The sequence below is a fragment of the Ruditapes philippinarum genome, unplaced genomic scaffold (genome assembly GCF_026571515.1).
Source record: "Ruditapes philippinarum isolate M1 unplaced genomic scaffold, ASM2657151v2 ctg3348_1_1_1_1, whole genome shotgun sequence".
NCBI lineage: Eukaryota > Metazoa > Mollusca > Bivalvia > Venerida > Veneridae > Ruditapes > Ruditapes philippinarum.
The window spans coordinates 33,311-105,399 of NW_026854105.1; the positions used below are offsets into that span (position 1 = coordinate 33,311).

Sequence of the window (72,089 nt, forward strand, 5' to 3'; positions counted from 1 at the left end):
TCTTCGCTAATAGCGATTACATAATAACAATTACACAAGTGTGGTGTTGATCATGCGTTACACATATGGATTATAAATGATTGTATACATGTATATCCGTTGCTCATAAAGAAATTACAAGTAATATTCTAATCTCTAGCATGCCAATCAAAGTTAATAATGAACAATGTCTTTCGTCTGTTCATTCATAAGTGGTAAAAACCAATTATTCATTGTAAAGAGTTTAAGAATATCTTGTCATCATATATCTACTAGTTCATCTTCACTTGCTGCATTTCTTGCTTGGACGCCCTTTGATGCTTTGCATCAATGCTTTTCTTGTTTACATTTTATATAAGAATGGCCAATAACATTCATACTTTAGATTTTTTTTATAATAAGATCTTCCCTGTATATATTATAGGACGTCAAACTGATTTAAGACGGCCTTCAGCTAAATAAATCACAAAAGTAGTTACCGATGTCACCTTCCACACAATCATTAAATTTAGCATCGCATTTACGATAAAGAGGTTATATCAGACTTCTTTCTTTTTCATTGGACATCATCTATAATTTGCATTTATCAATTCAATCAATTCAATACTCGAAAACGCATAAACGATAAAGAAGTAACATTACGCATTTGTCTTTTCATGTTGCATCATCTATAATTTGCATTTATCAATTCAATACCCGAAGAAAAACAACAGTAAGAGGTAAGTCTTAAAAGTACATTTGTTATCCCTCCCGCGACCAATGCAAGCTTAATAAAGATTGGTAGATAGGTAGGAAACAAGCAAATATTTTATTTTAGACCGGAACGTTTATGGACAAAAAATTTTCTTTTTCAGTCACCATCTTCCAAATTTCACGTGACACTGATCCATGTCAAACCAGGTTGAAGTTAGGTCGGACCTATTTGTTTTCAAATTTTAACATCATTCAAGTTTTAAAATCATAGAATATTCTTAACAAAATGAGGACAGAACGATGTCGACCATCCATTGAAACTTAAAATATAAGAATGAAACAAGGGACATTTTTCATTCAGATATGTACCTTGTGACCTTCTCTCCGTACTGGTAGTATTTATTGTGTGGATTTTCATGTATTATTTCTGCTAACCGTTCATTTCCGGGTTGAATTTCTCAACTTTCGAAGCATAAGCAAATGCCACGGAGGCAACAACTACAGCCAATCAAAGCAGCAGAAAATGACTATCATTTTTTTTACAATTGCTTGCTAAATTATGTCGAAGCATTGTTATGTATCCAAATGAAATTGAATGTATTTGTTTATGTTTGTGGGTGGATGATGTTCACATCTAAATGCGAGCCATTTTTAACTTGAAAAATATCGGAAAATGTATTTAAGTGGCTATAGCTTTATTCTGTTAAATGAATTGTCTTCATTCATGAACACAATATTCCTTCAAGTATGATTAAACTGACCTTGACATTGATTTATAAATTACCTTGAGCTTTATGGTCAAATTGTTGAATGTTTTCTATTTTTCGTTGCGGTGACTGGTTAATTAATTTGTTATTTATTTTGTTATTTATGAATGGAGTGTCCTTACTCTAAAAGTTGACTCAGCATCCATCATTTTGAACAAGACCTTTATGAAAATCAAACTAACATTTTGGCCATTTCTTTAAAATTACATTGATCTTAAAGGTTAAACTTTAGCATATTCACTGTCCTTTGCTATGATTGTGGTAAATCTTTGTTATTAGGATAGGGAACTTATTTATTCCTTAGACAAACATTACATGTCAATGCAAAATGATAGTGCATGTGTGTGTGGTGTGTGTACATACGCGTGCGTACGCGTTAGCGTGCGTGTGTGCATTTGTGGGTGAAGTTTCATAACCCTATAAGTTTAAGTTTGACATCATTGTACATCTCTTTTAACAAAGAAAATTTTCCAAACATATACCAATGTGCTACAGCTTTGTTTTCGAAATGAATGAATGACACTATGACATCTCTGTCCCTTGACACCTCGACCCCTAGACAACCGACCCCTAAGACACCTAGACCCAAGACACTTAGACCCCTTTAATTGACTGGACATTTGGACCTCTTATTCTAAAATGTACATAGAGATGGTCGATTGAATTATAAAAATACCATATAAGAAATAGATGTAACTATAATATTTATAGTTAATATAACTACAATTCTACAAAATTATCATTATATACACTGTAGTGGTAAAATAAACGTGAGCTTCCCGAAACACGTTTATAGGAAAGCATAAACTAAGATTTTTTTTTGTTTTCAAATTACCACACATTATTGATCGAATGGTATTTTGGTTTCTTTTTTCTTTTTTTTTTCATAATGTAAATGTAAAAATCGCATCACTCCGAACTAAGGACAAGTGAATTCAATATATAACATTAATGAAGTAGAAATGTGTAATTATTCATGGCCGATATAACACGTGATTCTTGCGGGAAAAAACTCAATCGCTACAAACTTATAAATATTGTAAATATGAATAAACAGACAATGCACAAATCAGGAATTATTGATATAAATGATTATTGTTATGATAACTGCACTTTATGTCTGGAACCTGGAATCAATAATGTCCCAGCTTAAAAAACACACACACATGAAAAGTTTATGACTGCTTTGTAACACAAGATAAAATAAATTGTTAATAATAATAATAATAATGTTGATATTTTGCTTTACCTTTAAACTTTTTTGTTGGATATTGTAATGAAAATAATTAAAACATTAACTTTTTGCTTTAAATTATGTCTCAAAGTATCTAAATGACCATCTAAAGTACAACATTGATTTAGAGGGTCGGCATGTCTAACCAACTAGGTGTCGAAATGTCAAGGGGTCTAGAATCATCTTAATATCCTTGTTTGTTGGTTTATTTGTTTGTTTGTTTTTGTTTTTTTTATTATTTTACGCCTTTTCCCAAAAATATTTCAGTCATATAGGAATGTAGTTTCCTAACCATCGTTCCTGGAGAGTTAGAACAAGACTGCCATCCTTCGCGCTAAACTACAAAAGTATCTCCCGGGGATCGAACACACGCCCGAGAGGTAACTGGATTAGAAGTCATCGATTCTAACCCCTCTACCACGGAGGCGGTCTCTTAATATCCTAAGGGGTCGAAATGTCAAGGGGTCTTAATATCTTACTTGAGAATGAATTGTCATCATACTTTGACACAACAATCCTTGAAGATTGACATCCAAGTAGATGAAACTTTCATTGATATTGAGTCAAAAATGACCATGACTTTGAAGGTCAAGTTGACCTTGACTTTCAAGGTTAAGTTATTGATGCTTATGCTATTACTTTATTATTATATATCCACTCCTATCTAAGGAACTTGAAATTGAAATATCAGTGCAATATAAAAATGGAAATTTGTGTTTTAAGTTTCATAACTCTGTTAGAGCGTTTGACACAGTCTAGTCCCTTTTTATTTAAATTGGCTTCAGAGGACTGTATTATACATTAGATTTCTACCTTTTGTTACACAGTTGCTTTATCTTTGATATTTTTTGATGAATTGTCCTCAGACATGGACCCAATAGTCTTTGTGGATAGCCCTTTTGGTTTGATTAGACTTACATTGATAGTGAGACATAAAAGACATATTCATATATTCTAAAAGTCAAGTCATTGACTTTTGGAAATTTCATCTTGATGTTACTGGCTATAATTTTATAACTCGTATGTCCTGTACATTATCAAGAACCAGTAGAGCTTTTAATTTGATTATCAATGCCATATCACTGCACATGTGTGTTATAATTGTGTTACCTCCCAAAGATAGTTTTCTTCAGTGTTATTATATTTGATATCAGCACTAGTAAGTGTTGAGAATTGAGTACCACTCAAGCCGGGGTTAGGGGGCGTGAGGGATGTTGCATTTATTCAGTATTCCTCGTACAGACTCAATCAAACCGAGTCTGCAATTCTCTTGTAATTTTGTTGTGATTAATGCTTCCGAAGGATCACTTTGCTTCCAGATTATTTACATAATTTAATCCCTTTTATTAAAATGGTATTCAGAATATTATTTCTTTTAATTAAGTTATTTCCTTTTTCCTTTTTTTAATGAAAATAATGGTAAAAAGATTATCATATTCTTTTAAACAAGTCACTTTATTGTAATTATTATAGGTACACAAACAAAACATCATAGAAAATATATCGGGTTTAAATAAGGCTTCGGGACACTTTTTCAAATAGGGGTGGGAGTATGAATCATCGTTAATGATAGTTTTAATAGTTTTGTTTTGTCGTACGTGTCATTGTATATTGAATGAAATAAAAGTATCTTAACAGACAGTGCAGCCATTGAAAAACATAATCTTATTTCCAAAGAAAACAAACACTCTCTTGCGCAATTTAGAACAATTATCGTCTGATTCATATTATTAACAAATCGTAATTGAAATCTCGGTAAATTGGATTGATTTACAATCGGCACATTTTTTTAGACATTGATAAAAAACAATTAGGATTTTATTATGAACCGTTTCTTGACAAAAATAGTTATATTTAAATTTAGTGTGACTATTTATATGGTGAATTAAGTACAAATTTATATCGTCTATATGTAAGTATGTTATATCAGATTATGCATGGATCTCATACTTACGAATGACTTTATATACATTTCGTTCATGGTGTTTGTTTGTTTTTTTGGGGTTTTACGTCACATCGACACAGTTTATGTCATATCGCGACGTTCCAGCTTTACTGTTGGAGGAAGACATCTGGTGCCCTTCCGTGAATTATGTCAGGCACGAACGGGCACGTGAATAGAACCACCTACGCTCCGTAAGCTAGCTGGATATCTTTTTCTTTCATGGTGTTGTCTTGTATGATAGCAAATACTTTCAACATACTTATTTGTAGTGTTGCAGACCTTCGAATATAGGCAAATTAACTTTAATTAACATACAGCCTATCGGGGTCTTTATCTCATGGGGTCAGACTCCGTTTTGTCATCATAATATTTAGAATGGAAGGTACTGGTAAGTCAATGTTGTTTTGAAAATAATGAACAGTTGTCATAACATTATATGTGTCATTTTACTTCGTATCTACTCTTTGTGTTTACAACAACAGACTGAGTTAGATGTGTTGCGAAAGTTCTGGGTATGTAAACCAATCAAAATACTTGGTTGTTTTGCATTTGCTGAATAATAAACAGATGACTGTTTTCTAATTGGATGATTCAACAAAGATCAATAACAAGGGCATATTTTATACTTCTGTTGTTAAATAGCTTTACTCGTTCATATGGCATACATTTAACATAACAAACAGACGGGACTTTTCTGTGTCTTAGGAACGATTGCTGTTTTCTGTATATTTTGGCTAGTAACAATGTTGTTTCCAGTTAGTACAATGACTGTGACTGCTGGAATTGTCATTATTAACGCTTTTTTATTCGGAAATGTTTATTCAAGTAAATGCAATGCTTTTGAAATAAGCAAGAACAATCTTAATAAAGCCTTAGTCGGTCATTCCGTGCTAGAAGTTAATGATATAAACCATAACGATTGTGCGCGAACATGTATGTCCATGTCCGTTTGCAAATCTATTGACTTTGACAGAAACGAGCACGTGTGTAAATTAAACGATGTTGATCAGTCGTCTGTTGTTGTATCGGAGTTTGAAACAAAAGGAGGTTCTATTTTCTCTGATATCAGCGAATGGCCTAGCGTAAGTTAATCAATTTGTAAATTGTTATAATATGTACAACTTTTACAAAATTTTACGATAAATTCATTGTATATCTTGGAGAATAATATTTGTTACAATCTGTGAAGTGTATCCTTACACGTAATGTTTTCATGTCTGTAGTATGTGAAATTAATCATTGTGAAAAATATTGATTCGAGGAATCATCCCTGGCTTTTCCTAATTGCATATAAAAATATATCTTACAGAAGTATGTCTCTTTTAGCAGATACGCAGGGGAAATTATTCTGTTATTAAGTCAAACAATTAATAAGGTTGTAAATATTTACTTTGATTTTTCCTCATACAGGCAATGGTTGGAAGTTGTAGCTCAAGGCCATGTAAAGCGAACCAAAGGTGTTTTCAAAAAGATGCTTCACATGTTTGCAAAGACTTAAGTACGTCAAAAATTATATAGTTTAGTTTCTTAAAGAAATTAAATGCTGTATAATTTTCAATTGATATTTTCTTTTTATTTTTTGCAAAGAATAAATTATTGCTTAGATAGTACCTTTTTATAAATATTATCATTATTATTATTATCATTATTATTAATATTATTATTATTATTATTATTATTATTATTATTATTATTATTTTCAAGCTTGTGCTTTTGATCAAAGAATTGAAAACGGTAAAGTACAGATTAGTTCGCCTGGCGAAAACAAGTTCCTTGACGTAGCTCTAGTAAAATGTGACAAAGGATATGTTCCTATTCAACAAGAGGTGAAATGTGAGGCTTCAGGAAAATGGCAGCTTGCAACGTGTTATAAATGTAACGTATTTAAATATTGCTGTTATTTTTTTCTTGTCTTAACACTTAAACCAAATTAGCTATGACGGCAAAAAAAGTTGTTTTACTGGGGGCATGGTCTTTCAAAACATTTGCCTTTTAGTCAATGTATGTACATTTTTGTTTATCGACCAATCTACTGGTAATATTTTTCGGAAATTGATAATATTTCAAAACAGACAGATAAAGTGACAATATAATTGCTTTAGAATATAGTATCTTTGAAACGGCATAATATTCTTTAAAATTTTTTAGATATTATGAAAATGAAATAACATAATTAGATGATGATTTTCTTTCCTTTTTCCCTATTTAAGCATATATTTCTACTAACATTATATTTTATACAAAATAATGTTTTATTGTTTCGAAATGAAATAAAAACTTTGAAGACAATTTTCCTGTCGGTTCTCTTTATTCAGTTAAAGAAAAATATTGAATAACTCTTTCATTTCTTTTAAGCAAGAATTGGGGAATTTTGTGCCATATCATGCTACTTCATAAAAAGATTTTTTCTATAGAAATATTTATCAACTATGTACTAACATGATTACACAAAAATAATTATAGATACACGTTACTTTTGTCGTTTTTATTTACACAATTAATGGAATTATTAGTGAAAACAGTTTCTTGAATCAATCCCTAATGTTAGAAATACATTTTTTTCCTCTTTGCTTAGTAACAAATGATTGTAGAGAAATCCTTTATACGTTTCCTGAGGCGAAAAGTGGAAAATATAAGATAAAACTTTGGAAATCTGGGAAGATTCTGACTGTGAATTGTGACATGGAAACCGATGGCGGTGGTTGGACGGTATGTAGGATTTTTTATGCCAATGTTTGATAAGAATTTTGTTCTTTCCTGGTTCACATACTCACATGAAAAAATGGTTGCTCTCAAAACACCTCCATTTTAACATTCATTTAACTCATTATGTACTTTTCTTTTGTTCAGTACGACAACAAGCGAAACGGTGCCAAATATACGTCAATATCAAATTACATTTTATTCTATGCAGGCATATTTTCCATGTAAAATTACATAGCCTTTGTTTCTCGTATAACAACACTTACGTCAGAGAATATTTCTGAGGATATTTCGACTTATTTATGATGCATGCTTTTCATCCGCATTCAAATATAGTCCAGTGCTGGGTAAATTATATTCTATCATTTCACTGTGAAATTATCAAAACATGATTTCACTGAGTGCTGTAAAGCATGTAATCATGTGAACAACTACGCATTTGAAGTACAAAAGTTTCATTCCAAACAGCAAATTGAAGAATAAGCACTTTAGTCCTTCTTTTATTTTGAAGTGGCATGTTGCCCTTAGCTATATAAAACTGACGTTCAACAGATACAAACTTAGTATGTTGTTTAAAGCAATAATTATAAACATGATGTTGTTCTAGATATTTCACAGGCGAATGGACGGGTCAGTGGAATTTTATCGCAACTTTACAGAATATGAAAATGGATTTGGGAACGTTGAGGGAGAGTTGTGGCTAGGTATGAAAACAAAAAATTATTCCTTGTAGCATTGGCATTTTAAAACAAATGTAGTACAGGTATTGCGTAGTCACCTTATCACCGCAATTAAATAAAACAATTGGCGTAATACGAAAATTGGTTTCGTTACCATGGAACAAATATTTTTCTTACAGTAAACAAATATTTTTATTAGCGAATACAATTAGAATATTTCTTGTTGACCGTATTGCATTGCTTATACAAGTTGTTGAAGTCTATTGATAAACATATTAAGTTGTTGAAGTATATTGATAAACATATGTTGTTAGAGTATTTTGATAAACATAAGTTGTTGAGGTGTATTAATAAAAACATATTAAGTTGTTGAAGTGTATTAATACACATATTAGATTGTTGAAGTGCAGAGATAATTTAAAACATAAGTTGTTGAAGTGTATTGATAAACATATATAGTTGTTAAAGTGTATTGATAAACATTTTAAGTTGCTGAAGTGTATTAATAAGCATAAGTTGTTGAAGTAAATTGATAAACATAAATTGTTGAAGTTTAATGCATTAGGCAACCTAGCAGGTTTAAATGTCCCTAAATAGAACGCAATGTTATTATGATTTTAAGGGTTTGTAATTTTGTAGTATGAAATGTTAAAGACTGGATTCTACTAAAGATCTTGGTAAAGTTCTGAATATTTATATTTACATTTGATATATTTTTGCAGGTTTAAAGTATATAAAAGAACTAGCTGAACATAGTTCTACAGAGATTCGTATTGACATGACAAGAAATGATAGTACAACAGGACATGAAGCTTGTCCAGACTTTATGTTAACAGAAGGAACAAATTACACACTAACCATTGGGCCATGCACACGTTCTGGAATGAGAGGTCATTTATGGTGACAGTTTTTGTCTTCTTTTCTTATATAAATTTTCACTTTGTTAAATGAAAGCACAAGAGCTTTAAAACCAATACAAAGTAAGCTTCTGACAGCAGTTATAGTACGAGGCAAAAACAATTTCAATTTTTATAGAAAATTTAGACTTGTAAACAGAATCTCTCACGACTATTTGGCACAATGGTTGACTTGCGATGTTACATAGATTATACTCTTTTTAAAGGTAAATACTGCCTCAAAAATGTTTTTATTTTTGTTTCTTAAAAGCTTTTTCTTTTTCTCCAAAACACGAGCCATTCGCTGATAAAATGACCCATCTGTTTCATCTGTTGGTTTTGGCAATTAATACATAGTGGTTTGAAGTAAAAAAATTACCTTGCTTATATTTTGTGTCTACTTCTATTCACGAATTCGCGAATTTAGCTAAACGCCGTTCTCCGGTACTGTCTGTACATAGCTCAGAGGAATTCACCGAATGGAGTGTAATAACGAACTCAATGTTTGTGATCTTTTTTTAATTAAAAGTGAAATAAAACAATTATGTCTTTGTAAGAAAATAATTAAATATCATTGTATGTAAAATTTCATACAAAAAATAAAGTAAAAACACAAGTTTACGCAGAAAATATCTCTTTTTTATTGTTTTAATTTTATTGATTTTCATAATTAGCATTTTCTTTTTGAAACATTTGCAATAAATTTGAAAGGAGCATTGATAATTTTCAAACACATCAGGTTTGTTCACCTTAAATAGTAAACAATGATAGAAAGATAGACATGATATGTATGTAAGTATATTTGGTGTAATTCCTAAGAGCTAAATCCGTAACGTACCGTACAATGGTGATAGCTAGGTTTTTGAAAAGGACAATGACAAATTATTTCACATTTATCGCTACCATCGTCAGGTTACAATCATCTTACATGTTTTTAAACCATACTTTTTTTCTAATGTATAAGTTTCATTGGCGTACAGTTTCTTCAAATTATACATGTTTTAAACAAGTAAAAGACGACAAAATTACAATAACAAAAGAATAGTATAATAATCAGATTGGCGATTCCTCTCTTATTTATCGCAGAACCAATTCATGTCTGAATTTTTAATGTTGCTATATTTTGCATGATATAAAATATTAAATATTGCTATACTGTCAATTAAGAGATCGTCTGTGGGTGTTCGTTTATACATAATATTATGATATTTTCAATGTATTTGTGAAGAAAGCAGTAAATATGCACAATATAACACTTATCATAACGTTCTACATTTAGTCGCAGACTAATTAACATTGTCTCTGATAGAGCAAAGTTTCTCACTGACTGGTGTAGAAAACCAGCAAGCTAACAGCAAATACTTGTTGTTCTACTGACCTGATATTGGACCTCCTTTTCCGTAATATATAACAATTGTATATAACATCTGCGATGAACCGGATGATGTGTTTTTGTATGATTGTGGGGATAGTAACTTGTTGTTAATGAAATTTAGGCTTGTCAACATACAAACTGTCTTAACGTAATGTGACAATGACAGAGCTAGAACTAATTAATATTGTCTTTTTATTCCTAGATGCAAGATATGTCTTTGCTTATAATAATCAAATGCCATTTTCAACTTACGACCGTGATCTTGACGTCGAGATAGATTGTCCCGTGGATGGACATGGGGCCTGGTGGTATAAAAATTGTAATAATGTCAATCTTAATGGATTATACCTGACGCCAGGCAAGTATGACACCAAGCCTTATTGTGGACACTGGCATTATGGGTTTAATAGATATTGGTTATTGAAAAAGTCATCAATGATGATTAGAAGAAAATAAGATAAGTAATCAAAAGAAGATTTCATAAATTCAGAGAATTAAAGGATCGTACTCAAAAGAACATTTTATAATTATAAGTTTTATTTATGTATCAGACATGGTTTAATAAAAAGTTTTATTTACGCTTGACGTATGCTGTAGAACATTTACATTTTCAGTCATTTTCACTTACCAGATTGGTGTATCACAGAAGCATATTATCACGTGACAGCATATTTTCACGTTTAAACATTAAATCACGTCACTGAATATAACATGTTACATCATAAAAAAGTGACATCATATAATCAGTTGAAATATTATCCTTATCAGACAATATTTAATCCTTTTTCAGCAAGTAATCACGTTACAAAACCAAATGAAAAAAAAAAAACATATATATTTTTATATCCAACTTTTTGTGTTTAAAATGTATTTTGTTTTGTTATAATTTTTTATAATCAAAATTATTTTCAATGAAAAGCTGGAGGCATTGTCATATTTTATATTCAACACAATTTTCTTTGTGTTTTATACAATAAATGTGTTGTATTAATAAGCAAAAAAAATAAGTTAATGTACGAGTGAAGAAATTTAAAAAAGACTTGCATAATACGGTTACTTTTAGTTATATAAAACAATGAAAATACAACCAGGATCATTTGATCCTGACCCTGATCTTATCTTTGTGAACAAGAGGCCTGACCAAAAGGTGCTAGGCCAAAACAGTTACTAGTATACACGCATTCTCTTAGTCTACAGTCCATTAAAATAGTGTCGAAGTCAGACAAGATGCTAAGTAGCTGGAGGGACTCCAAATGGATAAGACGCTGTCATCTGATAGTATCCGTTACTGCTACGCCCTACGCCCCCTCCCTCCAGTCCCTGTTACCCCCCCCCCCCCCCAAAAAAAAATAAATAATTAAAATCAATTTTGGGAAAAATGCATAACTTTTGGAGTGATTGAATGAATGCAAACAATCACTGTCTAGGATGATATCTTTATACGTTTGAGCACCATAACATTGAAGAGCCCCTTATTTTAATTTTTTTAAGATCCGTATTAAACATTTTTATTTTGTAGCTTTTAAATTGAAATTCTGTCTTGTGGATTAGAAAAATAATATACTATAGTCAATTGGGAATATGGTCGAATATCGGCTGTAAAAAGGCAAAGAGAAATCCCTTAATATCAGATCAAAGGGCCTTATTCCTGTGAGGTAGACCTGAAATTCTGAAAAAGTAAGGTCACCCTTTCAGATGTTAAACTATGGTTTAATTGGAATTAGACATTTGACATAAAGTAGTCCAATCACTAATACAAGTAGTTTTGATATTATGTATTATCATTCACCAGTCTATTACACGTATTTTGTTGCATGTTTTCACATATTTATATTGATTTTTCATATGGTTATATCGTTTAAATTTTATATATATTTTCATCGTTTATGATTGGTATGTGAAAATAGTAAAAAAAAATTGTATATTTTATGGTTCTACGTTAATCGCTTTGATCAATGCATGTATATACTTCCATAGTGAATGGTTGTTGTGTAAAAAAATGTAAAGCAATTGTATTATTAACTCGACTATTCGATAAGAATAAGTAGAGCTATTGTAGTCACCCGAGCGTTGGGGTCGGCGTAACCACTTGTGTTAAAGTTTTTGTAATACTTTAAATATTTTCAAAGTCCATTGACATATGGCTTTGAAACTTTGCACACTTGTTCACCATCATAATCCGACATGTAGACAGGAGGAGGTAACTGTATCAAGCATTTTGACAGAATTATTCCCCATTTTCAACTTAGAATTTACATTTACGTCTGCGTACCACCTCAGATATTTTCATATTTCATTGAAATCTTCCTTTGATCAAGTTGAAATGTTATACACTTCTTTGTGAGCATAATAGGACTCTCTGCAAGGCTTATAACATGGATATGTAAAAAAAGCCATTTTGTGCACTTGGAAAATTTTACATTATCCTTTGCTATCAAGCCCTTAGAATTGTCGAGCGTTGCTGGCCTACCGACAGCTCTAGTATATATGTTTCTACATCAAATATGCAGACAAATAAAAAAACTTTCATTGTTCATCATGTATAATTATTGTGTGAAAACTGTAAATCAATTGTATTTTGTATGCTTCTTCATTAAACATCTAGAAAAAATATACTGTTGGTGTCTGTATATGATTGCTGTGTGGGAAGTAATATCGATTACCTATGACTTCTAGAAAATAAAACTGTTGAAAACGTATTGTCTGTCTCTACGTGTTGCAAAATATTATTTGCCGAACTTGGGATCGCTATTTCCCGTTAAATTAGATGTGGTAAATAACTTACAGCAGGTAGCACCTTTTCGTCTGCAATAGTCAACGGTAGTTTGTATACTAGTATAGTAAGATTAGATAACCAGATTTAAGTTAGGCACTGAATATTCTATATTTGTTCAGTTCTTCCCAAAACATCAAGCATGGACAGATAACAGGCGAACAAATGCAGTTAATTATCTTATATATACTATACTCATGTATATTCACCTACAGGTATCAATCGATGTTATAAAGACAGTCATATTGTATTTAAATTTAAATTAATCTGATAACATGGATAAAGACTGTGATATCAACTTAAAATATCAACCGACTTAATAAAACCTGTTATGTCGCATTTGATTATACATGTAGGTTGCAAAAGAACACTAAAAATTACGAACTTCTTTGCGTCAATCATTTCTCTACTGACAGTAAATCAAATTATGACATTAAAAGCAAATGCCACTTTACTAGCAACCAAAAATGCAATCACAGCTGCAATAGCGCACGGTAAACACATGGCGTCCACACCACCGTCATAATTTAACAGCGTCATACACGTTTTCACAACTTTTTAAAGTATTCCCTTTAAATTCGATGCATCGCCTCTGGCGGTCAACCGACTTCCTAAATAATTCCTAACACTGCATTCTGCAGATCAAGATATTTTACGAACTTCTGTCCCTTCAATCATTTTATTTATACTGTAATATTGTATTTGGATCGATCAAATTATGACTCTCATATTATATTTTAAAATTCAAACAATCTGATTAAAGCTAGGATATTATCTTTAAGTATCAGATCATCTTTAAATTATTGATAAGTGGTACTTTCTTTAAATATAAACTTATTCAGACATTCAGACTGTTATCTCTCCCTGCTTTAATAATGTTTCTGCTTTCTATAGATCAGACGTCTTGATTCCGAGTTATTAATAAGATATTGATGTAATATAGGTGAAATGTCTTGATTCCGAGTTATCAATAAAATGATGTAATACATCATATAGGTCAGATTCTTGATTTCGAGTTATTAAAAAGAGCATAATGTAATATAGGTCAGATGTCTTGATTCCGAGTTATTTATAAACAAATGATATAATATAGGTCAGATTCTTGATTTCGAGTTATTAAAAAGAGCATAATGTAATATAGGTCAGATGTCTTGATTCCGAGTTATTAATAAGAGCATGATGCAATATAGGTCAGATGTCTTGTTACGAGTTATTAAAACGAGCATGATGTAATATATGCCAGATATCTTGATTCCCACTTATTGATAATAGCATGCTGTAATATATGTCAGATGAAGTCATGATTCCGAGTTATTATTTAGAGCAAGATGTACGAATAATATAGGTCAGATGTCATGATTCCGAGTTATTAATAAGAGTATCATGATATATAGGTCAAATGTCTTGCTTCCGAATTATAAATAAGAGCTTGATGTAATTTAGGTCAGATGTCTTGATTCCGAGTTATTAATGAGAGCATGATGTAATATAGGTCAGATGTCTTGTTACGAGTTATAAATAAAAGCATGTCTCGATTCCGAGTGAGAAGCGGCCCATGGAGGTTCCGCCGTGGACCCTAACCTTGCCTGAGGTCGACATTACGTTACAAGAAAAAGTGAACAAATCTGATTTGCCGCATCTCGCAAGTACAGAAACAAAAATATTAATTAACAAATATATAGGTCAAACACACATTTATACAGATGGATCAAAGGACCCGGACTCTGGCAGGGTTGCCTCGGCTGTAGTAATACCTTCCATACAATATGAAAAAATTGATAGGTTAACTAATAATACATCCATCTATACCGCCGAGCTCCTTGCTATTAGAAATGCTATGTGCTGGATTCATGACAGTGATATAACAAAAGCTGTCATTTTCTCGGATTCACTTTCTTCACTGAAATCCAACAATAGTCAGTCGAGACCAGACTTATTAAATGAAATAATTCTACTATATAATAAAGTCCTAAACCTAGGAAAACAGGTTACCATAGTTTGGTGTCCAGCACATATAGGGATCTCAGGCAATGAACAGGCAGACAGGGCGGCCAAAATGGGCTTAAACCTCAACCGTGTCACTGAATCAATCTCACTCTCCCCCACTGAGATATATTCCAAAATTAAAAAATATATAGTTCACTTGTGGCAGACTGAATCTAATTCCTGCCAGGGTCAGAGGAAACTAAACTATAAATAGCTCAGTGGGGCTCAGTCGCCCAGTTCAATATTCAAATAATCTAAAAATAGATAGGGCTATAACAAGACTGAGGTTGGGCACAACTTTATTACCAGGGGACTCTGGCCAATATATCAAGAAAATAAGCCCCAATTGTGCCCAATGTGGAGTGAGATACAATATATCCCACCTATTGCATGAATGCGACCAGTTCAGGGACCATAGAAATGAACTGCGGTCAGCACTTGGTGCTATAGGTTTGGGATATAGCACAAAAAATATACTAAACCCACCAAAGAAAGACTCAGTATACTATTTTAAAGCTTTAGAGTTGTTTATTCTTAACTGTTGTCTAACAGACAAAATTTAAACAAATGATAACCCATAACACTAATTATAGTAGTGATGGGCCTTTAATGTTATTTTTTTGTTCAAATACAACTGTGACCTTGATCCCAGCAGTCATATTTACATATGAAGTCATGATTGGCCTTTAATGTAAAATCCCACCTTCCAACCCCTCTGACATTAATATAAAGACTACATTATTTGTATACCTCAATTTAATTTATCATTAGGTGTTAATGGGACCCAGTTTGCATACTCAGTCCCCCGATACTGGTTCCTTGTTATGGATTTATAGTGTTGACAGTATCGAATATAGTAAATAAATATCCAATTTTTATTAATGGCTAATTGGTAACTCAAATCATTAGATTTAAACTTGATTATAAGCTAGTTTAGACAAAAAAATGCTTAATTAGCATCTAATATTACTCATAATAGAGATATTTATGATTATCAGTGAAATCTCTATTTATTGACATAATATGACCCAGTAAAACCAAGAATAAAACCCAAATACAATTGATATATCTATATTATTAATTGATAATAATTAACTAACACCATTAAGAGTCTAATTAAAAGAATTTTCATTAATTTTTGTGGTTTATTAAAAAAATAATATATATTTCCCTATACAGCATATCAAATATGTGGTCAATAGTCAATTTAACAATAAACAAAAATATCTCACCAACTTAAACTCCCCCAAAGGGAAAAGCTTTTTATTTATAAATGCCACATCACTATAATAATTAAGAGTAATCTCTTATTGAGATAATAAAGAAAATTCCATCAAAATTCATTAAAAATTAAAGAAGATATGGCCAATTACCTATGACACATATACTTAATATCTAAATCACTAAATTTCAGATAATAGTACAAGGGAAGCAACTCAAATTTGGACTAATGATATCTATTTTTTAAATTTGTTGTTTGGTATAATTAATAATGGCCATAATAAGATCAAATGGTTATAATATGAACTATTTAGGATATAAATATGTAATTTTAACAAGTTTAATATAATATTTGATAATAGGATAGGAGGAAAATAAGAATTATAGCTAGAAAATGCAAATTTCTGGTATAAGTAGGAGTTGTCCTCCCAATACTTGAATTTTTGGGTTATTATTGGTTTTACTTTATAATCATACTTAGTTCAACTATTAAGGAACATATGAAATGTATTACAAATGAATTTTAAGGAGAATAAATGGCAAAGTGTCCCCAATTACTGTAATAAATGAAATTCTATACATAGAAACATAATAAATATAACCTGTCAGAGGGGAAACCAACATTGTACATGAAAATATTGAAATCTGTTTACATTTTTTACCAACCTGGGTGCCAGAGTAGAAATTAAATGTTAAATAAAATATTCCAATTAAATTTTGATAGGGACAGATATGGGGCGGGCTGAACTGAGTGTGTGGACAGGCCGTACCTCAGGGAAACTTGACCCCAGGCTGCCCTAATTAAATAGTTAACTGTTTCCATATAGTAGAAACACACATAGATATATTGGAAATTTGGTATTAGTTTAATACCTATTCTAATGGTGCTATTTTAAGGTAATTTGTGGTTTGTCCTTCCTCGGGTGCACATTTCCTCCATGAACAACTTTAATTGGTATTGTTCTATTTCATCTAAATTAAATTAGCATTTGGCTCCAAGAGAGCCAGCTTTATTAATGTAAAATATGGTATATTCATATAGGTGTACAAATTTTCCGATTACCTGCCAATGGGTGTTGCTATCATTACTTTATTGTTTCAGTTTGTTCTATTCTTGTGATAATATTTATGAGCTCCATTAAATATAAAAAAAAAATTGTAAAAGTTGTAATAGTGTACAGGTCAGACACCTTTTATTGTAAATAATCAATTGTTTCTTTTATTACATGTAATTAAATTTTAAAAGTGGTCCTAAAAAGTGGCCGTTAAACGGTGAGACAACTATATATTGCTTATTTATTTACATTTTTAATATATTTTAGTACATATTTCTTAAATACTGACTGTACACTATCATTATTTTTATTGTCCCTGGTACATGATCAATCAAAATTGGGTTGTGGCTACATGATACCTACAATGTCACATAAAGACTCCATTTTATACCTCTTATCTATATTTTTATCCCTTGTAAATAATAAACAGCTGGTCTGTTTGTAAATATATAATATATCCTCTTATTTTTATTCATTCTTATATAGGGTACAATCTATAACATACTATATGTTAAAATTGAGCCCTATTCAATAATATGGAGCAAAGGCTATATAGGGCTCAATCAAGTATGAAGTCCTCTTTTATTTGTTAATAAGAGGACTTCATCACATTAAGGATGTCTTATTCTATTTCAAAACTAGCATAACAAGTCCCTATGGATTATAATGCTGTTCTTTTTTTTCTTAAAGACAGCCTTAATGTTAGCAAAGACTCCATATCAGATTGTACCCATATAAACAAATATTTTATAAAACAGTTTATACTGTGATCTACTCAATGACAAAAATGGAGCATACGTCAATTCATTGAGTAGAACAAGTATGAGGCAGCTTTTTTCTTCTCTAAAAGGCAGTACTCATCACATTGTAGGTAACCAAGCAATTTATTAATAGCCATGTTAGGGTATGAATTTTCTATCTCTCTATATTCTTTTTGTATAGGTCTATAGAGAGTCTAGAATAACAATATAATTACTGAATATCATTGTTATTCTTATAGGATCATGTACCAATTGTATCAGTACTATTCCCCTCCTTGTTTTTAAATATTTAAACAGCGGTGTCGTGGTTGGTCTCCAACAGACACCGTTGTTACTATTTTTAGCATTATATGGGAGACAGTGCAGAAATGTCAATACAGAGACCACGTGGTCTAGATCACAAAATTCTTCAAGCTAAGCTCCAAAATCGGATAGTAAATGCGCCAATGAAATCTGTTTACTATCAACCAATCATATCTTATCATTTATTAGCCATACAAATCACACCATTTCTCGGCCAATCAAAATCTACCTACTAAACGTGGTTCGGCGCTATCTGTCAAAATCGTTTCTGCATTGTTCTCCCTACGTAAAGTATTTGCATTAAAAGATGGCCAATTTTTAAAAAATTATATTCTCAGACGTGTTGCCAAGGTTTATATTTAAAAACCTTCTCTTGTATTAAATAAAGTTTAATAAAAACTAAGATCTACAAATTTAACTGTGTTGGTCTGTTATAGAAGGCGTACGCGTATAAGCGTCTTCCCCCCTTTTAATACTTGTTTTAACATTATAAATATGATTTGCAATAAATGAAGCTATCATTAAACATAAGTATTAGGGTTTTTTTTTTTGTTCCCTATATAGAAGACGTCCGCGTATAAGCGTCTTCCCCCCTTTTTAATTTAAGTTTAAATTTTAAATACAGCTTTTTAATCTTAGTGTGGGATGTAATCCAACCGTTTTCCGGCCCCATTCAGTGCAATTATTTTGCATTGTTGGGGCAGGAAATATTGTACTCACTCGTCACATATGCAGATATTAACTAAATAAAGTGTTTTCCCTTTAATAAATGAAGCATATGCTCGCCCATATGGTTTTTAACCGGTGGCGAGGGTAAATAAACTCAACACACACACAGATTCCGAGTTATTCATAAGAGCATAATGTAATATAGGTAAAATGTGTTGATTCCTGGTCATTTATAAGAGCATGATGATGTAATACAGGTCAGATGTCTTGATTACGAGTTTTTAATAAGAGCAGGTTTAATGTTTGTCAAATGTTTTGATTCCGAGATATAAATAAGAGCTTGATGTAATTTAGGTCAGATGTCTTGATTCCGAGTTATTAATGAGAGCATGATGTAATATAGGTCAAATGCCTTGATTCCGAGTTATTAATAAGAGCATGATGTAATATAGGTCAGATGTATTGATTCCGTGTTATTTATAAGAGTATTATGTTATATAGGTCAGATGTCTTGATTCCGAGTTATTAATAAGAGCATTATTTAATATAGGTCAGGTGTCTTGAATCTAAGTTATTTATACGAACAAGATGTAATATAGGTCAGATGTCTTGAATCCGAGTTATAAATAAGAACGTTAAAATGAGCATGGTGTAATATAGGTTAGATGTACTCTTTTTAAGCCGTAACAATGATACTGCTGTCCTAAAGGCCAGATGACCTTATCTTTTATTAAGTTACGTGTTCAAATCCTGAGCCATTTATTTCCCAAATCAACTACAATCGCACAATTCCAAGCGAGAGATGAAACAAGAGTACCTGTAAATTTTCAAATAAAATAATTCTTTAACCACAATGTGCATGGACAGATAACATTTGCTTGGTAGTAATCTACACATTTTTCGATCAATGTAATTCTAAAATACGTATGTTTTGGTCTTTTAAATACAGACTCTTTTTGACATTTTGCAAAGGTCTTTAGACTGATTATCGATGTTGTTTCAGCAATCTGTCTGAGTTTACGTCTTATTTAAATTTGTTAAGGGATATTTTGCCTTTTATTTATAAAGGCATTTTATCTTTCATTAAGTGAGCTTGTGTGTTTATGTCACGTTTTATAAATAACCTGTATTTCTCTTTGTCACCTTCATATCAGTGAATTATATGCTGCTTTGTCATACTTCATAGGTTCTCTTTAATATTTCTTTAAATTAGCCACAGGTTAGTTTTGTGATGTTTATATTAGTGCTCTGAAAGGTGTTTAGTTATTTTTATTTGAGTGAACATAAGGACTTTTTGCCACCTTTCTCTGATTTTTCCAAGAGGATTTTTGTCCTGTTAGCTTACGATTTTTTTTGTCACCTTTGTAGATGTTACCTTGAAAGCTTTTTGTAATCTAATAAATTTCATTAAAGTGAGCTGGGAGTATTTTTGTTGTCTGTCTTTGTTTGTTTGATTGGGTTTTACGTCACACCAACACAGTAAAGGTCATTTGGCGACGTTCCCGCTTTACTGGTGGAGGAAGACCTCAGGTGCCCTTCCGTGAATTATTTCAGGCACGAACGGGCACCTGAGTAGAACCACCGACGTTCCGTAAGCTAGCTGGGTAGCATCCTCACATGAAAGAATCCAAAGTCCCTGTCGGGGTTCGAACCCACAGCGGTGAGGGGCAAGTGGTTTGAAGTCAACGACCTTAACCACTCGGCCACGGACTTTAATTGTGATAAAAGATTATTTGACATTCTGTAAGTGAGATTGGAGGCATTATTTGGCAAAATCCTGTAGATCAAGGCGCTTACTCGCAGCTACGCCCCTGTTTTGTCACCAGTCTTAAATTGAGATAAAATACTTTTTGTCACGTTTCTGCACGTGTGAAGAGAGAATTTTAAGTGAGTATGAAGCTTTTTCTAGTTGTTTTAGTGATCTGAATGTTTTTTCTCTCAATATTTCTGTACGTGAGCTGAAGGGTTTGTGTATTCTTTCTCTAGGTGAAATTTGCGATATTTACATAAGAGGGCTGTGGAACTTATTTCAGTCTTTGCGGAAGGGAAATGAGGGTATCTTTTTTGAGCCTGGAAGCTTTTTTTTCATCTTTCAGTAAATAAGATAAAAAAGCTTTTGCACTTTGCTGAAGTATACTGTTGGCGTCTTTGTAATCTATTATTTTTAGGTGATCTTTGGGGCTTCTTATAATCTTTCCATATGAGACATAACGGGCTTATGGCAGGATATCACTTGCAACTATATCTATTTTAATTTCCAGCAGATGTGGCACAATAAAGAACAACAAGCCATTCTAGGTCATTCAATATATTTATCTAATATAAATGTACATCGACACAGAGGCAAACATACAAATTGAGGACATAATATTATTTTGTTAATTTGAAAGTTTCAGTATTCCTTTTCTTTCATCAAAACTTTTGATGAGATGGATACACAAAAAGTGTCATAATTTGAATAGATGAGTCACCTTTCCTTCCTGTATTTTTGTTGATGATTAAATATAATTTTAATTAAATATTCAATTAAATATAAAAAATATCACCTGTTAGAGCTTAATATTAGACATTTTTCGTGTGAAAAATGTAAAATAATAGCATTTTGTGTGGTTCTACATTAAACGCATCGAAAAATATAAACGTTCATAGTAAAAGAGTGTTGTGTAAAAAAATGTAAAACAAATGCATATTGTATATCTCTACATATTAAACAAATACATACATGTACTTTCATAGTAAAATATTGTTGGGTTAGAATTAAAGACAATTTTATATTGTATGTTTCTACATTAAACGTATCTTTACAGACAAATATACACTTTTTAGTGAACGCGCGATTGTTGTTTGAAAATGTCAAACAATTGTATATTATATGCTTCTGCACTATATGCATTGAAAAAATAAACTTTCATAGTAAATGATTGTTTATAAGAATTGTAAAACAAATGCATATTGTATGTCTCTACATGTTAAATAAATATTAACTTTCATACTAAAAAATTATTGTGTTAGAATTAAAAAACAGTTTTATATTGTATGGTTCTACATTAAATAGACAAATATACATTTTTAGTGAATGATTGTTATGTTAACATGTCAAACATTTGTATATTATATGCTTCTGCATTATATGCATAGAAAAAATAAACTTTCATTGTAAATGATTGTTTATGAGAATTCTAAAACAAATGCATATTGTATGTCTCTACATATTAAACAAATATATACTTTCATAGTAAAATATTGTTGTGTTAGAATTTCAAAAAAAAAAGCAATTTTATATCATATGGTTCTACATCTATATAGACACATATACAATTTTTAGTGAATGAATGTTATGTGAAAATTGTAAAATAATTATATATTGTATTGTTCTACATCAATCGCATACTATATAGACAAATATACACTTTTTAGTGAATGATTGTTGTGTGAGGGTTGTAAAACAATTGTATATTTATGGTTCTACATTATATGCATAGAACAATATATTCTTTCATCGTCTTTTGTTATTATATGAAAACTTTAAAACACTTTTGTATGGTTCTATATCAAATGTATTGAAAAATATACACTTTCGTCGTTCATGATGTACCAATATTGTGTGAAAACTTTATATCAAATGTATATTGTATGCTTCTTCATTAAAAATCTAGAAAAAAATATATTGCCTATGTCTTTGTTTGATAGTTGTGTGGGAAATAATAACGATAATGTATGACTTCTAGAAAATAAAACTGTTGAAAAACGTATTATATGTGTTTACGTATTGCAAATGGCCAAGCTTGGGATTACAATAGCCCGCTAATTTAGATGTGGTTGATAATAATTTACAGCAGATAGCACATATTTCTTCTGCAAAATGCCAACGTATTTTATGAAAAGACAATGAGATTTAAGTTGATCACAGAAAATTCTACATTCATTCATTTCTTACAAAGGCGTCAGGCTTCAACGGACATTTCAGTTGTTTACAGTTTAATGTAAATGTGCTTACTTGTTATCCAATGGCTACACTGATATAATACAGTCACTGGTTGACCTGGTTCGCACAAAAGAACACGTGCTTATTTTTGTGAAACTGTTTGAGCAAAGAATGGAAAAGGTGTGGCTAAATGTCCCGCTACGAAAAACCGGAAAGGTCCAGATTACAGGCGAAGCAATGCAGTAAATGATTTTACTTATTTTCATCTATACATATATACATGTAAGAGAGATAATCAGCAAGAAGTATTTAAAGTTTACCATTTGAAATTTATTTCTCCAATACCATCTGTTTACCAGCAGAAGAAGACAACAAACAAAATAAAATTATTTTACAAAAAAGATCATAAAAATATTTCTGATTGTTGCCACCGGCAAATAAAAGTGGTAGCTTAGAATAAACGGTTTCTTTGTGTGTTATAGTTAGCTCCGATGTCTTAAACTCTGTGATGTCATCTATAAATATCAAAAAAAAATTAATGATCTAATTAAGACAGTCATAATTTCTTAAAATTTAAACTAATCTTATAAAGACTGTAATTTCACCCTGAAATATTAACTGACTGTGATTAATCCAATTAATCCAAGACTGAGATATTTTCTTTAACAATTTTATTCAAACTGCGATATAATCTTCAAGTATCAGACCATTTAATTGATAATTTTAACTAATCTTATTCAGACTGTGCTCTCAACCTGAAATATTAACCGATATAATAAAATCTGTGATATTATCTTTAAATATCCACAAATCTTATCAATACTGTGGTATCAATTTCAAATATAAACCAATGTAATGATATCGTCGTTCAATTTAAATCGATGTAATTAAGACTGTGATATTTTCTTCGAGTATCAGCTTATCTAATTAAGACAATAGCTATCGTCTTTCAATTATAAAGACTGTGGGTCTTTCCTTGAAGACCAACCAATCTTATTAGGAATTTGATATCATCTTTAATTATCAACCGATCTTATTAAGACCGTGTTAACTCCTTTTGAATACCATCGAATTTACATAAATCGTTCTATTGTCTTCAATAAATATTAATCTAAGTTAGTAACATCATTCTATTCAATTTCAAATGGTATAATTTAGACTGTGATGTCATCAGAACATTTTAAATCATATGCAATGTTTACAAAATAAATCTTTTCACAACCATGATAGGACCATTAATGACCATGGGCCATGATTGAAACAAATATTTGACAATCATGACCAAAATTTGTAATGTATAGCTATAAGTAATCCTGCTTCAAATATATGATCCTGCTTTTCTATAGGTCAGATGTCTTGATTCAGCGTTATCAATAAGAGCATTATATAATATAAATCAGATGTTCCATTCTTAAACCGTAACTATGATAATGCTGTTCTAAAGGCCAGATGCCCTTATCATGAGTCTAAGACTTGCCTTGGAGCCAAGTCAGGTGTCCAAATCCTGGGCCATTTATTTCCCACCCGAACTTCAATCGAACAAATCCAAATTGAAAGATGAAACTAATGGATCGGCATAGTTTCGAACATAATGAATGTAAAGCCACCATGTGCGTAAAAGGATATAGGCAATTGATTAAAAATATTTTTCCAATAAGTGTATTTCTAATACATGAATTTGTCTTTTCCATAGAGACTCTTTTGGTCATTTTGCAAATATTACCCAGGTCTTAAGTCTGCCTCTCGAGGTGCTTTCACCAAAACAGCCAGCTTAAAATCACTTGATTTAATTCGATATTGTTCAAATGTAAGCGTAATTTGTACAAACACAACTTTGTTGATCCTGGATTATAGTGGACTTTGACAGCCATTATAAGTTGAAATAATAAGCAATGTTGTTATTATACATAGTAGCAAGTGTTGTTAATCGTTTTTCTATATGCATATGTTCTTTGTTTGTTTGCTATTTTTGATGAAATACAAATGTGACCTTTAACAAAAATATTTTAAGTACGGGCCTCAATAAATGCCAATCACCAATGCTATAAAAGCTCATAAAATATAAGTACAGATAACAGTTTACTTCTACAGAGAATGAAATGGAGTTATATTTCAGTTTTTTCCCTTTACTTCTGTGTTCTTATTACGTTAGTGGTAAGACTTTATTTGTTCTAACGAGATTAGATGCTTAATGCAAACCCTCTTTTATTTCAGTGAGGAAACTGAGTTGACCTGGGGCTTTGGTTCAAGCCGTACTTAGGGCAATTTATTTACTTTTTTGTATTTTTGTATTTATTTATTTTTTTTTTGTATTTTGTTTTTTTGTACTCCTTTTTGTTTTGTGTGATTATGATTTTTTGTTGTTTTTTATGTTGTTGTTGTTGTTGTTTTATAAATCTTAAATTAAGATTTATTTGCATATTATAATGTTTTAAGTGTTTATGTTTCCAAATCTGGGATTTTTGCCCAAAATCAACATTTTGCCTTGATTTTTTACCATCAAAATTTATTTCAAAGTGCTGCAACTTCTCAAGAGATTTGGATAGAGTCAAACGCTTTTCATCGTTGGTTACACGTTGGTTACACGTTACCTTATGATCGACCTGGGGTCATTTTTAGCCTCTCATATTTCCAAAATTTTCTTGGCGATGAGGGGGACTACCGCCCTCCCCCCTCAAAACACCCAAACAGAAGGGGGCACATCTCCTCTCTGGCAACCCCCTGATGTATCTTTTGGACGGGGGCCGGCGCCGAAAAAGTGCTCACTTTTTTATCCATATTTCTCAAACGAAAACATGTGTTTGGGGCTTAAATAGGACATTTTTTCACTATTTGAGGCCTAAAAGAGGGGGTTGAAAGTGCGTTGTTTCGCGTATTTGAGGTAAAGGGTTAAGATTAAAAAAGTCTTGCAAAAATAAGCTTTTTTATTTGATTTATTCATTTATTCATTCATTCATTTGCTCATTTTATTTTAATACATGCATTCAACCAACTAAAATTCGACCTCTTAAATGATTGCCTGCTTTTAATTCGTCAAAAAATTAATAAAATGCGAGTTTTATCTTTAAAAGGATGTAATTATCATCTGTAAGAAATATGCGTTAAAAAAATATTCGCCCTCGTACGCTTACTTACTTTTTATACTGAGGTCGATTACTTTCGTACGGCACTTCTTGCTATTTAGTGAAAACAAAACCTCTTATATATCACGATTTGGTATGGTGGCTGATTTACGCCATGTCGTATCTTCGCTTCTTCGCCTCTAAATGCAAAAAAAAAACGCGAAAACACGAAGGGACGACAAATTGTCGTCTATTCGTGTTTTCGCTTAAATTTCGGATTTTCGAGACAAAAAGCGAAAATACGACAGGAAGGCGATAATACGACGAATTTCGATTCGAATTTTTAATCTGTCAAATCTGCACATTTATGAGACAATATAGAGATAAATCTGCGGTGCAGGGTCTGAAGACATGTATGACTAGATACCGGATCCAGTTCTTAAAAGCAAATCACAAAAACATTTTTTTAGAAACTAAACTGGACCGGAATAAAAATCACCTACCTCTCTTCCCCACAAATAATTCACCATCTTGAAAATTCTATACTGTAACCGGAAAGCGCGTTACTGTATCACGTTTCATCCAGTGCATTATTTAACAAATAAAACATGGCCTTGAGGGCAATATGCAAGTTTACGGACTGGTTGGTCAGACTGAGGAAGGTATATGGCCCGAAACGCAGCTGAGGGTCATATACCGTCTGAGGTCTGACCAACCAGTCCGTAAACTTGCATTTTGCCCGAAAGGCCATGTTTTATTTGTTATATTATACCGAATCTAAATTCTTTCATCCATTTTGTTGCTGTCATTTTTACTATAATTTGCTTTCAAATAAAAAGTTATTTGTTCAGTGTGTGAAATATATCAAACCCTAGTCGAATTTTTTATCATTATTTTCAAGCGATACAGCAAAAAAATCATGCTTTTCTTTTCTTACTCAAGTTTTGTTAATCAAATTAAACAGGCAAAAAAACCCGAACTTTCAGATTTTCACAAACTGTATAGATAAAATTTATAATCAATTTAAAGACAAATCATAACTTTTGGTCAACATGTAATAAATTTATCTGAAGCAAAACAACAAATTTAGTAAAAAGACTCATTTAACAACAAGATAAAATAGTATACTTCATTTGCATGCGCCCTTCTATATTTAATATGACGTCATCCGGTCCATATAAGAATTATGGACCGCCCCCGGTCTATATGCGGTTTATGGACCGGATGACGTCATATTAAATAAAGAAGGGCGTATGCAAATGAGGTATAATATTACACGATATATGCACAGTACAAAGAAACGAAAGCTTACACGCCATATGACGTCAGATCAATAAACCAAATGACGTCAGGAAAATTATTTCTACGCTCAGAGTAGTCCAGAGTATTTATATCAATTCAATTTTTAATAAGAATGTTAGAATGGAAATAAATATTTATATTGTTTGCATTGTACATAGTAAAATAATGCGCGATTTATCGTTCAAATTCTTTGAAAATAATCACTCAGGCCTGTCGGCCTTCGTTATAAAATTCCTGCGCATTTGAAATCGAACATAGCATAATTCTACTCAAAACTGATATCTATTTCCTAAATAGCATATCTAATCTTAAGCTGGAGACCGCTCTAAATCAGTGTAATGAAAGCTTAATTGATTGAAGCAAACCTTGATGACAAAAGTTATAAATGTCTGAAAACAAAATCTGAAGAGAGGTTTCATAATTGCTTCAAATATTTCAACCCATATAATTATTTAAACATTTCTTTACCATTCAGGAAAGACATGCTGGGATTCGACATGGTATAACGAATCAGTCACATTGAAGAACGGGTAAGCATTTAATCTCCCTCTATTGAGCATCAGCAAATTAGTATTAAATTTGAAGCAATGACAATTTTTGCCGAGAAATCAGCAGATATCCAGTCTGACTATCACCACACAATGCCATATTTTATACCTAGAAGTCATGTTAAATTACTTGTAGTTAATTAAACATAAAATGTCGTGTTTTTGGTGATCCGTGATCAGAATGGGTAATTCAATTAGGATAAAGCAGACTGGCAGTGTCTATTTTAGGATTTGAAAAACAGGGGGGGGAGAGAGAATATTAATTAAAAAGTGATAATTAATCAAAATTTGTTGATCCTTTATCCTTCTTTCTCTATGTAAAAATTTCCCTGTTCCTCTGAGAAAATAGAGAGGAATTATCAAAAATATGAGTAAATCCCCAAGATATAGAGGACATTACAATGTAGTTTGTTTGTGTATATGATGAAATGTTATTCAAAAAGCGGCTAGGAAATTTGAAAACATGGAATTGTTGAAAGGCTGCCTTACGAACGCTTGGTTGTTTACTTATACTTCGGTCTAGTGGCTGTCATTACTTTTCAAGTTTTCATATGGCATTAGGCAGTTATTGCTTGTAGGATACTTAAATATACCAAAATATCACCAAGAGCAGATTTGCATGCGTAAGGAATTGTATTTTTCAGACTGTAAAAATGAAACATTACATATAGAGACGATATTTGGTGATTGGTAATTTGAATTAATTGATATTTTCTTCTTTTTATTACTTTTGATGTTCATGTTATTTATCAAGTTTAGCTTTGCGTTTCTCTAAACAGCCCTGACAATGTCAGAATTGACAGCAAAAATAAAATTGACTTATTAATAAAAGAGTAGTTTCGTCATTGAAAAGTGTGAAATTATATTTTGATAATTTTCACTGTGAAATTATCAAATATAATTTTCACGGATAAATCAGTAATCCACTGGAAAACATAAAATAATAGATAAGATAAGATAACGGGTGTTGCAAAGAATATGACAAGCTACGTAACTATCCAAGTTTGTTTCGTACAGTAATTAGACTGTTATGCTTTGTTATTGCTTATAAGTGTCAAAAACCAATTTTAAGTTTTAGTATACATAGTATAAAAACTAAAGAACTTGATGAAAAATATTTCAGAAAAATCAGAATTTGGTGGAAACAAATAAAAAATCAGAATTTCTGTATGTCAGACCAGAGCAGCACGAAACAATATCAAATATGTTAAGAAGGTTCACTTACCTATTCCATTAAAATAGACAGTTTGATGACCATCTCCATGCTCTATGATCAGCATTGTTTTTTCTATGTATTCTAGATCAAATTATGAACACCAGTCGGTGGATGTCTTGAACTCAATGTGTCCCAACAAAACAGCAGTGATTAATGCAAGTTGTAGAGGCGAGAGAACAGAACCATTTACGATGATGACTGTTGATTTGATTAGGGAATACTATGCAACATGTAATCATAAAACGGGACTTATCTGTTATCCATTTGGAAATCAGTCTTGTCCAGATTTTTCTATACAATATGGTTGCAATTGTTCTCTGTCGACTTTGGATCGCGGTAATACTTTTTTATGTTTTTTCTACGTTTCTCGTGTGTGTCTTTTTTTGCAATAAACAGGATAAACGGAATCTCATTCGAGCTACCTGAATCATCGCCTTATTAAAAGTACGCAATATAAAACGTTTGAACCACGTTCATTTTAATAGCTCAGTAAACATGTATATAAAGATACACGCGGAAAATCGAAAATAAAAGAAATACATGTAAATGTATATTATTTGACACTTCATCTTGGGATTTTTCAAATAATATGTTGCATTTGTTCCCCCTAATCTTTACTCTGTTGTATAGTGTTGGGATTAAAATGTTGGCTAATGCTTATATTTATCGACTTTTACACACAAAAAACGTCTTAACCGTCAATGGCCCAAGTAAGTTAATGTGCACGTACACGCAAGTAACCACACACATACTACGTAAATGCTCGCGCACACACACGCACAAGCTCGCGCGCGCCGCAACCACACTCACGCACGCACCAATACACACACAAATACACGCACGCAAACACAATGCTCTTCTTATCCTATATATAACATTTTTAAAGCATAATATTTTGTTTCGAGTATATAATTATATTGAATCATATAACATCCCTTTGAATATAGAATATGATACATAAAATGTAAGTTTTTAAATCAGAAACATTTTAACATTTTTTGTCTTTTATCTAACAGATGCTGGTACACCAAATATATCATCAACTACAATTGTTATGTCAGGCTCAAATAAACAAACAGCCAGAACATCTAAAGTGACGTCACATCCTGTCGTTACTGCTAAAAGCGATTCTGTTGGAACGGAGACCGGAAGCGGAAGTAGAGGAAACAGCACCAATAATGACATAACAGGAAGTAGGTCTGCAACAAAAGCGCGCAGGCGTCGTTGCAGGAATAGTGCAAAGCCTTTGGAAAGTGTTTGGATATTGTTGGCTTTATCGTCGTTTGTTTTGGGATTGGTACAGTAAAATGCAAAATCAAAATGATAAACGTTACTGTAAAGAACAACCTTTTGGTGCAATTAATGCAAACCTTCGATCCTATTCTATAATTTATGCCTTTTTGGTAATTTGTTTGTTCTTAATTTTAAATTGTCTTATTTACACCATTTCAAATTCCAAATTTATAAACAGATATATTTGTTTAAACATGAATTATTCATGTTAGTATGTCTATAACTCTTCTTTACGTATACATTAAAATTACATAACAAAGGTGCTTTATGTGTTGCGCTTTGATTCTTTAGGATTGATATTATAATCGAGAAAGAAATAACACAATTTTTAATAATATGTTTTGTTCATTCTCAAACAAATAAGATTTAACCAATCTGATTAAAATCAGCTCATTATGAACGTTTACACATGATCTGACGGTCACCAAATGGAGGTCAACTTCTTGTGACTTTTCTAACAGCTAATCATCAACTTTAGTCAAATTGGAGCTTTAGCTAACAAAACAAGAAATAGTCGATATGAAGACAAAAGAAAACAATTCAATTCAATTCAATCTTTATTTAGCAATCGGCATAAATATGCTTGGCCATTTACAAGTAATAATTATAGAATATAGCCAAGACAAAATAACATATCAATGTACAATAATAATTCAAATGCATATGATCAATCAAACACATAACATATAAACATTACAATACAATGTAAATATTATTATAAATTTACAATTAACATTGTCTGTCTGTACAAATTCATTTCGTTCAATAGCCAGTGTTCTTATTATAAATGCCTCTTTAATATAATTTGCTAATTTTACTTGAATAGTTTTATTATTATTATTCATTAATACAACAAATTTATTAAGTGAAGGCCAAGATGTATAATATTTTGGAAGTAAATCTTTTCTGATAGTATTATATTTTGGACAAATCAGAAAAAATGATATTCAGATTAAATCTGTTTCTGATTACAAAATAAACACAATCTTTGATTTCTCTCTTTATTATTAAATCTACCAGTTTCAATTGCAAGATTATGCGAAGAACAACGGAATCTAGTTTACTGGATTCTAGAAAAATCATTAACAATATTATTAAGATAAGGTTCAAATTCTAACACATTTTTGAATTTTGCATTATATTCTAATTTGCGCGGAGTATTCAAACTTGAACTTCATTCTTGAATATACTGGTCACACAATCGTCTTTGTATAATAGAAACATAATTCAAATTAGGATTAAAGATATCAAATAACTGTGAAAGACCTAGATTGTAATTCTAAACACCTAATTTTAAACACTAAATTGTGAAAGTGTACATTGTTGTAGAAAAATGTCACACAAAACAGAATTATTATTATTGTTCTTAAGTTTAATCCAATATTTAAAGGAACGTTCAATACTTATAATAGATAACGGGAATCTCCCGAGTTCTCTTAGTACACCAGCATTTGTAGTTTAATCCTAACAACTAGGATAATTTTACAAAACCTTATACAATGTATGTAACTTGTCAATCTCATTTCTATTCCCCAAAGTTCTGAACCATACAATAAAATGGGAACAATAAGTCTATCAAATAATACTAGTTTGGTCTTTAAATCAATGCTTATCTTCATAAACTATTCATAACTGTGTTTATTAATTAAATTATATTCCTTTCAGAAAAGGACAAAAGAAACATTCGTGAACATTAAAATGAGTTGTGGAATTAGTCTTCATTTTGAAATGTGCTATAGAATTGTTTAAAAGTAATCTGTTATATTACATAAATTTTAATATTCAAATGTCATAAAAATAGAGATTGGAAAAAAGACCAAGTTGTACATAACTAACACGAACCTTGATTTAATGTATTGATAGAAAATCCGACCTTTATCAATGGGCTTATCAAATATACCTTTCTGTCATAGTTTGATCGTTTATTACAACTGTGAAGGCCTTAGTTTTCAATTTATTATTGTCAAGTAAGTACCTCAAGAGTTTAAAATAATGACAATTGCTTATCCCTTAACAACTCGTTGATCTTTCATAAAAAACATGTATTTGGAAATGAGAATTAATTGAATATTTGAATGCTCCGGCAAATATCTCAGATTAGTCCGTACATGTCGGATACAAGCTTCAAGCTTATGTTTTTTTTTACTGTTAACCATAACCAAATATATATAAAGTTTGTCTTACTGTATTACTGTTTTGATGCCCGTCCAGTGGACAGTGGAGAAGAACATAGTGTCGATTATGGCAATTGCATTTATAGTAGACTTATAATTATCAAAGAGAGTCTCTAAATTGGAAGTTATTATCAATTTGTTTGTTAATTAAGGTTACACTGTACATGTGTATATCTACGGAAAGCATTAGTACCAGGTGTGTGGTTTTTTATATATTCGAAATTTCGAGTTACTTACTCGAAATTTCGAGTGAGTAAGTCAAAATTTCAAGATAAGTAACGAGTAAATAAATAAAAACACACACACCTGGCACTGATTCTCTTTCGTATATATCAACTTATCTACCGGCTTTTTTTGTTTGTTTGTTAAAAACGGACAGTTAAATCGCTTACCGACCGCTTAACAAAACAACTGTAATTATTTATCAACCTGTTTTTGCTCTGGTATACAAAATGTTAAGTCCAGAAAACCGTGCACATTAGACTCTGTTTTATCGAGGGTTCAAAGGTAAAAGGTTATAACTGCCATTTAAGCCGAAATTGACTTTATATGTTTTTATAATGTACTTATTGTCCTTTATCTCTGACGAAATATTATTTTAAATATTAAATCCTTATAAGGGCAAAACATAAAAAAGTATTTTGTAGTAACTTCTTTTTAACAAATTATGTAGGGGTAAAAGGTTCTAAGTGTACTTTTTACCTGTTGTTTACTTGTTGTTCCACTTGTTGTGAAGAATCTGTAGTGGAAAAAGGTTATAACTGATTTTATCACCTTTTTCCTCTGACAGAATACTGCAAGGTACTATTTGTTATCTCTTTTCCCAAGAAATTTATCTTGAAGATTTAAATGCAGCGAGTATATAACCGAAGATGAAAGACAGAAAATATTCAGTACATACTGGTTAATGGGTGATTACACAAATTAGAGGCAATGTATTTGTTTCCAGAACCAGAGAAGGTATCTAAACAAAGAACAAAACAAAACACTATTTCGAATTCGTTTTGGAGGCAAAGACTTTTTTCTCAAAACTCTCGATGTCGGTTCAAAAACAGTTGCAATCGTAGTTAAGCACAAAGTGGCAGGGTTATATGTTAGAAATGACAAGAGAGGGAAAGCTGTGCCCGGAAAAAAAAACACGGAATATCACAGATCATTTGTAAAGAAACACATCGAAAGATTTCCGACTGTTGAATCACACTACACACGAAAAAACTTCAACAGGAAGTATCTCACGCAAGATTTAAATATAAGACAAATGTACTCACTGAATGTAGAAAAATGCAAAGGACAAAATAGAAGGTGTATTTCAGAGGCTGTACACAGAAACATTATCAGTACAGAATATAACTTGTCTTCTTCCATCCTAAGAAAGAGCAATGTCCACTCTGCAATCTGTATGACACTTTGAGAATAGAAGATAGACTACATGTACATGAGGCAACAAAAGCAAAATATCAGGAACACCAAGAAAGTACAAAAACAATGCTAGAATGGAAAAATCAGCCGATAAAGAACGTGTAAAGAAAGATCCAAAGTTTACTTGTCTGCATTTGATGTCCAGGCTAAATTGACAACACCATGCAGTTTAATTGGTGAACTTTATTACAAAAGAAAACTGTTGCTGCAATTTGTCATTCTATGAACTGGAAAATGGTAACGGGGGGCTTGTTATCTGTGGGATAAGACACAGGGGAAACGAGGCTCGTGCAAAGTAGGAACTTGTGTGTACTTGTATGTAACTTCTGTTGCAAGTAAGACATCTGGTATTCAAGAAGTGACATTATATACAGACAGAATCGCAATCAGTTTGTTGCAAGTTGCTAAGTTCACTGTGTCCAAGATATTCCTCACATCAAGCGTATAAACCATAAATTTCTCGAAAGTGGCCATTCAGAAATAGAATGTTATTCCAAGCATGCATCTATCGAGCATGCAAAAAGCCGCACATGATCCATCTCAGTGTAAAACAGTTATATTATTAGTACGCCGGAAGCAACCATATATTGTCGCTCCAATAAAATACACTGACATACTAGATTACAAGTTGTACAAAGAACAAAACTTTGGCTCAATGAAAATCGATGTTGATGGAAAACGTGAATATAAAATGGATTCAAGTTCGTAAAGACAAAGAATATAGTATTTTCGTGAACTATGGTTTTGATGTTAGTGAGTTCAAGGAAGTGAGGTTAATGCAGAAGAAGAGCAGAAGCAAGGAGAAGTCTCTTAAGCTAGGCTCCACGAAAGGCTTATACAGAGAAGCTTCCAATATCTGCTGCAAAAAAGGCTGATTTGATGTCACTTGTTGCCTCTGGGACAATTCCGAAGAAGTGAGTCATTGTCATGCAGCAAATCTATAAAAGGCAAACTTCCAGTGCCTTCTGTTAGTGAGAGAGGAGATGAGTTAATTAATGACAAACATTCACATTTTGTAACATGATACAGTAGTCTTTATCTACTTAACTATGATATGGTTCACTAATATCCTTAATTGCTGATGTCTGGGGTTTGTTTGACTTCAGTTCGATTATATATTTGTAAACTATGATTTTAGTGCGTATTTTCCCAATTTTTAGTTATCTATTTACTTCTGTAGAATCTAAATATTGAGAAGACTACATGTACCCAAGAATGCTACAAACAAAGTTTGGTGATCATCCATCAATTAGTTTTGTAGAAGAAGATGTTTAAATATTTTCTATTTTTAGCTCTGCTGACCCCTACAAGGGGCCACTTGGAATGACATGAGCAAATTCAAGTGTGACTGTCACAAGGATGCTAAAGACCAAATTTGAAGTAAATCAGAGAAGAGGATTGTTGACACATGACGACGGACGATGGACGCCGGAGCATCCCCCTTTGATACTAATAGCTCACCCTGAGCCTTCAATATGAGCACACTTGATAAAAGACTACCTAAGAATGCTGCAGACAAAAGTTTGGTGATTATCCACCAATTACTGCTGAAGAAGAAGACATTTAAAGGTATTTCTATTTTTAGCTTTAGCGGCCCCTACAAGGGGCCAATAACATTAATATGAGCAAACTTGATAAAAGACTAGCCAAGAATGCTACAGATAAAGTTTGGTGATCACCCATCAATTAGTTCTGTAGAAAAAGATGTCCAAAGGTTTTTCTATATTTAGCTCTAGAGACCCCTAAAAGGGGCCAATGGAATTAATATGAGCAAACTTGATAAAAGACTACCCAAGAATGCTATAAAGTTTGGTGATCATCCATCTTTTAGTTCTGTAGAAGATGTCTAAAGATTTTTCTATTTTTAGCCCTAGAGACCCCTAAAAGGGGCCAATCAGATTTATATGGGCAAATTTGATAAAAGACTAGCCAAGAATGCTACAGATAAAGTTTGGTGATCATCCATCAATTAGTTCAATTAGTTCTCTAAAGGTTTTTCTATTTTTAGCTCTAGAGACCCCTAAAAGGGGTCAATGAAATTAATATGAGCAAACTTGATAAAAGACTACCCAAGAATGCTACAGACAAAGTTTGGTGATCATCCATCAATTAGTTCTGTAGAAGATGTCTAAATGTTTTTCTACTTTTAGCTATAGCGGCCCCTAAAAGGGGCCAATCAAATTAATATGAGCAAACTTGATAAAAAGACTACCCAAGATTGCTACAGACAAAGTTTGGTGATCATCCATCTTTTAGTTCTGTAGAAGATGTCTAAAGGTTTTTCTATTTTTAGCCCTAGAGACTCCTAAAAGGGGCCTATCAGATTTTTATGAGCAAACTTGATAAAAGACTACCCAAGAATGCTACAGACAAAGTTTGGTGATCATCCATCTATTAGTTCTGTAGTAGAAGATGTTTAAAGGTTTGTTCTACTTTTAGCTCTGTTTGACCCCTAAAAGGGGCCAATTAAAATGACATGAGCAAATCTTAGTGTGACTGTTACAAGGATGCTACAGACCAAATTTTAGGTAAATCTGCCCAGCAGTTTCAGAGAAGAAGACGATTGTTGACGCATGACGACGGACGCCGGAGTATCCCCCTTTGATACTAATAGCTCACCCTGAGCCTTCGGCTCTGGTGAGCTAAAAAGATATAAAATAATAACAAACAAGATAATATGTGAGTATTCCTTTATTACAGGCAATGACAATGAAACTTTTTTATCCTTTGACCTTCACCTCTGACCTTTATGTTATTATTTGTGATGTGCTGACCTTTAAACATAGGATAATTACTGCATCTTATGAAAGTCCATATGAAAACAGTTTATTCTTTTACTTGCTTGTTTTTAATATATTTATACATATACAAGTATATGAATATAAATATATTTATAATATATAAACAATATAAAGCATTATAAATGTGTAAATTGCTTTTTCTAATATTTCAATACATAGTAATAAAATTCCTTAAATTATTCATGTCTATAAACATTTATTTTTATTAATATTAAATCTTTTTTTTTAAATCTATAGAAGTGTTTATACGTAAATGAAATAATCTTAACATTTTTTAAAAACACATCACAAACAAAAACATAAAAAAAACTTTTTTTGAAAAGAAAAAAATTTTTTTTTTCGTTTCCAGTAATTTTTATCTCCAAATAAAAAATACCAAAAAAAAAAATTATGGTGCTTAGGTCAGCGACGGTCTGGTCAAAGGATATAATAAGAGATGTAAATGGTACTGACATGATATAACTGTAATCACTGAATGAAGGAGAGCCTTGACACATTGTATACATTTAATATATATTAAAACCTGTTTTGTAAGTCATGAGTCTATTACTAATACATATAGTATAGAGTAGTTTTATTATTTCATTTTTGTTGGATTTGTTTGTTTTTTCCAATCTAACAAATATATATCATGAAGGAAAGCAAAAAAAACGTAGTAAGACATTTTTTTCTGAGATTCTGGCAAGAAGTTTTTAAACAATGCAGAATTCTACTTGCTTTGCAGAAATTCTTCTTATTTCCATAGCAACTGTATGTTTCCAAATAAAAAAAAATATCTTTTTTTTTTTGCCTGTTTCTTTTTCCGTTTTGAAATTCCATACTACCACTTTTTAACAGAAAATGTAAGGGTGCGTCATATAGACGAGTTAGACTAATGAACGAGTAAATATGCTCGAATTCATTTAAAATGCTTCTTTCATTTATTTTTGTGAGCTTTGAATCAAGTTCTCAAATAGCAAGGGTTTATTATTCTTTTCCATTTTTGGTGTAAATCATAGATATCTTCAATAACAAGTCAAAAAGAATGTTTAAAATGCTCCTGCCAGATATATATATAGACAGATAGATATATATATTTATATTAAAACACTTGACATTAAAACAACAAATTTGATTCATTTAACATTTTATCCGTATATCAAAAAAAAAGAAGACGAGAGAGAAAAAAAGATCATGTAATGCTTTAAATTTCTACGTCCTGACAATAAAAAAGAGACCCTGAGATGATCCTCATCTTAACTTAATATATAATATAATACATTGATGTCAGATATATTCTAGTGAAGTGGTTACCTTTTTTATTTTTTTTTGCCAACTCAGCATTTTATTTAAATGCATTTACGCCGAGTCGGCATTTTTTTATTTATCATTATTTTGTGTTTTACTTCTATATTTATAGCCCAAAACAGTGACTTATCAAAGTTTGAAACTTCTTTTACCCCAAAGAAGATTCTTATTGAATTTGATTAAAATATTCCAAAATCATTTGGAAAAGTATAAAAATGTTTTGTTGTTTTTTTTGTTTGTTTGGTTTTTTTTTCAAAAAAAAAAAAGGATAAATGGTTGACAATCTTCCAAAAATCACTTGAAAATGATGATTTTTTTTTATAAATCTAAATTCTGAAAATTTCATATTTCTTTACTTTTTACAGATTTAGTATCAGATTGTATATCAAGTGTTGTTTTGTTAATTTATACCCCAATAAAGTTTGTGTAACAAAAAAAATGTTTAAAACTTTAAAATATTGTGTCCACTCAAATATACCTGCCATCATTGTGTATGGGTATGAATGCACAAAATGTTGTAAATCTTATGATGTGATTAAAAAAAACAAAGTCACATTTATTACAAATATTTAGTAGCTTCTACCCTTAGAGTCATCAAAAAAGTCCGTAAAAATGAAAGAAAAAAAATGCATATCTTAAGACAAACTTACTGTCATTTAGTGAAAATGTTTGTTTGATTACTATATTCAACTTCTGAAATGTACACATTAATAATAAATAATATGTACGAATGTTTGTTTCTTTTCTTCTATTATTTTTTGATATGTAAATAAGTTTAATTATTGACTCAAAATGTTTAAAAAAAAGAAAAGTTTTTTGACTTGAACATTAATAATTCTTAACAATAACTTATTTATATCATTTTTAACAGTGTTTTACTACAACTGTGATTTATTTCCAAAAAGTTTCCTTTTCAAAAAAACAATCTCTATTCATAGAGAAGGAATAAACACTTTCAAAGAGAATACTGTAAGGGAGAAAAATTAAATTTAAACTTAATTTTGGCAAATATTTCATAAACAAATGACGAAAAAAAAACATGTTTTTCATTAAATACTGTTTGTTTTATTTAAAAAAAAACAAAAACATTTTGTACAAAATAGAAATCCTTGAAAACTATCACCAAGTGCGAAAAAGTCATATTCCGAAATAAATTTATTCCATAGTGTAACAATAAGAGGTCCATTCATAATAAAAAAATATATGAAAACAGTTCAGTAACGAGTAAAAAAACCACCGGTATTTATGTTTTCTGTCAAAATGAAAGGTATTGTGATTAAAGATACTAGATTAACTTTACTAATAATTCACTAATACTTATGCAAATTAACAACATTAATGTCAAAATCAAAAAAAAAAAAAAAAAAAAAATCATGATTTCTTTAATAATCAATATTAAATATACAATGACCATAAAATTATTCCATATCTAAAGATAAATTTCTACTGAAAATAACAAAAAAATTCATTATGATAAAAATCGAAGATTTATAAAAAAAAAAATTGATAATGAGGCAAAATAAAACTTAATTATAAGTGCAGTTTTTACAAAAAAAAAAAAAAATAGAATTTAAAAAAAAAATGCCAATTAGCATTCTATTATCTTGCAAGTTTCATTTCCTGATCAGATCTTTGAAGATAAAAAACAAAGAAACATATTTTACTCTAATGTTTTTTTTCTTCTTTTAAAATTCAATGTACAAGTTATGCTTCCATTAATATATGAGCCGTGTCATGACAAAACCAACATAATGCGTTTGCGACCAGCATGGATCCAGACCAGCCTGCGCATCCGCACAGTCTGATCAGGATCTATGCTGTTCGCTATCAGTTTCTCTACTTGTTATAGGGTTTGTAAGCGAACAGCATGGATCCTGATCAGACTGCGCAGATGCGCAGGCTGGTCAGTATCCATGCTGGTTGCAAACCCATTATGTTGGTTTTGTCATGACGCGGCTCATATATTTTCAATGATTAAACAATGCGAGGTAGATATCATATGATCTGTTACACAACAAATGAACACAAAGAAGACAATAATAATTTGTAAACCAGTCCAAAAATACAGCTCTGTCATTGGTCGGTTTTTAAATTAATCATCAGCTACAACCAATGAAATGCTGTATTTTTTTGACTGGTCTACTGTATGTTAAAATTTGTTAAACTGCCTACAGAAAGAAAAAAGAGAGAAGAAAGTGAACAATTCTTTTTTTTTTTCTTAAGAGGCATTTCAGCCATGCTATATTCTAATGCGAAAAATTGAATTTTATATTTAAAATAAACCTTCCACAGGAGAATTTTTTCTCTCATTTTGTTATAGATACCATTTCTATAAAAATCTTAAAATATTCTAAAATGTTTTGCATGTTTTTCATATTCACAATTTCTGCCCTTGGTTTATATTTGTATATTTCTACCCATAACCTTCTGAATGTCTTTAATGGACTTTTCCAACTTTTTTGGAACTGTCCACTATCAATTTTAAGGAAATCAAGAAGAGAAAATTTGAATTAAATGAGCCAAGACGTAAAGGCTGGTCAGACTTTATTCTGGTGGCACAGTCAGTTTCAATATGTTAATGTGCAGTAAAAGACGATCAAAGTCCCCCCATTTGACTTGCCTTGATGAAAGCAGGGTTATATTAAGCCTCCATTCAAACAACTGGGATACATAATATACGATGAAAAGAAAGGGGGGCGTACAGCTTTATGAAGATTAGGTCACCTTCCTCGCTCCTACTGAAATGCTTTCCTCCCTGAGTTAAAACGGAACGAGTTGCGACAAATGAGGTAGAAATACTCTAAAGTCCCCCGAGGGGATTACAATCCCCCAATCAATTACTTCCCAGTTGTATGCAGATTCTCTCATGGATTGATTTATTACCAGTACCGTGTACCAATCCTTCTGGATAACTTCTAGTCTGGTACCAATCTTTTTGGATAACTTCTAGTCTGGTACTTATCTTTTTGGATAACTTCTAGTCTGGTACCAATCCCTCTGGATAACTTGTAGTATGGTACCAATCCCTTTGGATAACTTCTAGTCTGGTACAAATCCCTCTGGATAACTTCTAGTCTGGTACCAATCCCTTTGGATAAATATAAACTAGACCTATCACTGAAGGTGATTAATACCCCCACCAACAACTTTGACTTTTTGAAAAAAAAGTAGTCTGAAGAAAAATTTGAACACAAACTATCAACTGTGTACAAAGAAATATTTCAATTAATTGTAATCGCAACTGGGGTCTCGAAATAAGCTTGCTATACACCAAGTTTGATTACAATATCTCATTCCTAACTCTAGTTATTTCCAGGAAACTTTTTTTTCTATTTTTAGTAACACTGTAACAGTGACCTTGACCCTAGGGGGTCCAAATGCAATACCAACCCAGGTCTTCATATAAGCTTCCTATACACCAAATAAGATTACAATATCTCATTCCTAACCCTAGTTATTGTCCGAAAACCATTTTTCGTAACGGTGACCTTGACCCAAGGGGGCCCAAATGCAATACCAACCAAAGTCTTCATATAGGCTTGCTATACGCCAAGTTTGATAACAATATCTCATTCCTAACTCTTGTTATTGTCCGGAAACCATTTTTCTATTTTTAGTAACACTGTAACGGTGACCTTGACCCTAGGGGGTCCAAATGCAATACCAACCCAGGTCTTCATATAAGCTTCCTATACACCAAATAAGATTACAATATCTCATTCCTAACTCTAGTTATTGTCCGAAAACCATTTTTCGTAACGGTGACCTTGACCCAAGGGGGCCCAAATGCAATACCAACCAAAGTCTTCATATAGGCTTGCTATACGCCAAGTTTGATAACAATATCTCATTCCTAACTCTTGTTATTGTCCGGAAACCATTTTTCTATTTTTAGTAACACTGTAACGGTGACCTTGACCCTAGGGGGTCCAAATGCAATACCAACCCAGGTCTTCATATAAGCTTCCTTTACACCAAATTAGATTACAATATCTCATTCCTAACTCTAGTTATTGTCCGGAAACCATTAATCTATTTTTCCTAATGGTGACCTTGACCTTGACCCTAGGGGGTCCAAATGCAATACCAACCCAGGTCTTCATATAAGCTTGCTTTACACCAAGTTTGATTACAGTATGTCATTCCTAAGTCAAGTTATTGTCCGGAAACCATTTTTCTATTTTTAGTAACGGTGACCTTGACCTTGACCCCAGGGGGTCCAAATGCAATACCAACCCAGGTCTTCATATAAGCTTGCTATACACCAAGTTTGATTACAGTATGTCATTTCTAAGTCAAGTTATTGTCTGGAAACCATTTTTCTATTTTTAGTAACAGTGACCTTGACCCCAGAGGGCCCAAATGCAATACCAACCCAGGTCTTCATATAAGCTTGCTATACGCAAAGTTTGATAACAATATCTCATTCCTAACTCTAGTTATTGTCCGGAAACCATTTTTCTATTTTTAGTAACGGTGACCTTGACCTTGACCCCAGGGGGTCCAAATGCAATACCAACCGGAGTTTCCTTAAGGTTGCTATATACCAAGTTTGATTACAATACCTCATTCCAAACTCTAGTTATCGTCCGGAAACCATGATGTGGACCGACCGACGGACCGACCGACCAACCGACCGACCGACAAGCTGACTCCTATATACCCCCCTAAACTTCGTTTGTGGGGGTATAATTACGACTACGTTGGTATTATCCATAAGTAACTCCCAGCAGGGTATGCACAATAATGGCCATTATTCTTATCCATAAGTGTGACCGACTTTCACATAAGTGTGACCGACTTTTACACATTATCTCAGAAAGTGGCTTCCTACCATTGAACCGATCCCGAGAGAAACAAACAAATTCCTTTTTTTTAAGTTTATAAATACCACTGTATCAGAACTACTTGAAGCCTGGCACCGAAGCCTAAATTAAATGCCCAGAGCTGGTTATGTTAAAAATGGGAACCATGACTTCTTAAAGTGCATATGCTACAGTCTTTAAAAATCAAACAATAAACTGATCATTTACCGAAGCACCTTTCAGACAAATCACACTTACAGACTTGTTTTCAGTTCAAAGAGGAAAATAATGATTGAAAAAATGATCATAATTAAAGTCAAAGAATGGTGTAGTTTTTTTAGTTGTTGTTTGATTTTAAACAAATAAATTCAGAAAGAAACCAAACAGAAAATGTTGTTTTTTTGTCATTCATTATTATTTATATCATTAAAATCATCAATTTAAATCTATATCATACTGAGTCTGTTATAATTTACACACATTCAAGTAAAAAACCTAGAGCCTTCGGTGACCAAAGAAAAAAGAAAATGAAAAGAAAAATTATTTAAGAATATTACACAAGTAAATCACCCAAAAATAAAAGATTGTAAAACTGTAAAATCCAAATTTTAAATCCTTCTTTTGACGATGACTCAAAAAGTAAAGTTCGAAAAATTTTCAAAAAAAAAATTAATTAAAAGATGATTACAGTAAAATCATTATTAATTGTGGGAAACTAATTTTCATGGACAGATCAATTCACAAACAATTGAAATTCTAAAACCAACAAACTTTTCTTTCAGTAGCAGTAAGATTATTTTGCGTTGCATTTTTACTTTTTGGAAAATTCAGTCCACGAATTAACGAAACCACTGAAATGGTCTTTGTGACAAAACCACGCCATTTCATGCCTACAAATACTTATTATATGATAGAATCACATGACACAGAAAAGGTTGACCACTTTGTGCTCTGGCTCATGTATACAGTATGACAATAGAAAAGAAATTTTTTACCAGCTTTTGTGCTTTAATTTTTCTATACATATAAAATAATCATACAAAACTGGGCAGCTGTTTTTATTTTTGGCAGAATTGTTTTTGTTTGTTTTTTCTTCAATTTCCATTCACTTATTACGCACATTTTGTGGTATTGATTCAAAACATCTATTACCTTGCCCATATTGCCTTCACTTAAATAAAATTTCGAAAAAAATCGAAAGAAAAAGTATTTTTAAGATTGTTGGTCAAATAAATTAAAAAATTTAAAAGATTTTGGGTCAAAAAAATAAAGGAAAATAAAGTAAAGTTTCCTAACATTCAAGAGAAATGAATAGTTTAGTTTTCTAAAGATTCAATCAAGAAACATTTGACATCACATAATATTCATGTTAAGATGATTTCTCACTTGTAAGACATAAAAAATAAAATCATAAAACATTGTAACATAATTGAGCCGTGTCATGACAAAACCAACATAATGGGTTTGCAACCAGCATGGATCAAGACCAGCCTGCGCATCCGCGCAGTCTGAAAAGGATCCATGCTGTTCGCTTTCAGTTTCTCTACTTGTAATAGAGTTGGTAAGCGAACTGCATGGATCCTGATCAGACTGCACGGATGCGCAGACTGGTCTGGATCCATGCTGGTCGCAAACCCATTATGTTGGTTTTGTCATGACGCGGCTCATATGATTGCTAAACAGAAAAAAACAGTGTTCATAAAAATACATAATGATAAATATATCTTAATAAAAGGGAGGTAATCAGTCTGTTATCAGAAACAATTTTTAGAAGGAGAGTTATCTGCCCAATCTTTTTTCATGTTAAAAAGTCACAAATTTCTCTCCGCCTAAAAACTCTATAGTAATTTATTAAAAAGTGACAGAACCCGCCATTCTAGTGTAAATTTGTTTAAGCATTTTAAAAACATATAAGTAACAGTAGCTGATATAAAGATCTTTAAAACACGTATAAATGCATAAAATATTTTAAAACTCAGATCACTGCTTAAAAATGCTCGAAGATTTTCTTTACATAGAAATGTTTGTCACAACGCAAAAAATAAAAACCAAATGTTATATAATGCAGTCTTGTAAAATCATGAACATGAAATTTTCACATCTTTTTTTTACTGAAATAAAAAAAAATACTCAAAATACACCGAGATTTCTTCAAAGGGGTTTCAAAAAGACCCCTTGTAAAAAAAAAAATAGTTGCAGAAGATAAAAATGAACGATTACAGAGGTGGAGTTCAACTTGCGAAAATTTATTCAAACAACAAACTTGTCAAAATAATCTCTAGACACTTTAAAACAATTAATTCAACTGCATATTCCAATATTAATCAAACATCTCTATTAAGTTCGCCAGTGACACATAGCTTCTTGTATTTCATAGTAGAAAAATGCACTAGCCAAATTTTAGATTAAAGTGAATTGGTCGACATTTGGTACAATTTCCATATATTTGATAAAGTCTAAAAAATCTAACCACTCTACAGTCTTCTTAATACCTCCATTCCATTGGAAGCAACATTGTTGTGACCCAATTAGGGTTCAAACCCAAGACCAGGCATGTGGTGCTAGTGTCCCGAAAGTTTTAAAAGACGAAACTGCAAGTTAGTCTCGAGAAAAAAAATAACATGATGTGTAAAGTAGGCTACTGTGACAGTAAATGTTGTTTCACTTTTTTTTTTTAACATTTATTACTAAAAACTCCATTCCTTGCCTCGAAAATAAAAAGTCTAAGTTTAGAGATTAATCATTAATCCATTTCTTTATCATGACCAAACTTTACTTTGGTTTGGAGATTAATTTTTCCCCTTTTGAACTCCGACCTCTGAAATCTTAATATATAAAAAAAAACGTGCTTTTGAGCAGATACATCGTAAAAATTTTCATAAAAACGTAACCTTGATTAAATGTATCTAAAAGATATATGACACCGGTTTCAGATTTTTCTAAAAATAGATCTCAATTCCTCATACATTACACACATGTACATTGCCAATTTTCTATAACCTTATTTAGTCAAAACCTGTTAAACAGTTGATTCAAGAGGTGTTTAAAAAATACACTGATATAGATATACCTTATAACAAGATACATCTATGTGGTAATTCACCTGCTTATCCCAGCTAGTTTTATGTTCTTTCAGTATTTCACACTTTTCTTACCACCTGACTGAACAATAGCATTTGAATTTCAATGAGATACTGACCATAGACCACATATATAATCTATAGACCACATATATAATCTATAGACCACATATAGAATCTATAGACCACATATATAATCTATAGACCACATATATAATCTATAAACCACATATATAATCTATAGACCACATATAGAATCTATAGACCACATATAGAATCTATAGACCACATATATAATCTATAGACCACATATATAATCTATAAACCACATATATAATCTATAGACCACATATATAATCTATAAACCATGTATATAATCTATAGACCACATATATAATCTATAGACCACATATATAATCTATAAACCACATATATAATCTATAGACCACATATATAATCTATAGACATATATAAAAGCTTAAGACCACATACATGTTTATGATCTATTCACCACATATATAATAGTTATAGATCACATATATAATATACCACATATATAATATACAGACCACATATATAACATCTTTAGACCACATATATCATAACTAAAGATGATCTTATAGAATATCAGATTATTGTCAGTTCAACATAGATCTTAAACTGTTCATATGTATAACAGAAATTTTTGTTTTGTTTCATTTCAAACCATCAATCGCTTAGTTTGTTCTTGTGGTATATAAAAGACACACCATTCTGTTTGTACAATGTGAATGCATAAAGAGCTTAAGATCTATTTTTAGAGTTCTCTCCCTTTCTATAAATTTGAACAGTCAAGATGCAAAGAGTTGATCAGTTTCACATAGAAGTTTGAATAAATCATTTAATAGTTATTTATTATCTTTTTTTATTTTAAGTGTCTATTTTCTGAACATTAAAATTTTTTACCAGAACATTTTATTACTTATGGAAATTTTTCACCTTGCAGCAAAATTTAAAAATTTGAAAACCCAGCCTCATCAACTGACCAACTCTTATGCAAATGAAGATTCAAATACATCAAGAGTAGGGAGAAAATAATATCAGTATATTACAAATACTTAATAAAAACACTACTTACTAATACTCCATTGCCTTAAACACATGACATCAACATTTTACGTACAGTCATTTAAATATTCTACATAGTCCCCGAACCATTAAAATTTATCTTTTTCCAAAAAATTATCTTTTTCCATATTTGAAAAAAAAAATCTATAGATGTAATATTAAAAACCTTTAACATAAATCAATCTCTAGAATATAACAAAGATCTTTCAGATTTTCCTATTAAAATTTATCTTTTCGATATTTGAAAAAAAAATCTATATTGTAATATTAAAAACCTTTTACATAAATCAATCTCTAGAATATAACAAAGATCTTTCAGATTTTCCTATTAAAATTCATCTTTTTGATATTTTGGAAAAAATTATCTATAGATGTAACATCATTAAGATTTATCTTTAGACAATTTGAAAGAAAAATATAGATGTATTATTAAATTCTTTATATGGATCAATCTCTACACTATAGATCTTTAAAAGTTTCCTAATTTTTCAGTTCAATTTTCTAATAAATATTTCAAGGTAAAGATGTTATTCAAATCTGTCTTCCTGATCACTACCTGAATAAATTTTGAAAAGCATTCAGGTGACATGATTAAGTTATTCCACGTCATATAGAAGCTCATTAGATCTTTTAATAATATACCAATGGAAACATGGATAGTGAAAAAAAATCAGATCTTTTTTTTAAACTTATTTTAATATATATCCAATTAATTCTGAAAAATTAAAAAATCATCCTTCTCTTTCATAGGAACAATCTCTTCTGAAATTTATCAAATAAGTTTGACAAATGTTGCAAATCTGTTCTAAATATTTAGCATAGAGGAAAAATAAATCAACATATTAAAACCAAAAAAAAAATTTCAATTTTCTTCCATAATGCAATTTTCTTTCTTTTGTTTTTTCCCCAAATTTCTTCACACTTTTCAACACTTTTGCACAAAGATGGTGATTCGTTACAAACGACATGTAGAACAAATAAACAAATTCCCATCCAATAACAATATACATATTAAAAAAAAAAAAAAAAACCACTGGGCTTAATAATAATACACGTTAGCAGTCCATCTCTGCATTTCTTAACAACATAATTATTTTTCTTAGCACTTCTGATGCTTTGTATACATATTTATATACATATATATATATATGTTAATGTATATATATATATATATAAACTTTCACACGTATTTCGCAATAAAATGTCTTCCATACAATACAAAGGATTTACAATAATGTGCAATACACTAAATAAAAAGAAAAAACACATTATCTAAAAGTACCCGCATAAAATTCACTGAATATAAGGGAGCTCACTGTCACGACTCTTTGCGATGCACGAGACTTTCCAGGTTTATATATGTAAAATGAGGTATCAGCATTTAAAGAGAGGTAAACGCGGCACGAAAATAAAGAACTTTTTCTTTTTTGTTCAATAAAAAAAAAACAACTGAATTTTGTGCAATTTATCTGAGGTCTGATGTATTTTTATAATATTCCAGAGTTAAATTTGAAAGTGACCGTTGCGAGGCGACGCGTCATGCTTAGTTGACCGCCTTGTCTCCTGAGGTATTGTTGAATCAACAAAAATTTCCGCCCCGTTTGAGGTCTGTGATTGGTTGGGATTGTTTTCTGCCGAACTGAGTCTGTTAAAATGTCCCTGAGGTCGGCAAATGACCACATTGTCCGCAGTGTTCATTTGTGGCGGAATCCCGTTTGAATTTACCGGAAATCTGTTCACCACTGTTGGCGCATACATTTGAGGCGGGACACCATTGCTCGCAGGGTGCCGTCGCCTTTCTGACTGCGCACTAATTCCTGGTGGCGAACCGTTACAAATGACCTGAGGCACAGCCGTGTCATGCTCGTTACGAGCGACCTGGCATGGTTCGCCGGCCCCTGAAGTGTCAGTCTTTCTAATAGCCTGAGAAAGTGAATTTGAGGTAGCAATGGTTGGTGGCGAGAACGATACCGTTACGTCACCATCATGAGGTAAAACTGAACCCGAAACTGCGCGCGATTCCTGAACATTTAAAGATGTCCCGCCATCGTGACATGTATCCTCGCACATTGGCGACGACTGAGGTATATTGATTGGCAAGTCATTTCTGTCTCTTTCACCGGTATACAGCTCGCCACCTAATCCCGTATCATGACGAGATGATGACCCACAATGCACTACTGTATCACCAGTATCGGTTGTATCCGACCGAGGAATAGAACTGCCGTACTCTGACGAAGTTCTATTACTGGCAGTCAAACTGCCTTCTCCACTGTCTTCACCACTATTCTCTAACTCCTTTCCCGATATTTTATGAATGACATCTTCAGAGCTACCCGTATCAATGTTATCTAGTGATCCAAAGTCTTCCGAACGGCTTGTCGGAAAACCTTCCTCCTCGACGTGCGCCATACAAGGCTCGTGACCTCCTGACATCATTGCCGCAAGCAGGCCACTCTTCTCCTGCTGAAATGTAAGAAAATATTAGTTCAAAACCTTATAGTAAAGAAAACTGAACTTTCGTCTAGACAAAAGATTACTGTTAGAAAAAACCAACACTTTAAAATTTGTCATAAAATTTTGACATTTTTGTTTAAATTCCAATTACAGTGAAATTTGAGAAAACCGGACGCTGAGAAAATCGGAACTCTCTAAATACCGGACAAATAATTCAGTCCCAAATTTTCCCTTCTTTAAACTATTGAATTAAACATTGACAATACCGGAATCTGTAAAAACCGAATATCGGACGGTTGATAGGGGACTACAAAGTCAATTATATAGACAATTACCCTGACAATACCGGACGACGAAGGTGTGAATAATCTTGCCAAAATGCACGAGGAATTGATAAGTTATAATCAGTTGACGAGAGCTGTCTATAAGTGACAAATTTAAATTAATTAAAAACAGTGAAACTTTGCCGAGACCTACTTTAAAAATCTTTATCTGACAAATATGGTTTAGGTAATATTTACAATTGGGGAATTATTATAAACAAACAAAGTAAACTACATGTATGTTCGTTAAATCATTATCCATTACCAAAATGTAAACATATGCGGGTGTAATCGGACTTTTTCGAGGTAACTGCTGTTCGTTTAAATCCAAAATGTTATTGTATTTATATGCGATAATGAGACATAAACAATTAAAACATATTGTATAGAATTTTTATCATTTCTTCATTTCTTTATTTAGCAATTTACTTACTCATAATCATGAAAATGCAAATATACGTTCAGCATCATTTGTAAGTCATTGCTCGGTTTATATGATCCTGAACAGCTGAAGAGGACATTGAGAATACCGGACCGCTGAGAAAACCGGACAAAACCCTCGGTCCGAAAGCCGTCCGGTTTTCTCAACTTTCACTGTATAAACCGTTAAAAATATATTGAATACTGAAAATTATGAAAAAAAAAATGTTCCTGAAATCACCGATTTGTTACAATATTGGCCGAGGTAAGTAAAAGCATTACAGTAACACAACTTTAAACCATTATTTAAACATTATAAAAATACTTGTGTTTGCTTCTAAGAAGGAAGAAATATTTGTTTCCGAGACATTATGTGTCTTTAATAAAAGAATCTAAAGTTAATCTGGTTTTTAATAGACGAGTACTTAAGATACTGTCCGGCTACCCTGTCACATATACTTTCTATTACCTCTAAAAGCAGGGGAAATGAGTAAAATCTTTTACCCTCGTTAAACTAGTTAAATATTTCTAACACCTTTTGCAACAGGGCAGAAATATGGTGTTGAAAGAAAAAAGTCAATTTTATTCAATCACGTTTTACAAGTGAAGTGTTGTTATAATTAATTATTTCCAAAACTTAAATGTGTATATATATCAAGCTTAAAGGCACATTATTGCCTTAGAAATGCTAAAGCTCATCAGGGTACACTGTCTCCCTCACTGGAAAAAACCTTCCTCATTCCAACACAAACCATGTATTCTGTATTCCCAAAGTGTGAACACATTCATTCTTCAAAGATGAGCAACCTTCATTCTTCAAAGATGAGCAAAATATATCTTAAATATGTCTTTTAGTTCTTTATTCATTTTCCTAATGAAAGATTTTTATTTTTTAATTTATTTTTTACCTCATCTCCGACGAAAAACATGACAAAAATTTAAAACAACTACCTTATACTGGCTGTCAAGAAGGGAGGTCATGTGACCATTCTGGATCTGTCCATTCAAAATACCATTATGTTTCAATGGAAACCCGTTTAACTTTGCTCCATTAGGCGTCAGTATGACGTTGCTATCTCCGCCGCCCTGAAAAATACCAACCTCAAATGAGCCGTGTCACGACAAAACCAACATCGTGCGTTTGCGACCAGCATGGATCCAGACCAGCCTGCGCACCCGCCCAGTCTGATCAGGATCCATGCTGTTCGCTTACCAACTCAATTACAAGTTGGGAAACTGAAAGCGAACAGCATGGATCCTGATCAGACTGCGCGGATGCACAGGCTGGTCTGGATCCATGCTGGTTGCAAACGCACTATGTTGGTTTTGTCGTGACGCGGCTCATATTATTACACAAATTGTTTCCAAGTATACAAAATGTCAGGGTCCTTATTTTAAGATTTTTGGTGGGGTTTTAAACTCAGCCACAGGCACTAGACACAATCAATTTATCTATATATGCCTATAAGAGTGATTACCTGGTTCCAGTCATATCAATCTTTAATTAATTTAATCGTTTTTAGGTCTGCAATTTCTACATATTTATCTTAACTATGCACATATATATATATATACAACGTACATAGCACCTTAATATTTTAACACCAAATGTTACATTTCATTCTATTGGGGAAAAAAATGCACTTCCAAGAAATTTGAAAAGTACATTTTAACTAGAATTTACTGAAATTTGTTCAGCATTAAACAATCCCTAGATAAATTGTGTCATACAGCTGTCAATGTCAATACATCTATCCATGTTAATGAGTTTTCCAATGCAACAAATGCTGCTATTGAACTGTTTGCACTTTTTTGTAAAAACCTTTTTGCAGAATATTTTGTAACACTGCATTTGAACAGCCGTTAAATAAATACATGTATGTATTATATATAAATGTGTGTGTGTGTGATTGCCAAAGAAATATACAGTAAATCCTGTGAAGAAAGTTCATCAGCAAACATGGCCTTTATATACAAGTGGTCTTAATTTGCAGGTTATCGTGTTCTTTTTAATCAATCATAAATTATAAGAGTGTGGCCTTTATTTACATTGTGATCTTTTATTGGAGGTGGTCCTTTAAAACTGTATTAAGATTATAATGTAAGCACGGCAAACTGTATTTCCAAGCTTAATTTTATGCTTTCAGTTCGGGAAAAAGAATGCCTTTTAATTAAAGTTAACCTGTCAATAGGTTTTAATCTGGAACAATATGCTTTATTCTACAGACTCAAGACACGAGCTCACAACTCTTGAATTCATGGATCTAATACTTGCCTTACTGAGCTAATTGAGTCCGGTACATTTGTGCCACTGCTTTGTTACTATGCCAACATAAACAATGATTTTTAGTTCATAACAAATTTTTATTTCAGTTTCGATAATGAAGGAAGCATTAAGCTTATAGACACACTCTCGAACCCATTTCTGTAACCAACCAGCAGTAAGCCATCAGTGTAAAGTATCTTACTCCAGGAAACAATTGCTTGCTCCAGGAAACAATGGCTTGCTCAAAGAAACAATGGCTTGCCCTAATAAACAATGGCTTGCTCTAGGAAACAATGGCTTGCTCTAGGAAACAATGGCTTGCTCTAGGAAACAATTGCTTGCTCTAGGAAACAATGGCTTGCTCTAGGAAACAATTGCTTGCTCTAGGAAACAATGGCTTGCTCTAGTAAACAATGGCTTGCTCTAGTAAACAATGGCTTGTTCTAGGAAACAATGCTTTGCTCCAGGAAACAATGGCTTGCTCTAGTAAACAATGGCTTGTCCCTGGTTAAGTCTGAACCCACGCAGGCAGCAATCCAGTGATTACTACTCCGGCCTGTTTAACACTCATGCAGCGACTTATTGCTTTTTGTTTGTTCAATGATTTTGGCTAACTTACAGATACACATAGTTAACAACTTGACATTACCTTTGAGTCGGATTGTTCATTCTCCGGGAGATGATTCAGCATTGGGGTGTACGCGTCCATTTCCAGCACCCCACCAACCGTCGCGTGACTCTCTTGCATGTAGATGGCGTGACCGTTACCATTGCCTGGGATATGTCCGTTGCCGTGGTAACGAGCTGGCTGTGTCTGAGGCTGCTGATTGTTGCTACTTCCATAACATCTAAGTACGTTAATAAAATACGTGTAAACAAAAACAGTGAATAAAAGTCCAAAAGCAATATCAACATGAGGTTTTAACACATTTATTCAAGTTCGATTGCGAAACAAGTTTTTGCAACTTATGTTAATCACTTTCCAGTCCACTTCCAGGAACCAACCAGTACTGGTGTCATATGAAGAAACATGGTGGTCACCAGAGTTGGGCTTGAACCAAAGATCCCTGGATTGAGACGCAGATGCCTTAACTACAAGGCCACCGCTTCCATTTTCAATATACATGTACAACCAATATTGAAACTTGGTGTCATTCATGTGGTTTAATTGCCGTAGTTAACCTAGTTCTATCGTTTCATACCTCAGTTAACAACAGCCAACAGTGGAATTTACATTGCAGTTACACTACATAAAAGGGGGGCTTTATCTTAAACTGATGAAGGTTGTTTACATTGAACAGATTTTATCGGAAACCAGGCAAATGTGGGTGTTTTAAAGCTAATTCTTGGGTACAAGCACACTACCTGTTAGTGACAGATTAGTCAACCTGTTGCGCTTATATTCAAAGCTGTAACTGCAAAAAGTTGTTTTAAAGTTTGTTTTACCCCTGGTTTAGCTGGGAAAAGTCTATTTGGATTAGTCTAGATTTCTTTATCAAATACAAATTTTTTTCATACTAATTTTTTTTATCTCTGCAGCAACACTTCCTACCCAGATCTACTTCAGAAGTTAAAAATATTTTTGTAAATTCACTCAATTCAGTTTCAGATTAGGTATCAGACCACTAAAAGTTAATTCTAACTAATTTCTGTTTATATATCAAACACCTTTTTTAAAAGATGTAAAGAGAAATGGCTTTGTTAGTTCTGTTCAGACCAGGTATCAGACCACTAACACAGTAAACTTCAACTTTGTCATAACAAAATTTATTCTGTGCAGGTATCGGACAACTAAAAATTGGGACTCACTTTTGTCGCAGCAGGATAATGATTACGCAGATGATGATGCAGAATACACCAATGCTAATGCCAATGATGATTCCGAGCTTCTTATCTTCCTTCTTACTGTCGGCACTACTTCCAGCTGTAATATATATACACAATATTTTGTTTTGATTGATATCATATTATATCTCACTAATATCATATGTATCTCACTAAGAAGAAACAATTTTTTAAAAATTTATCTTAAAGAGCTCAAAGAGCATGACTTGTGAAGATACAACTTTCGTGGGTATAAGAAAATTTGTTTAAAGCGTGACGGTGACACTGATGCTGACACCCGGATAAGTACAAATTATTATAGTTCTCCCTATTCTTAAGTCGAGCTAACTATTCTTCAAATATTCAAGTTAAAAAGAAGAGTGGCTTAAATATAGGCATCATACATGTGAACTCTCCCACTTTTAGCAGGAGATTCCCACTTTCTCAAGCCATATTTTCTAAGATTTTTCTTAAAATAAGGGGTATTTACAAACAAGAGGGCCATGATGGCCCTGAGGTCGCTCACCTGTATATAGCCCCCCCCCCCAATGTTTCTGGGCCAATTTAACTCAAGGGCTTTTATTTGCACAAACTTGGTAGACACCCATAAGAAGATGTTTCATGCTACACATCTAAGCTCTAGCTCATTGGGCTTTTTAAAAGAAGATTTTTTTAAAGTTTTTACTATACACATATAGTTAAAAACAATGACACCCCTGGGGCGGGGCCAGTTTTGACCCCAGGGCTTTTATTTGAACAAACTTTGTAGAAACTTACTAGAAGATGTTTCATGCTTAATATCTAAACTCTAGCTATTTGAGTTTTTTCAAAGAAGATTTTAAGTTTTTGCTATACACATATAAAGAAAATCAATGACCCCCGGGGCGGGGCCAATTTTGACCCCAGGTCTTTTATTTGAACAAACTTTGTAGACACTCACTAAAAGATGTTTCATGCTTAATATCTTAACTCTAGCTATTTGGGTTTTTTCAAAGAAGATTTTTTAAGTTTTTGCTATACACATATAAGGAAAATCAATGACCCCTGGGGCGGTGCCAATTTTGACCCCAGGGCTTTTATTTGAACAAACTTGGTAGACACCTATTAGAACATGTTTGATGCTAAATATCTTAGCCATAGCTCTTTGAGTTCTTTAAAAGAAGATTTTTTAAGTTTTTACTATATGCATATAGGGAAAATCAATGACCCCCGGGGCGGGGCCAATTTTGACCCCAGGGCTTTTATTTGAACAAACTTGGTAGACACTTATTATAACATGTTTCATGCTAAATATCTTAGCTCTAACTCTTTTGGTTCTTTAAAAGAAGATTTTTTAAGTTTTTACTATATGCATATAGGGAAAATCAATGACCCCCCGGGGCGGGGCCAATTTTGACCCCCAGGGCTTTTATTTGAACAAACTTGGTAGACACCCATTAGAACATGTTTCATGCTAAATATCTTAGCTCTAGCTTTTTGGGTTCTTTAAAAGAAGATTTTTTAAGTTTTTACTATATGCCTATAGGGAAAATCAATGACCCCCCGGGGCGGGGCCAATTTTGACCCCAGGGCTTTTATTTGAACAAACTTGGTAGACACTCACTAGAAGATGTTTCATGCCAAATATCTAAGCTCTAGCTCTTATGGTTTTTTAAAAGAAGATTTTTTAAGTTTTTTTTTTCGGTTGCCATGGCAACCAGAGTTCTGCATGGAATTAAATTCTTTGAACAATTTTTAAAGGTGACCACCAAAGGAACATTCCTGTGAAGTTTGGATGAAATTGGCTTAGTGGTTTATGAGGAGATGTCATTTAAAGAAAAAGTTTACGGACGACGGACGGACGACGGACGGACGGACGGACACCGGACGAAAAGTGATCACAAAAGCTCACCCTGTCACTTTGTGACAGGTGAGCTAAAAATTAAAGATATCTCCCTCTTTTTAGATGTCAGACCTTTCTTCTTTATTTATTGCAAATTCTAAAATCTCCCTCTTTTTGACGAAAATTCTCCGACTTGATCATCGAAAATAAGTTCACATGTATGAAGCATTGTTAGTCATACACTGGTTTGTAAACTGGTAAGAACAGCTCATCAGAAAAGCTGATTATTAAATTTAAGCAACAATTTTCCTTAAAAATTTAAACCATATCAAACTATACATACAGAACACACGAGAAAAATAATCAGGAGCTGAAATCCAGGTTTTTTAAGTTTACAAGCACATATTACTTTGCGGTGAAACTCAAATATTCTGTTTCTAAGGTCAGAGAGACTTCTTAAATGTGTGGGACAAGTCAACTCTTAAATATTCGCTACTTCTGAAAGTCTAACACAAGCTATAGAATCATGTAATAACTAACGTGTCGCAGTTTCCGACGGATTGACAGGGAATTGCGGAGTGGTTTTCCCCGCACCAACATCGGTGCTTGCGTGAAGCTTGAAGTAATACAGTTGCCCAGATGTATCAGAGATGGTGATCTGAGCACTGTTTTCTGAACCGTTCTTCTCCACACGAATCCACAAATCGTCAGTCTCACTGGGCACGTCCGTGTACATTATCGTGTAAGACTTAATCTGTCCATTGGGCTGTGCCGGAGGGAGCCAGTTTACGAGGATTTTTCCAGGCTTTACAGTCTGTATTTGTACACTCAATGGTTCTGAAGGCACTGGAAAAGTGGTACAAATACAACCTTATTATCTAAACTTTTTTTACTTTTCTATTTTTCATTTATTCATTTTTCTTGTTGTGTAATACACACTGTCACAATGAAATGGCAATCTCGTGACTTTCAAGCTAAACTGGCAAAGAAAGACCTCAGAATTCCCTCCGGTTATCAGAACAGCCATGAGCATGCCCATTAAATATAAAACATTCCTCGTGATATCTTTTTAAACAGGAAAACAATGCAAAGTCCTTGGCTGGATTCAAACCTACAGCAGAAAGAACTTGTAGGGGTTTTACATCACACTATCAATGCTCAGCCTTTCGGAAGGACATACCATACTAGTATTTGATGGAGACAAAGGGCCTAACATGCCTCTCTCTATATATTATTCAGGAACAAACTGGCACCAGAGTACAACCACTGAACCCTCTATAAGCCAGCTGGAAAGCGTCTTCAAATGTAATAGCACAAGTTCATGTCAGGATTCTAATTAACTGAGGTGAGGGGCAAAAATTGTGTCACCTTTACCACTCTACCAAAGAGTTTGGCTCATTTACTCATTTTATTTGAAAAAAGGCCTTGGACTGTAGATTTTGGGAATAATTATCACTGAAATTGATCTGTTGAGAAGTAAACAAGCTGGTGTAAATTCAGATTTTTTGGACAAACTGTATGATTTAAAAGAAAATTTTCTTTGGGAAATGGCCTTTAACAAGCCTCTGTTACAGAAGATGAAAAAAAAATCAGTTTCTACAACAAAATTTAAAAACACATCTGAAGTTGAGCCATTTTAACAACAGTTTACAAATCCAGTGTAAGTTGGTTCATAGTGCATTGTTTGTTTTAGTAATCTGACTCTTTTTACTTTTCTAATCTACTTGATGACAAACACAGCTGTGAGGGGTAAAAAATCCTTAATTACGCCATATTAATGAGATCTGTCACAATAACATAAAATCATCAAAGATTATTAATCATGTCTGACTAAATTAAACTAATTTGAACCACTCTCCAGTCTGCTTCCTAGAACTATCCTCTATCCAGTACAAGGTCTGAGGTTATAAGCTCAAACATTTCCAGTATTCTGATTGGTCAGAACCTGCCACAGAATATACACTGACCAATGAAAATCCTTAGATTTGAAACAGAACTTAGAAATTAAAAATTTGTAACCTTGAGGCTAAGTTTTATAACTATGAGGAAAACATGGCTGTGAGCTTAATTGGGCTCACACCCAGTATCCCTGGGTTGAGGGGCTGAAACCATGACCACTAGGCTGCGAAATGCTCTGCTTGTTCACAATCTTACGTAACTGTATTTGAAACATAGATGTACTTACGTCCTGATTCTGTGTATACTTTCAGTGTGTCACTATATTCACTCACTAGTTTCTCGCCGTTTGCACGCACAGAGATCTCGTACTCTGTGAACGGTTTCAGATTCTCTAACAGCGCACTGTTTGTATTACTGTAAATAAATATAATAAGGACTTTAATACCTGAACTATACAGTGACCTTTAAGTACATAGAATATTAGACATCTGTGAATTGTAAACAATGACCCCAACCTCTCCCCCCAACCCCTCCTAGCCCTAGAGAATAGCAGAGAGTTAAAGATTTTGGTCTTACACATAGTCTGGCTTTTATAAATGACTTACATGTGTACTATGTGAGAAGAAGTTTAACAGGTAGGTCGAACAAAATACCAGCCATATACTTAAGCTACCTTGATTGTGATCTCATCCGTTGGCTACCTTCATTTGTTTGTAGGGTTTAAGTCACACCAACACAGCATAGGTCATATGGCGTCAGTCCAGCTTGCCTTCCCTGCAAAGTTTCAGACACGAACGATCACCCAATGAAGAACCACAGATGTCCCATAAGCGATCTGAATAGCTTCTTCGCATGAATGAGTTCGAAGTCCCTGTTGGGATTTGAACCCACAGCAGTAAGGGGCAGTGGTTTAAAGTCAAGAACCATAACAACTTGGCCAAAGATTCCCCTACCTTGATTGAAGTCTCACTTGTGGCTAGCTGACATAGATTAGCATAATAGCAACCTCAAACATAGGATAGATTAATAGCAGTCTGTAACATACTTAGTATAAACAGTTACCCGCCTCATAATCTTACAATATATAAGAAACAGTAATAGGACAGTAAACACAAAAATCAACGAACCTGTTGACAAATTTATAGTTAGTTGTTCCCACTTGCTGATACCTTACAGTAAAATACATAATTTCTATATCCGCCGTGGGTTCCTCCCATTCTAAACTAATGCTGTCAGGTGAGCGCGTTACGACATTCAGGTTTACGGGACCGGGTGCTTTTAATACGTCAAGGGAAGAGAACTCCTCTACAGCTTCCGACTTCAGGCCATTAATTGTGTGCACAACCACTTTCACTTCATAAACGGCATTCTTATCTGGAATACAGAATTTTTTTTTTTTATTTTGTTCGAAAATGATATCAAAAACAGCTTCGGACTTCAGGGCATTAATTGTGTGCACAACCACTTTCACTTTATAAACGGCATTCTTATCTGGAATACAAAATTTTTTTTTTTAACATTTTGTTCGAAAATGATTCCAAAAACAGCTTCGGACTTCAGGCCATTAATTGTGTGCACAACCACTTTCACTTTATAAACGGCATTCTTATCTGGAATACAAAAAAAATTGTTGTTTTTTTTACATTTTGTTCGAAAATGATTCCAAAAACAGCTTCAGACTTCAGGCCATAAATTGTGTGCACAACCACTTTCACTTCATAAACGGCATTCTTATCTGGTAAAACAAATATCTTTTTATATATATATTGTTCATTCAAAAATAGGGTGTCATTGTACTGGCAAATATCACACCTCTGAATTTTACTAGCTGTTTTTTGAATTTTACTAGCTGTTTTTTGTAAGCATTTTTGAATATATTGTTCATTCAAAAATAGGGTGTCATGGTACTGGCAAATATCACACCTCTGAATTTTACTAGCTGTTTTTTGTAAGCATTTTTGAATAGGGGTTTCACGTTTATCCCTATAATAGTGTAACGTTGGTTTTACCTAAAAAACCGGTTAGAAAATTCAATAATCGGTAACCAAGGTTAGTACTTGAATAAGGAGAGGAAAATTTTTGAATTGATTCTAAATATTAACTTAGATTTTTTATGACAAGATATGACAATTGTTTGTATTTTAGTTGTACTCAACAATGTATTTTTTCCCAATCCCAATATGTTAACCCTAGCGGAAAATAGTTATTCCATATTCGGATATGTTTTAATTATTTTGAGTACAACAAAATATGATCAAAATGTCATATCTTGTCATAAAGAAACAAAGTTAATGTTGAAAATCAAAGGATTTTATTAGTATGGTCGGTTTAACACGATTATTACGTCGCTGTTAAAACTTTTAGAATTTTTTTCTAACCATAACATCATGTGTGATTAATATTTGGCCACTTGGAGATAAACTGGTAATCACTGGAAGCCAGTTGGTCGACCAACGAGATTTGACCAAAGTAGGCATTTACAGCAAACAACCTTACAAACATAGCTATAAAATGAGCAAAGTTCTTACCTAACTGAGAGAAAATGGTATATCTTTGAATGGCTGCAAGAGTTTCCTTTTTCAGGATACTACGGGTGGGTATTTCCTCTAACTGTACTACAAACTGTTTGACCGAGAACATATCTGCGTAAGTCCAGGTCACATTGATAGCAGTGTTGTTGAGAGGTAAAATCTGCACATTTGGGGCGATTATATCTGCAACAATATCATAAAATTGACAAGATCATCGCATGTGGTGTTAAAATTCACAAGGGCAATGCATGTGGTGTTAAAATTTAGTCAAACTACATGTGGTGTTATAAAATTTAGTCAGGACCACATGCGGTGTCAAAATTTAGTTGGGATCGCATGTGGTGTTAAAATTCACCGGCGCACCGCATGTGATCCTCTGTTTAGGCCACCACCTATCAATTACATGTACCAATTTTTTAAGTTAAAGTATTTTAAGTCAAAAAGGGACATAACTAATAATAAAATTTCCCTTCCCTGATTATTCCCCTTGTCTTACAATTGTGGCTTGTCATCAAATTTGTTATGAAACCTTTTAAACATGTTTGAATAAAGGGCTTTATAATAACAGCTGTCAACAGACAGCTTCAAGAACTATTCTCAATGCTTAATAGTGAAACAAGAACCTGGATAATGTAGAATTTTCTTTGATTAAAAAGGGGTCATAATTCTGTCAAAACCCATGTTAAAGTTATGGGCTTTAAAAAGTGACTTCTTATAATGCTCTCAATAAGCCAGTGAAGTTTAAACCCATTCCCTGCAGTAGGTTTCATGTTAATCAAAAAGGGCCATAATTCTATCAAAATCTGTGTTAAGAGTAATGGGCCTTGAAAACTGACCTCCTATGTTGCTCTGAAATAAGCGAGTGATGTTTCAACCCATTTCCTTAAGAAGTTTTTTTTACTTTATTTATTTATTTTGTTTAGAATGAGATAAGGTTCATATATAACCTTATATCTATGTGTGTGTCAATCTATCAATGATGAATCACCATCATCAAGCTAATTTACTTTACAGCAACTAAATCATGCTATTTTTATAACCGTGAACAATGCACATGTATTCAACCGTCAGATGTTGTTTTGTTACAACTTTTCAGTTCATTAACACAATGCATTGGCATTTAATTGAACCCTGTTATCGTAATTGGAAAATCTGCATGTTGCGTTATGTTTTGTACACTGTGACAGCTGTAGGTAAAAACTTCTATAAATCTTATATATGGATAAAAGTGTAAAAATAATGCTTTAGAAAATGAAGATAATGAGCACTATTTTATGGATATGTTTTTCCTTCCTTTCAAGTATGTGAGCAAAGTATTGTTCTGTTTTTTTCTTAAATCATTCTTTCAAATTGAAACCATGGTAGAGGGCAAAGTAACCACCTCTTAATGCCATTGGGGATTTTTTTCTTTTTTGTTGTTTTTTTGTTTGGGGCAAGGGGGTGTGGAGGGGTTTTTGGTGTTGTACTTTTGAGGGGGGGGGGGATGTTGTTTTTCTTCTTTTTTTAAAAATTTAATGTTTTTTGGTTGTTTTCTTCCTTCTTCCTTTTTTTGTATGTTTTGTTTTGGTTTTTGGTTTAGAAAAACAATGGTTCAGATATAACCTTATATTTATATGGGCCCAGTTAAAACTGTGTCAATTTATCAATGATGACAGTATTTATGTGGGCCCAGTTAAATATGTGTCAATCTTTCAATCCAAGCTGAATCACCATCATCAAGCTAATTTACTTTACAGCAACTAAATCATGTTATTTTTATAACCGTGAACAATGCACATGTATTCAACCATCAGATGTTGTTTTGATACAACTTTTCAGTTCATTAACACAATGCATTGGCATTTAATTGAACCCTGTTATCGTAATTGGAAAATCTGCATGTTGCGTTATGTTTTGTACAACTGTGACAGCTGTAGGTAAAAACTTCTATAAATCTTATATATGGATAAAAGTGTAAAAATAATGCTTAAGAAAATGAACATAATAAGCACTATTTTATGGATATGTTTTTCCTTCCTTTCAAATATGTGAGCAAAGTATTGTTTTTTGTTTTTGTTTTTTTCTTAAACCATTCTTTCATAATGAAACCATGGTAGAGGGCAATGTAACCACCTCTTAAAGCCATTGGGGATTTTTTTCTTGTTTTTTGTTTTTGTTTTTTGGAGGGGGCAGGGGGTTTGGAGGGTTTTTTGGTGTTGTTTATTTTTGGGGGGAAGGGGGTGTTGTTTTTCTTCTTCTTTTTTTTTTAAATTTATTGTTTTTCGGTTGTTTTTTTCCTTCTTCCTTTTTATGTGTGTTTTGTTTTGGTTTTTGGTTTAGAAAGAGAAATGGTTCAGATATAACCTTATATCTATGTGGGCCCAGTTAAAAAAGTGTCAATCTATCAATGATGACAGTATCTATGTGGGCCTAGTTAAATATGTGTCAATCTGTCAATCCAAGCTGAATCACCATCATCAAGCTAATTTACTTTCCAGCAACTAGATCATGTTATGTTTATAACCGTGAACAATGCACATGTATTCAACCATCAGATGTTGTTTTGTTACAACTTTTTAGTTCATTAACACAATGCATTGGCATTTAAATGAACCCCGTTATATTAATTGGAAAATCTGCATATTGCGTTATGTTTTGTACACTGTGACAGCTGTAGGTAAAAACTTCTATAAATCTTATATATATATGGATAAAAGTGTAAAATAATGCTTTAGAAAATGAACATAATGAGCACTATTTTATGGATATGTTTTTCCTTCCTTTCAAGTATGTGAGAAAAGTATTGTTCTGTTTTTTTCTTAAACCATTCTTTCAACATGAAACTATGGTAGATGGTAAAGTAACCACACCTTCAAGCCGTTGGGGATTTTTTTTTTTTTGGGGGGGGGGGGGGGGGGGGGGGGAGATCTCTTGTTGCCGTTTTTTCGAGGGGGCGGAGGGTTTGTGTTTTTTTTGTTTTCTTTTGAAATTTTTTTTTTCCTTTTTGGGTGTGTGCAAGAGGGGGGAGGGGTGAGAGATATTTTTAGAAGATCGGGATACCTATTGTCTGCTTTACTAATTTACCAGTAGAATTAAAGACATAGAGGGGTTCTTTATTGTTCATGTATATTATTGACGGAAATTTTCATTTTCCACCTTAATTCTTTTGATTTGACAATAATTTGAAATAATTTATCTAAAAATAGCATATTTAACCTGTAGAAAAGCTGAAGTCTGCTTTAAATAAACCTAGTCTTATTTCAAACAATATAAAAACATATAAAGAACTTTATTTTAACCGAAATAGAATACTTACAGGAATCACTGAGGGTAGTCACTGATACCCAAGGCCACAATTCCTCCGGAAAACGCTCCCTGAAGCCCACAGATGTGCCAGCTAGCATCCTTACCTCATACTCAGTCTCTGGTTCAAGACCTGAAAAATTCATAACAAATTAATATCAATTTTTTTTTACATTTTAATCAATGAAAATTAACAAATTAATCAGCATATGCTTGTATGCATTATCACCATCACACATTACCCTTTACCTGCTACTTATCGTAAATGGACTTGCCCATCTTTCAATCCGGACTAAACCATTCATCATTTTTAGGGAAAAATTTCTTAATTACAACTGACTGAATAGCAAAAAAAGTGTTGACCAAAATCAATTAAGTTTTCATATACTTACACAACTGAAATGTGGGTCATTTATTTGGCTCATCAATAACATCAAGCGTTTTTATAAAAGTCCATTCACCACTTCTTTAAAATATTCCTTCTATCTTTAATTTTAGAATGATTAGGCAAAGAAACTGGCATAAAATTTTGAGTACCGATATTTAGACATAGCATCAAATCTAATAACGAATACCTGTTATCAAATGTGAGGTAGCGGTGCCACTGATTCCCGTCTTTATAACTTCAGTGGAAGGGGAACCACTCTGTCGCACGAAGATCTGATACTGTGTGATGATCCCATTGTTGTACTTTACCGGCAACGGTTGCCACGTGACTTCAATGGCTCGAACTTGAGGCTCGAGTGTCACCATAGGCGGTCTGCTGGGCTCTACAAAATAACAATAACTGTTAATACTCATTTGTTAATATTTACAAGAAATGACATATTCGACAAACTGATGTACTAACAAACAATTATGTTGACATATTTATCATTCGACCGATGTAATCTGGAAAATCTGTAGGCGTATGTCCTACGTGATGATAGTTCAACCTCGGTTGGCTTGAACTACCGATCTCTCGAACAAATTTTGCATGGGGGCTCCAAGTTCGAGCAAACAAAATTTGACTGTAAATTAACATGATAAATTTTTTTTCTACATTTCACACGAATCCCTCGCTTCCATACATTGTTTTAGGTACCACCACCAATTTTCTTTAAGCAAGCTGGATAGCTTTATTCCATGAAAGAATCTTAGTCAGTCTTTATCTTAGTCCGATTCGAACAAACTGCTACAAAGAGTAAGTGATTTGAAGTCAAACACCTTGACCACCCTAGCTTGACCCTGGTCATAAAAAGAAAAGATTGAACTTACTGTCCTCAGCAGTTCTAACAACAAGATTTTCTGAGGCTGGACCCTGGCCTGTACTCGAGTAGGCCGTTACATAGATGATGTAATTTGAATATGGGGATAAATTTTCCAAAGATATCTCCGTCCGAGTTGTCACGACTTCGTCTCTAGGTCCTGAAATAAACAAAAGAAATAAGATTTTATATAGTATGACGACAAATAAAATACATTATGCCAATCCAAGAGTGTATAGTGAGTGAACAGGTGAATGTCAAAGTAAGTTTACATAATTATTACATAATTTCCTATCAATTTTATAATTTACTTCACACATAAATAACTTATGGTGACCAAGGAAATTTATATGTAATGTTCAATTTATAATACTAGTAAGCGTCGGGCAGTCTTTTTATGATCAAGACAGATCTATATTTGAGCCGCGTCATGACAAAACCAACATAGTGCGTTTGGGACCAGCATGGATCCAGACCAGCCTGCAACTCCACGCAGTCTGATCAGGATCAATGCTGTTTGCTTACCAACACTATTACAAGTAGTGAAACTGATAGCGAACAGCAAGGATCAAGATCAGACTGTGCGGATGCGCAGGCTGGTCTGGATCCATGCTGGTCACAAACGCATTGTGTTGGTTTTGTCGTGACGCGGCTCATTTTATCTTAATTAACTGTTGGTCCATTACCATTTAACTGTCCATCTTTTGACATAGATATAGTCAATTCAGCTCAACTTGATAGTGAAAATATCATCATAATGTCACATTAAGTATGTGTATGAAATACGCAGACATTGATTTAAAGCTGCATATCAACATGTCCTGTAAAATCTAAATTTTTTGGAACTCCATAACAAAACAATTAAATTATAAATTATTTCCTTTGCTATTTACCAGAATTATTTCGATCAGAAAACGAAAGTAATATCACATTCGTATGAAAACATAATAACATAACTAAATAACATACCACCGTCCCTTCTATAGTGAACTGTATATGCAAGAATTCTATGATTAGTGGCTGCCTCAGCTGGTTGCCATGTCAACAAAATGGAAGTACTGGTCACGTCAACAGCCGTCAAGTTTGTAGGCTTATTTGGCGAGTGTTCTGAAAAAAATAAGATAATACTAATTAGTAAGTGATAAATAATCATAGCAATGAGGTTAATAATGCCCAGCTATTTAATTTAGCTAATCCATATTTAATTTTTGTTTCGGTCCTGGAAATTAATCATTCAAAAGCAATAATATTATTTGTTGCTTAAGAAATAAACAGTCAGGGCTCATTAAGACATTTTTTATTTTAGACAATGTCTAAAGTTGTTGAAATATGGTTTTGATGCCTGCAGAATTTCTTGGCCATGTTATGCTGCTTTTTTTCAAATTAAAATAAAATCACACAAATTTTACCAGGGTTACTCCCGAACACTTGCAATGATTCAAATTTTTTACCCATCACTCTACAAGTGACCGGAAAATAATCGTTAATGATTTCTGAATCAGCCTTGGACACAACATTAATGACCATAACAGTCCATGTCGGAGACAAATTGTCAGACTGAGAGTAAAAATTTCACCTCAGGATCGCACCAGTGACCCCTGGATTATAAATGTAATGCTCTCCGTATCAAACTAAGAGGTCGGACAACCTAATAGATGTCACATGTTAAAACCATGACAAATTTTATAACTATCTTAAGTAAAATATATACAACTATATGTATATTTTGTAACAATAACGATGACGTACCTTGTTTGAAGACTTGTACTCGTGTAAGTGCCGACACTGATCCGGCCTCGTTACTGGCTACACACTGATAATATCCCGAGTTATACTGCTGACTCAATGTAATGGCTAGCTGATTCTCTTTTGGATTCTGTAAAAAATATAATTGTGCAATACAATTTGTTTACTTAAACTCTTACTTTGTTATTTCATATACAAATGCCGCTTTTAAAACTCCATAGAAATAGTATTGGACGGCCATGCATACATCTTCATGTGACGTCATTTGCATTTTACAAACATAGTGTAAAGACAAGCTCATTGTTAGCGTTACACTATAGGCATGTGTACATCAACGGAAAATGATTCTTTTATATTTTGAACAGTATTTTGGGTATGCCATAGATAGAATTTTATATTCGTGTAGGCTCAATACTTAATTTATTGAACTCAGAGGCTCGAATAATATAAATTTATTCAATTCATTCAATAAATCCAGTATTGAACTTAAACTCACTTTTTACATAAAATTAACTGCTTACATAAAATTATGTCATTTTGTGTTTTTTTCCTTCTGCATATAATGTAAAGTACAGTACGCTCACCGCGGGTTTTGCTTTTTCCGCGATACCACCGCGGACGATTTTTTTTTATCGCGGACAAACGCGGGGGTTCGTCCGCGATGAGAAGCCTAATTTCCCCGCGATCCCCGGTGTTCAGTTGTTTCCACCGCGGACAAAATTCTGACGACCGTTCTTCATTTATCGATAAAATCAGTCACCCGTTTCCCGCGGGGGAACGCCATGGTCAGTTGGTCAGTATAAATTAACCTCCAAAAATAATAGACGTTTTATTATTTTTTAACGTCATCTTTTTTACATTAAATGCGACTCTTGTCGCGTTGACTGTCTTAAGGAAGACATTTTACAGTGTAGAAAGTTATGATTTAGACAATTTATGACTACAGCTATTGCTAGATTTTTTTCTGAGAATGAGATAACTGTCGAATATGTTTATATAAATCTTTAATTTAGATTAACTAGCCAATGAAAAACATTTGCTCCATTAGGTAATTTTGAGAACAACTCGGAACTTCAAAGCATTTTCAATTTATAGTAACAAACAATACATATAATACATTAAAGAAAGCACATGTGATGCGACTTTCACACGTCTAAAATGCATCTTTGTTTGAACAGACAACGAAAAGCTTGTTTATTATTCCAGCGCTCTTGATGTATAATAAGCACCAAACGCGTTAAAAACAAATTCCGCACCCATTAAAAAAATAATAATTAGGCTGCCTTTTATAAATTATAAAATTACATTTTTATCCTCGGAATTAATTTCAATGAAAACTTAATATAATAAATACAAGAAAGCAAAGACAATTACGTTCAATTGTATGTACTTAAAACTACATGTTGTCTACAAATACTATTATTCCTATGAACAATAATATCTTAAGATAAAATTAAAATGAAATATTTTTAACTTGAAAATCGGTTGATGGAAGTTCTTAGAAAATAACTGCCATGTGCTCGTTTGCCTTATATACATGTATGTACATGCATACTGTTCATAATAAAATAACAAAAGTATAACGTCAAGTTTAACAAAATTCTGCAAAAAAAATCTATAAAAAAATAAAAAAGAACAAGCAAACAAACTACTAAAACAACAAGAGGGCCATGATGGCCCTGAGGTCGCTCACCTGCATATAGCCCCCCCCCCCCGGCCAATTTTTACCCAAGGGCTTTTATTTGAACAGACTTGGTAGACACCCATAAGAAGATGTTTCATGCAAAACATCTAAGTTCTAGCTCATTGGGTTTTTTAAAAGAAGATTTTTTAAGTTTTTACAATACACATATAGTTAAAAACAATGACACCCCTCGGACAGGGCCAGTTTTGACCCACGGGCTTTTATTTGAACAAACTTTGTAGATATTTACTTAAAGATGTTTCATGCTTAATATCTAAAAACTCTAGCTATTTGGGTTTTTTCAAAGAAGATTTTCAAGTTTTTGCTATACACATATAAGGAAAATCAATGACCCCCGGGGCGGGGCCAGTTTTGACCCCAGGGCTTTTATTTGAACATACTTGGTAGACACCCATTAGAACATGTCTCATGCTAAATATCTTAGCTCTAGCTCTTTGGGTTCTTTAAAAGAAGATTTTTTAAGTTTTTACTAAATGCATATAGGGAAAATCAATGACGCCCTGGGGCGGGGCCAATTTTGACCCCAGTGCTTTTATTTGAACAAACTTGGTAGACATTCACTAGAAGATGTTTCATGCCAAATATCTAAGCTCTAGCTCTTACGGTTCTTTAAAAGAAGATTTTTTAAGTTTTTACTATATGCATATAGGGAAAATCAATGACCCCCCGGGGCGGGGCCAATTTTGACCACAGGGCTTTTATTTGAACAAACTTGGTAGACACTCACTAGAAGATGTTTCATGCCAAATATCTTAGATCTAGCTCTTTGGGTTCTTTAAAAGAAGATTTTTTAAGCTTTTACTATATGCATATAGGGAAAATCAATGACCCCGGGGCGGGGCCAATTTTGACCCCAGGGCTTTTATTTGAACAAACTTGGTAGACACTCACTAGAAGATGTTTCATGCCAAATATCTTAGATCTAGCTCTTACGGTTCTTTAAAAGAAGATTTTTTAAGTTTTTACTATATGCATATAGGGAAAATCAATGACCCCGGGGCGGGGCCAATTTGGACCCCAGGGCTTTTATTTGAACAAACTTGGTAGATACTCACTAGAAGATGTTTCATGCCAAATATCTTAGCTCTAGCTCTTACGGTTCTTTAAAAAAAGATTTTTTAAGTTTTTTACTATATGCATTATAGGTAAAATCAATGACCCCTGGGGCGGGGCCAATTTTGACCCCAGGGCTTTTATTTGAACAAATTTGGTAGACACTCATTAGAAGATGTTTCATGCCAAATATCTTAAGCTCTTAGCTCTTAGGGTTGTTTAAAAGAAGATATTTAAAGATTTTTCTTTCGGTTGCCATGGCAACCAGAGTTCTGCATGGAATTAAATTCTTTGAACAATTTTTAAAGGTGACCACCAAAGGAACATTCCTGTGAAGTTTGGATGAAATTGGCTCAGTGGTTTATGAGGAGATGTCATTTAAAGCAAAAGTTTACGGACGGACGACGGACGACAGACGGACGACGGACGGACGGACGGACGGACGCCGGACGAAAAGCGATCACAAAAGCTCACCCTGTCACTTTGTGACAGGTGAGCTAAAAATGAAAATAAACTTCAACAGTTGATACAAACTTCAAAACATATACATTACGCTCACACCTGTAACAGAAACAGTAAAACGCATCTGACAATTGAAGGAGACGTCCTGGAATATTGCCTGAATAAAATTGTTGAGGGTTACGTTTTCAAAGTTTTTAAATAAGAAACAAAAGCTGGCATATAAATTGTTGTAGTATCTTTTTCATAAATGTCATATGCCGAATTTTTCATTATTTGACTTCAAGTTTCTCACTACCATGAAGCTGCGACGACAATGATTTATCTTGATGTCGAATACATATATACATATACACTACCCAACACAATAACAAGAAGAAGAACAACAAGAAAAACACTGCATTTGTACATGTACTTTTATTACAACAAAAAAGAAAGAAAACAAACAAATTTTACATATAGTTACATGTATATGTACAGTACATGTTACAGTACATGTACGTACGTATACTGATGTTTAAATACAGTAATTAATTTTTAAAATTTAAGGTTTCCACCGCGTTGACCGGTGTTTGACCGCCGCGTTCCTCCGCAATTTACCACTGCGTTCCGCGGGGGAAACGGTTTCAGCCGCCGATTTATGTCCGCGGTGGTGAAAATTTTCTGTCCGCGGGGTCACGCGGACAATATCTGAGCAAATTTTCGTCCGCGGTAAACCTCATCCGCGGGGTCACGCGGGTTTTGAAAAAGTCGCGCTGAGCGTACTGTAAGCTACAAATACTGAACATTCTTGATACTACATTATAATTACAACCTCTGATAACTGTAGCATGGACTCAATTCATTGGCTGGACCCCGACTTCACGTACCTTGTAGTTATAATTGTTGTTAAAATCAATTTTCTCGCCATCTTTATACCATGTAATTCTTGGTTTGGGATCACCATCAGCGTGACACTCCATGTAGATCCACTGTGCCATCGGAACTCTCTGACCCGATGTAAGATCCGTTATCACCGGCTTTCCTGTTGAAACAAAGCCGAACAAATTAATTTTTTCATGATCTTTACCAAATCAAATATCTTAATATACAGACATAATATACAGCTTTTAAGGTAGCCTTACTGTAATGCTTGCCCGCTAAAAATTTCTTCTAACATCAGCCAATAAGGTAGTCAGCCAATAAGGTAGTCAGCCAATAAGGTAGTGTTACTTTAATGCTTGCCCGCTAAAAATTTCTTCTAACATCAGCCAATAAGGTAGTCAGCCAATAAGGTAGTCAGCCAATAAGGTAGTGTTACTTTAATGCTTGCCCGCTAAAAATTTCTTCTAACATCAGCCAATAAGGTAGTCAGCCAATAAGGTAGTCAGCCAATAAGGTAGTGTTACTTTAATGCTTGCCCGCTAAAAATTTCTTCTAACATCAGCCAATAAGGTAGTCAGCCAATAAGGTAGTCAGCCAATAAGGTAGTCAGCCAATAAGGTAGTCTTACTTTAATGCTTGCCCGCCAAAAAGATTCTAACATCCGACATTGTCGAAAAAAATCGGTCTTTTCCAGAAAGTTATTTTTCACAATTTTCGGTATTCAATAAATCTTAACCGTTTATAACCTGAATTTAGTACATATCAATAAGGAATGAGTGATTGTAAATAATCTAATACCCAAGATTTTGATAACATATCGTTATGGAAATAACAGATTCGCTACGCTATTATCCAATGTTAGAATTTTTTGGCACGAAAACATTTACAGTAACACTACCTTAACCTATACAAAACCATCATTTTAAGAGAAACTTTTTAAAGCTTATAGACAAGCAAAAAAAAACAGTCCAACCTGTGTAAAAGATCATTTTCAAATAAAGACCAACCTGCAAATACAGACCACTCTAGACATAATCTTCAATAATAAGGAAATGTAGGCAAACAAACATACTTACTTATTACATTAAGCATCATCGGGGATCTTACGTTCCCGGCGACACATTCATATTTT

General features: G+C 32.8%; 3 protein-coding genes across 5 annotated transcripts in view; 2 read left to right on the forward strand and 1 right to left on the reverse strand.

The window, feature by feature from the left end:
* Positions 1-5,282: 5,282 nt before the first annotated feature.
* On the forward strand, positions 5,283-11,581 carry LOC132738968 (microfibril-associated glycoprotein 4-like). The gene is made up of 7 exons (XM_060726599.1): positions 5,283-5,700; positions 6,029-6,116; positions 6,323-6,493; positions 7,194-7,327; positions 7,929-8,025; positions 8,724-8,891; positions 10,475-11,581. Exons 1-7 carry the CDS (start codon positions 5,362-5,364, stop codon positions 10,726-10,728), a joined length of 1,251 nt encoding a protein of 416 aa, XP_060582582.1. The 5' UTR covers positions 5,283-5,361; the 3' UTR covers positions 10,729-11,581.
* Positions 11,582-25,059: 13,478 nt separating this feature from the next.
* On the forward strand, positions 25,060-30,546 carry LOC132738969 (uncharacterized). The gene is made up of 4 exons (XM_060726600.1): positions 25,060-25,119; positions 27,805-27,859; positions 29,179-29,429; positions 30,110-30,546. Exons 1-4 carry the CDS (start codon positions 25,065-25,067, stop codon positions 30,397-30,399), a joined length of 651 nt encoding a protein of 216 aa, XP_060582583.1. The 5' UTR covers positions 25,060-25,064; the 3' UTR covers positions 30,400-30,546.
* Positions 30,547-43,859: 13,313 nt separating this feature from the next.
* Positions 43,860-72,089, reverse strand: part of LOC132738972 (protogenin-like) — a gene marked incomplete at its 5' end in the record, with an annotated part of 33,354 nt that continues 5,124 nt past the window's right edge. The window contains 15 exon segments of one of the 3 annotated variants that reach the window (XM_060726603.1): positions 43,860-49,522; positions 51,211-51,345; positions 53,175-53,373; positions 54,335-54,449; positions 56,712-57,017; positions 58,357-58,484; positions 59,198-59,444; positions 60,599-60,784; positions 63,897-64,016; positions 64,459-64,653; positions 65,141-65,290; positions 66,100-66,237; positions 66,880-67,006; positions 70,963-71,117; positions 72,034-72,089. The exon segment at positions 72,034-72,089 is cut by the window's right edge and continues 82 nt beyond it. In XM_060726603.1, the coding sequence (XP_060582586.1) occupies positions 48,563-49,522; positions 51,211-51,345; positions 53,175-53,373; positions 54,335-54,449; positions 56,712-57,017; positions 58,357-58,484; positions 59,198-59,444; positions 60,599-60,784; positions 63,897-64,016; positions 64,459-64,653; positions 65,141-65,290; positions 66,100-66,237; positions 66,880-67,006; positions 70,963-71,117; positions 72,034-72,089 (3,217 nt within the window). 3 annotated transcript variants of the gene reach the window in all.

Bases quoted from the DNA above. Each gene is read 5' to 3' on its own strand.
- LOC132738969 (XM_060726600.1), top strand. From the start codon at position 25,065: ATGGAGTTATATTTCAGTTTTTTCCCTTTACTTCTGTGTTCTTATTAC. The intron at 25,120-27,804 runs GTAAGACTTTAT...TTTACCATTCAG, and splicing joins GTGTTCTTATTACGTTAGTG to GAAAGACATGCTGGGATTCG. The intron at 27,860-29,178 runs GTAAGCATTTAA...TATGTATTCTAG, and splicing joins TCAGTCACATTGAAGAACGG to ATCAAATTATGAACACCAGT.
- LOC132738968 (XM_060726599.1), top strand. From the start codon at position 5,362: ATGTTGTTTCCAGTTAGTACAATGACTGTGACTGCTGGAATTGTCATT. The intron at 5,701-6,028 runs GTAAGTTAATCA...TTCCTCATACAG, and splicing joins ATATCAGCGAATGGCCTAGC to GCAATGGTTGGAAGTTGTAG. The intron at 6,494-7,193 runs GTAACGTATTTA...CTCTTTGCTTAG, and splicing joins GCTTGCAACGTGTTATAAAT to TAACAAATGATTGTAGAGAA.